At 36.1% G+C, this 60,948-nt stretch overlaps 1 protein-coding gene across 1 annotated transcript; it reads right to left on the reverse strand.

Moving 5' to 3' along the window:
• Positions 1-40,555: 40,555 nt before the first annotated feature.
• On the reverse strand, positions 40,556-41,572 carry LOC141691635 (uncharacterized). Its single transcript, XM_074496401.1, has 2 exons — positions 40,969-41,572; positions 40,556-40,881 (listed from the first exon to the last, which is right to left on the reverse strand). The coding sequence occupies exons 1-2, from the start codon at positions 41,570-41,572 to the stop codon at positions 40,556-40,558; spliced, it is 930 nt and encodes a 309-aa protein (XP_074352502.1).
• Between the last annotated feature and the right edge of the window lie 19,376 nt (positions 41,573-60,948).

The following is a 60,948-nucleotide window of genomic DNA, read 5'->3' on the forward strand; positions in this document are numbered from 1 at the left end:
TCTGATGATTGATGTTGTTATGTGGATGTTTATATATGGTAAAGTATAAGTATGTTAATTTTATTATGTACAGAATAAAATATAGAAAATTAAGGTATTTTTATGGTAATTTTTGGAGTGTTATATGATTTTATATTGATTTTTGAATTTATTAATTATCTTCTGAATAATTACAAAATCATTTTCTAAAGCCGAAAATCGTCCAACCTCAACCGTTTTTGCGTTTTTATAACCCGAAACTCTTCCGAAACCTCCTTCCTAACCTAATCTGGTAATTCCAGACATTTTCCGTGTATTGACTTTTTTTATCCGGATTACGGTTTGACCCGTGTGTGGCCCGGCGCGAAATTTTCGATACGATAACCCTTTTCGATAACATTATCTTCGTACAAAGTATATTCAGGGAATATTCTATCCAAAATTATATTCAAGGAATATTCCAAAGTATATTCAGGGAATATTCTATCCAAAAGTATATTCAAGGAATATTCCAAAGAATATTCAGGGAATATTCTATCCAAAACTATATTCAAGGAATATTCCAAAGCATATTCAAGGAATATTCTCAAAAATTCCTCTATAAATAGCCCTTTCTGTAGTTTTATTTCGCGCATATAATCATTTCACCAGTAAAATTTCATAATTCTCCAGAGAAAGTAGTAAGTGTTCTTCGTGTTCTTCACAATTAAACTGCGATTCAAAGGTGTTATAGGACTCCGATTTTGGCGTGCAAGTAGTCGAATCGAAGCTCACGATACGTAGAATAAAGTTTTATCAACCATATCACTGTAGATTCAAGTGGATGGAAGATCTATGGTAAAATCAATTCAAAGTTCGGGTATCTCTCACCATTTCTTTGTTTTTTCTATTCGATTCCTCCTTTCTCTCCTCCATCCTCTATTATTCTGTTCATCTGCCATCTTCGTCGTTGTTTCTCATGTGAGTCGCCGCTGTGTTTTTGGTACGACTGTTTTTGCTCGATTCTTGTTGCTCAGTCGTGTGTACAATTATGTGTATATGTATGAGTTCGTATGTATATGTGTGGGTACTGTGTTGTACGTCCCTGTGCTTTGGCTTCCTGCTCCTTGCTGTTGTGAATTTCGGATTATTGCAGTGATTTGTGATGAAATTATTCAGTGGTTATTATTTATTCGAATTATTTCCGAAAAGATTCGAATGAATTTCTAGTGATTAATCGAATAGTTATTTTTGTTACTTATTCAGGAAGTTTAATTAGCAGTTGTAATGAGTTAGTCGATAATTGTGTAAACTAATTTGGAGTGTAGTCGTTGGGATGTGGTTGAATGGATGTTGTGTTATGATTGGGTTAAATCGGAGGTTGTGAATTGTATTTGCATTAATTGTGGGTTGTTTGTTGTTGATTTGACATCGAGTTGTTCGACGGGTAGGCCGATAAACAGAGGAGGTGCTGCCTGAATTTTCGGAAATTAAATTCGAAAATTCGGGACATACCCTGTAATTATCGGAACGTCGAGCGAGTATAAATAAGTATATACATATATTTTGTGCGGAACCTGATTGTATGTAGTGGTAAATTATTTTGTCAAAACCAATAACTCTAATTTTGTAAAATAATTAGTATACGTATTTCTGGAAACAAACACCAACCCGATTTCTAAGAACGTGAACCCTGATTGTTGTATGTTATTATAATGTGAATAAGTACGAGTCGGGAATCGTTATCGTTGGGTAAATGGTTTAGCGAGGATATGTCAAGCATACCTGGTCGTCTAATATAGGGTATCTCGACTCTGTAGGTTCTAATTGAAGGATTCAGGAATTAATATCGAAATAAAGATAACCTAGTGATCAGTCGACAAGCGTAGCGAGGTTCCAATCAAAGGACCTGAACATTGAAGTCGAATCCAGGATAGTCTGATAGTGAGGCGATAAAGCCGAGCGTTCAAGTCAGTCCAAGGTCAATCGGTATTAGTTGTAAAGCTCTGCAAGGCAAGTACCCCTGAACTAATCTTTTACAGTTCAGTATATATGAATAGTTGTTGATTTAAATTACGTACTGGAACAGAACGTTTTAAGTTATGTATTCCCCGTATTTAAATATGTTTTATTAACTGATGGTTTGGGGAAAAAAGTAACTTCTAAAAATGCCGATCTCTAGATTGTGATAAAAATTAAAAAGGGATTTTTAGAATGTGTGCTGTAATTATTTAAAAAAAGAGATAGGTGTAAATGGTTTTGGAAACTGGATAAAAATAAATCAGATATTGGATGGTCAGTTGGCGTAAGAGGTCCGTTATTAGGTAACGGCCCAGCATGGTTGCGTAAGAGGCTAAGTCGGATGCGCGCACTGGTAGGCCGCTTAGTCCAGCATGATAGAGACCTAGCTAGTCTCTAAGTTCCGGAACAAAATTTGTGGTGGGATAGACTGATCAGCTGTCCCTAGAATTCATCCTCTTTTATATCTGATTTTGGCTTAATGGTTCCCGTAACGGAATAAATAGTTTTGTGGTCCCCGTAATGGGATAAATGATTTTGTGGTTCTAGTAACGGAACAAGTGATTGAGGTTCCAGAAATGAAACAAATGATTTTGGGTCCCCATAACGGGACAATGGTTTTATGGTTCCTGTAATTCAACGAAAGGTTTGAAAATAAAAATAGCATGCTAAAATTGAACTCTGGTATTTTTGCACAGCACACGATTGTTGATTTTGTTTTACAGAGCATGCTAGTTTTGATATCCAGTTTATACATGTTTTACATGTTTCTGGCAAGTTATGAATTTTGTTCCTATAACTGCTTTACTTTAAACTGTTTTACTTGTTATTCATATAGTGGTGTTGCTGAGCAAGCAATTGCTCACCCTTGCAGAATATCTTATATGTATTGCAGATGCCTAGGAGATTCTTGCGTGGTAGTCAGGGCAGAGTTCCAGCTCCTTTCGAGTTAGGCTCCTCTGAGGTAGTTGTGTTCAGACCACATGAGGTCTGGTGAGTTGCTGTATTAAATTAGTGGTCAGGATTGTGTAAGGTAATTTGAGTTGTGTTAGTTGAGTAACCTAAGTCATACTTAAACCTGGAAAAGGTCTTGGTAAAGGGGTCGTAGTTATGTATTATTAATGAGTTGGACTGAATTATGATTATTATTATTGTTGTTGGTGACGTCAACTCCTGACCCCGGGGCTGAGGCCGTCACACAAACTCTCCTAACTTGAAAGGAATCAAATCTACAGAGAAATGATGTCCAGCTATTTCTATATCATACGCAGGGCATACTCGATCTACTGGAACTTGGTCGTCATTCACTAATTTTATAATTAACGTCTCGCCCAACCATTCGATTCCGTAGTATAACTTATCAAGAATTTCTTCAGAAATAAATGAACGAGTAGCTCCGGAATCAATTAATACTTTTGAATCTACGGAATTCACCAAAAGCGTACCTGCAATTACACTCGGACTCTGCACTGCTTCTTTCATTGTCATGTTGAAAGTTCTTGCTCTGGGTTGATTTGGCGGCGGTGGAGGAGGTAATACCAACACTTTCGGAATACTAGCTGTCATTGCTGATCCTTTACAATTCCTAGTGATATGCCCTTTCTTTCCACACTGAAAATAAGTAATTTCTGTTATTTTTCCCGTTGGACATTCGTTAGAATAGTGCCCTTTCTGTTTGCATTTGAAACACGTCACATCCGCTTTGATACATACGTCGGTGTGCTTGCGTCCACAAGTTCTGCAGTACGACACTGGGACTCCGACAATTCCCTGCTGTTTGGGGGCTTGGAAATGATTACCCGTTTTCTGGGTACCTTATCCTATCCTTTTGTAAATTCAAATTTGTTCGGGCTTGAAATCCCGGCTTCTTGCTGGAGCGGTCTTGGAAACTTCCCTGTCCTCGATCCTTTTGAGATCTTTCACTTTCTCCTTCAATAATCAAAGCTTTCTGGACTACGGCGGTATACGTCGTTAATTCAAAAAATGCAACTTGTCCATGGATCCATGGTCGTAATCCCTCTTGAAACCTTTGCACTAGTTTTTCTTCAGTATCAACCTGTTCTAGAACAAACCTGGCTAACTCAGTAAATTTGGCTTCATACTCTGTCACAGACATACTTCCCTGCTTCGGTTCTAAAAACTGAATCTATATTTGATTTCTCACATAGCGAGGAAAATGTTTCTCTAAGAACAGCTCTTTAAACCTATCCCATGCAATAACATCTTCACCTTCTAAAGCCTTTTTAGATTCCCACCAATAATTTGCTTCTCCTTTCAGCAAGTAACTAGAAAAATCGGTCTTCTGGTCTTCACCTACCTTTCCAAGCATAAATGCTTTCTCTATTTCTTTCAACCAAGTGGTAGCCTTAATAGGATCAGTAGATCTCTCAAATTCTGGAGGTTTAACCGACTAAAACTGTTTGAAAGTAACAATAGGTATAGCTGGTGGTATTTGGGGCTCAGGACGAGCTGGCTGTTGTAACATTTGATGTTGAATCTACTGTTGTTGTTGCTGCATCTGTTGTTGCATCATTACCATCTGTTGTTGCATCAGATGGAACATTTGGTTCATGGTATCATTAGTCTGTTCTCCAGAATTGCTGTTGGAAGTCTCAGTCCTAGTCTTTCTCTTTGGTGCCATTTGCTGATAATAAAACAAGTGATGTTTCTGTAACAGTTTATTAAGTAATTGACAGTAGATAAGAAAACAAGTTATCTTGTATTAACAAAATTTAGATAATGGTTTAAAGAAAGAAAACAGTTGCTTAATATAAAAAACCCGAAAATTTAAACAGTTAAATAAAATGTTTTTTTGACAGAATTTAAAATATGAAAAGCTGTAAAATAATAAGGTAAAAGTAAATGCTGTAAAACTGTAAAGACTGAAATTTAAATAAAGGAAATTTTGAAAAAAATCATTTTATATATGACACCAGCCTCAGGTGTAAGTGTTTGGTACAAAAAGTCTCGCTCTGCTGGTCATGGCGGAGGCTACAAGTCACACTAACTACTATCAGTCAAACTACTACTACAGATCAAACTACTACTACACACATACACACTACTCACTATGTCATACTAGGTTGCATCTATATACATCTGTCCTCTGCAATCAACATCTCAAAACCCTGGCAGAATACGCTGTAGCTCCTCCCTAAGTGCCTGGACCAAAGTCTGCGCCAAACGGAATATCCTGTAGAACTCCGTAAAAGAAGGCGGTCCCTAATGGGTCAAATCATCCAGCTCCCAAGTAGCACTCATCAAAACCGACTGTAACCTCTGCCTCATAAAGTAATCTGGTTGTAAGGCATCTAACGTTCCTTGATCTCTATGGTCAAATAAATGCATAATCTCCCTGCACTGAGCTCTCCAATACTCTACATCATCTTTCATAACCCAGTACTCATGGTATGGTACCATATATGGGTGTGCAACCTGACCCACTGACTCCTGTGACGGAACCCTCGGTATACCTGCACCCTGGTGTGGTAATCCCAACTGTAAATCCACATCATGCTCTCCCATCCCCTCGACTGGAATCATCTGAAATACGTCTGGCTCTGGGGCATGTACTGGTATAGGAGGCAACACTGGTGGTGGTGGTAGCTCTGGCTCAATCTCGGTATAAACTGATGCTCTATCGGAAGTGGAATCATCGGCTCAAAGAACTCCAATGGATCAAACATCTCTGTAGGGTCATGGACTATCCCCTGTACTTGAGGTACTGGCTCCTGTGGCAATGGTGGTGGAGGTGGAAGAGGAGGAAACATGAACTCAGATATGCCATCTGATAATATACCAAAGAAAGAAGAAAAGTCACTAAACAATCCTAAAACTTATACTTTCCTATTCTAATCTGATCTAAATCCTAACACCACTCTTCATATTTGACTATTCCTATCATATGTGATCTTCCTATCTTATATTAATCCTAATGTTCTTGTTTTCAGGGACCAAACCTACAGCTCTGATGCCAAAACTGTAACGCCCTCCAGACCCGGGGTATAAGTCTGGGGGTTACTAGCTAATCACCAAACCTGTACAATCTGATTAATAAATAATAAAGAAATAAATCTAAACCCCTTTAACACTAACCAGGATCTTTTTAGTTTGAAGTATGAAAACAAGAACCACTAAGTACTTTATTACAAACCAAATTCAAAATTCTTACAAACTCTCTTTATTATAAATCATTGTCTAACCAGTTTTAAACTAAGTTCATCTTTTATTCAAATACACATGCTAACTATCTACACTCCACCTGTTCGGGCAACTCAAAGTTTTCTTCTTGGATTGGGATCAACACCTTGGGTATGAGAGGATCCCGAGACTTGACCCACTTCTTTACCAATCGAGTCCTGATGGGTTTCATATTCCTTCTTAACTGAAAACAATAAGCTGAATAACAACAAAAAAAGGGTGAACCAAAAATTGCTCAACAAGTCTGCAAAATATAAACAGTGTTTAAGTAGTTTAAGTGAAACGGTAACCTAGGTATATTTGCAAAGATATAGCCCTGCGAGAATCGAAAGAAGGCCATTACTGTCGAGTACAAATGACTAAAATGGACACAAGTTTGCATCTATACCCTGCTGATCAGTCAGGATACAGTGCAGATCTATATCCCACTATATTGATCCAATCGGGCACCCAGGCACTATGGCCCATCTCAAGGATCCGGTTATGTCCCGGTCCTTAGGATTAAGTAAACTTAATCCCCAAAGTATCACTATACAGTCCATGGAATAGCAACCGGAACAATCGGTATGCTTTGATATATTCTAATCACCAAAGTATATCAATATTTGTGAGTAACAATAGGAATATGAACAAGGAATTCAAATGAAAAAGAGAAATCAAAAATCAAAATGAAATATTAACAAGAGAATCAAAAGAGTACAAGCGTGATAAGAATCTGAAGAAATATTACTATTCTGAAAATAAAATAGGGGAAAAACTTGCCTTCTACGCAACTCACTGTAATTAAGTCACCTTCGTCTATCACTGACTCAACCTGCCTTGCTGGCTTAGCTTCTGTTAGAAAAATAGACTGATTTAGTCATTTTGTACTTCAATTGCGTCTTGAATCGACTTCACATCGTTCCTATTACCTACCCATGCGCTTATGACGGACTCGTATATTACATATTAGCAAGTAAGACTCGATTAACCACATATTACATATAAGCACATAGGCACATAATCATTTTTATAGTTAAAATAATTTTTAGAATCAAAATCGACTCGCTGATCGCTCAACTAATCATTATCTGACTCGTTTTCCATTTTTCGGATTTTTTCGGACTCGTCTCGGCACGTAATTCGATTGATAATCAAACAAGTAACAAAGTCAGCTAAGTTCTGGAAGAAATTAGGTCTTAATATTATTTTCAATAAAAAGAATTCATTTTTCTTAGTCAAAGGGCTTTCGTTTCACTCAAATCGGACTAACTCAAATCGGACTAACAGCCTATTTAATATCAATTAAACACTGATAATTCAATTTATTATTCAATATAAATAATTATTACAAATTTTTAAACCTTAAAATAATTTTTAAATAATTATTTAAGAAAAATCAGAATTAAAAATGATTTTTCCATAATTTTTGGAATTAAAGTGAATTTATTATGATTTATTGAAAATTATTCGATTAATTATCAAAATAATTAATCATTTTTAAATAATAAATAATAAATAATAAATAATAAATAATTAAGAAAATAATTAAATCTGATTTTTAGAAAATATTTCAGAATTATTTATAATTTAAATCAATTAATTAAGTAATTAATTAATTTATTTATAAAATAAATAAATCTAAATTTTAAAATTAATAAAATAAAATAAAAATTAAAAATTTAGAAACATTTGTCAGAAATCAAATTCTGACAAAATTGGATCAAAACCGGGTTTTAAACCAGGTTTGAATTCGGGTAAATGGGTCACCAAGCACCCCGATTCCGATGGCTTTTCCGGTCACCGAAAAATTATCCGGCCAGATCAATTCAGGCCAATACAGGGATGGTTTGGACTGTTTTTGAGAGGTTTTCTACTCAACATCAACACAGCAACTTCAGGCTGCCATCAACCACCACACACGATCCCTGAGTCGTGTTTTCCGGCCAAAACCCCAAAAACTCCGGCTAACATTTGCAGATTCCGACGAAGTCAATTTCTGGCCAAACTACGAATCGTTTGTGCTCGTTTTTACATGGAATCGATTGCAAATTAAGTCTAAGCACATATCAAATATCAACACAAGTTAACAACCCCTGAAACAGGATTCTTGTCACCAACGACCTAAATTTCCGGCCAAAATACCAACTTTTGATTTTGTAAACGAAACTTAACGTTCTATTGTGCAAATCAAAGCTAAGAACACTACAATCTAACCCCTAACATATCAAGAACCAAATATTCACATAAATCATCGAGTTTTAATTTGAAAATTCGGTATAAAACCTCATAATCGAACTTTGCTATTTAGGAATATTTTGATCAATTAAACACCATGAATCGACTGTAAATCATATCAGGAATCTATATCAATCATCAAAACATTATAATAACCCTTAAATCAAAAAGCCCTAATTCGAATATAAACCCTCGAAATCGAAAATCAAAAACTACGGATTAAAACAGAAAAATTGATGCTAGAAACATAAAGAAGAGATCAAAATCTTCAATTTCAGTACTTGAATCACTTGATTTGATGAAGAAATCAGCTGGAAATCACGGTTTGATTCTTCGACCCGACTTGGTTCTTCCCGACCCGATTTGCAGAGAATTTGTGAATTTTCTGATTTTTAATTACTTAATTAATTATAATTAAATAAAAATTAGGCTATTTATAGTAGTAAAATTAATACTCCTAAATAAAATTTAGGCCCTAATTCTACATCTTTTAAAATTAATAAGCCCCTAATTTTATAATTTTTGAGTATTAAAATTTAATTTATAAATATTTTATATATGCAATATATATGCCAAAATTTCCCAAAAATTGTGAATAATGCAAAAATGCAAACAAATGGTATAAATAAAGGTCCTATAATTTTATAAAAATAAAAAGGTGATTTTTGTGGGGTTTTGAACACCCAATGGGGCCCGGAAAAGTAATTTTTCGCAAAATGAGAAAATTTATAAAATGCATGGATGTTCAGAATAATGCAATGGTAAAAGCCATTTGATGAAAAATAAGGCCCATTATTTTATTTAAAATACCTACTTTTAAATTGTGGTTCGGGTCGTAAAACTTTTAAAATGAAAGCTATGAATGCAAAATAAAATATCTTAAAAATAGCGGAACGACACAGAATGCACATAACACATAGCAATTAGGGTTTGACAGATAATTTCACATAAATGACAAATTAACACACATAATTTATTATAAATATAATATAATACAGACGTAAATTTCCCAGACGTTACATCCTTCCCTCCTTAATAGGATTCTATCCTCAGAATCTTACTATGAAAACGAATGAGGATATTTCTCTAACATTTCACTCTCAAGTTCCCAGGTTGATTATTCAACCATAGGGTTTCCCACAATACTCGCACTAAAGACACAGACTTATTTCTCAACAATTTCTCTCACCGATCTAAAATTCTTATCGGCTGTTCTACAAAAGACAAATCAGGTTGGATATCTACCGGTTCATATTCTATTACATGCCTAGAATCAGGATTATATCGCTTAAGCATCGACACGTGAAACACATTGTGAATATGTTGTAGATGAGGCGGTAAAGCCAATTCGTACGCAACTGTTCCCACTTTCTTCAAAATTTCAAACGGTCCGACGTATCGTGGCTTCAATTTACCCTTATTGTCAAATCTAGTCCATCCTTTCCATGGCGATATTTTGAGTAATATGCGTTCTCCTTCCTGGTAGTCCATATCCTTCCTTGCTTGATCTGCAAATTTGTGTTGCCTGTTTTGTGATGCATCCAATCGTTGTCGAATAAGTTCTATCTTTTCTTTAGTCTGTTGGATTAATTCTGGACCCAAAATCTTGCGTTCTCTAACTTTATCCCAATATACTGGTGATCTGCATTTTCTTCCTTATAACGCTTTGTACGGTGGCATTCCAATGCTTGCGTGATAGCTGTTGTTGTAAGAAAATTCAACCAAAGGTAAATGATCATCCCAACTGCCTTCGAAATCAATCGCATAAACTCGTAGCATGTTTTCAATTGTTTGGATAGTTCTTTCACTCTGCCCATCGGTTTTCGGATTATAAGTTGTACTCATGTTTAATTTAGTTCCAAGACATCCTTTAAATTGTCTCTAAAATCTTGAATTGAAACGGGGATCTCAATCAGATACGATAGATATTGGAACTCCATGTCGCATCACAATTTCCTTGAGATACAAGTGAACTAGCTTGTCGAGCGAAAATCTTTTATTAATCGGTAGAAAATGTGCTGACTTTGTTAGTATGTCAATGATTACCCATATCGCATCATGATTTGCTTTAGTCCTTGGAAGTCCTACCACAAAATCCATCGCTAGATGTTCCCATTTCCATTCTGGAATATTTAATGGTTGCAGTAACCCGCTCGAACGTTGATGTTCCGCTTTAACTCGCTGGCATGTGTAGCATTTACTTACCTATTCTGCTATCTCTTTTTTCATATTTGGCCACCAAAAGTTTTCCTTCAGATCCCGGTACATTTTTGTACTTCCTGGATGAATGGAATACTTCAAACTGTGCGTATCTCGCAATATTTCTTCTTTTAGTTCTGTCACGTTAGGGATCCAGATTCTTGATGCAAAGCCTAGGATGCCTTCATTATCCTTCTGAGTTGTGATTTCTTCTCCTCTTAAGTTGTCATCTTGACTCATCACTTCTTCTTGACAGCGGTGAATCTTCTCTAGCAACTCCGGTTGAAAAGTCATAGTGTAGATAGCTTCAGTAGATTCATTGGGAATACGAATTTCGATTTCCAACTTATCAAATTCTTTGGCTAATTCTTCGCATGAAGTTAACAAATTCAATCTTTCTTTCCTGCTCAGCGCATCTGCCACAGCATTTGCTTTCTCTAAATGATAACTGATCATAATTTCGTAATCTTTAATTAATTCCAACCATCGACATTGTCTCATGTTCAGTTCCTTCTGCGTAAAGATATACTTCAGACTTTTATGATCCGTGTAGATTTCGCATTTCTCACTGTAGAGATAGTGTCTCCAAAGTTTTAACGCAAATACGATCGCTGCTAATTTCAGATCATGCGTAGGATATTTCTGTTCATGAGGTTTTAGCTGTCTCGAAGCATATGCAATGACATTACCATGCTGCATCAGTACACATCCTAATCTGCGGTATGAAGCATCATTGTAAATGACAAAATTCCCATGCTCTCCTGGCAATACGAGTACCGGTGCAGTTACTAATCGATTCTTCAGCTCTTGGAAACTTTCTTCACATTTGTCATCCCATACGAACTTTTCACTTTTTCGAGTTAACTTGGTCAACGCCGTTGCTATTTTCGCAAAATCTTTGACAAATTTTCTATAATATCCTGCCAATCCCAAGAAACTTCGAACATCTGTTGGTGTCTTTGGCCTTTCCTAACTCAACACAGCTTTAATCTTCGCTGGATCAACTTGAATGCCTTCACTACTGATGATGTGCCCTAAAAATTGCACTTCTTTCAACCAGAATTCACATTTTGAGAATTTCGCGTACAGTTGCTCTTTCCTCAGAATTTCTAAAGCTATCCTTAAGTGTTCAGCATGCTCTTCTTCCGTCTTTGAGTAAATCAAGATGTCATCAATGAATACAATCACGAATTTATTCAAATACCTTTTGAATACCCCGTTCATCAGATCCATGAATGCTGCTAGCGAGTTGGTCAAACCGAATGCCATTACCAGAAACTCGTAATGTCCATATCTCATACGAAATGCAGTCTTGGGAATATCTTCAGCTTTAATCTTTAATTGATGATAGCCCGATCGCAAATCTATCTTCGAAAACCATGCGGCTCCTTTTAGCTGATCGAACAAATCATCGATTCTCGGTAAAGGATACTTATTCTTGATAGTGAGCTTGTTCAATTCCCGATAGTCAATGCATAGTCGCATGCTGACATCTTTCTTTTTCACGAACAATACCGGTGCACCCCACGGAGATACACTGGGTCTTATAATATCTCGGTCTAGAAGATCTTGCAGCTGCGTTGACAATTCATTCATCTCGACTGGAGCCATTCGATATGGAGCTTTCGAAACTGGTTCTGTACCTGGAGCTAAATCAATCGTAAATTTAATTTCTCGATCTGGAGGTAACCCTGGAAGATCATCTAAAAAGACGTCCGGAAATTCATATACAACTAAAATGTCTTCTATTCCGAGACTTTCCTTCTCAATATCTAACTTGTAGGCTATATACATCTGACATCCTTGTGGAAGCAATCTTTTGGTCTGCATCGCAGTTAGAAATTTATTTCGCTGTTTTTCGCCTTTGAACATTACCGTTGCATTTTCCGTAGTTCGTCATTTGACTTTCTTGTTCGCGCAATCGATCTGAACATTATGATAAGCTAACCAATCCATTCCCAATATGACATCAAAGTATAACGACTCGTATGTTTTTATTATTTTAATGTGTAATTATTGAGTAGTTAAATAAATAAAATATGTGTATGGGTTCAGTCAGCTGGATATAATTTTGTTATTAATCATATGTGATTATTGGTGTTCGAGGATTATTTGTGTATTTTTTTATAAATAATTATTATGTAATTACATTGTGATTTTTGGTAAATTGTCTGATGATTGATGTTGTTATGTGGATGTTTATATATGGTAAAGTATAAGTATGTTAATTTTATTATGTACAGAATAAAATATAGAAAATTAAGGTATTTTTATGGTAATTTTTGGAGTGTTATATGATTTTATAGTGATTTTTTATTTTATTAATTATTTTCTGAATAATTACAAAATCAGTTTCTAAAGTCGGGAATCTTCCAACCTCAACCGTTTTTGCGTTTTTATAACCCGAAACTCTTCCGAAACCTCCTTCCTAGCCTAATCTGGTAATTCCGGACATTTTCCGTGTTTTGACTTTTTTGATCTGGATTACGGTTTGACCCGTGTGTGGCCCGACACGAAATTTTCGATACGATAACCCTTTTCGATAACATTATCTTCGTACAAAGTATATTCAGGGAATATTCTATCCAAAAGTATATTCAAGGAATATTCCAAAGTATATTCAGGGAATATTCTATCCAAAAGTATATTCAAGGAATATTCCAAAGTATATTCAGGGAATATTCTATCCAAAAGTATATTCAAGGAATATTCCAAAGTATATTCAGGGAATATTCTATCCAAAAGTATATTCAAGGAATATTCCAAAGCATATTCACGGAATATTCTCAAAAATTCCTCTATAAATAGCCCTTTCTGTAGTTTTATTTCGCGCATATAATCATTTCACCAGTAAAATTTCATAATTCTCCAGAGAAAGTAGTAAGTGTTATTCGTGTTCTTCACAATTAAACTGCGATTCAAAGGTGTTATGGGACTCCGATTTTGGCGTGCAAGTAGTCGAATCGAAGCTCGCGATACGTAGAATCAAGTTTTATCAACCATATCACTGTAGATTGAAGTGGATGGAAGATCTATGGTAAAATCAATTTAAAGTTCGTGTAACTCTCACCATTTCTCTGTTTTCTCTATTCGATTCCTCCTTTCTCTCCTCCATCCTCTATTATTCTGTTCATCTGCCATCTTCGTCGTTGTTTCTCATGTGAGTCGCCGCTGTGTTTCTGGTACGACTGTTTTTGCTCGATTCTTGCTGCTCAGTCGTGTGTACATATATGTGTATATGTATGAGTTCGTATGTATATGTGTGGGTACTGTGTTGTACGTCCCTGTGCTTTGGCTTCCTGCTCCTTGCTGTTGTGAATTTCGGATTATTGCAGTGATTTGTGATGAAATTATTCGATGATTATTATTTATTCGAATTATTTCTGAAAAGATTCGAATGAATTTCTAGTGATTAATCAAATAGTTATTTTTGTTACTTATTCAGGAAGTTTAATTAGCAGTTGTAATGAGTTAGTCGATAATTATGTAAACTAATTTGGAGTGTAGTCGTTGGGATGTGGTTGAATGGATGTTGTGTTATGATTGGGTTGAATCGGAGGTTGTGAATTGTATTTGCATTAATTGTGGGTTGTTTGTTGTTGATTTGACGTCGTGTTGTTCGACGGGTAGGCTGATAAACAGAGGAGGTGCTACCCGAATTTTCGAAAATTAAATTCGAAAATTCGGGACATACCCTGTAATTATCGGAACGTCGAGCGAGTGTAAATAAGTATATACATTTATTTTGTGTGGAACCTGATTGTATGTAGTGGTAAATTATTTTCCAAAACCAATAACTCTAATTTTGTAAAATAATTAGTATACGTATTTTCTGCAAACAAACACCAACCCGATTTCTAAGAACGTGAACCCTGATTGTTGTGTATGTTATTATAATATGAATAAGTACGAGTCGGGAATCGTTATCGTTGGGTAAATGGTTTAGCGAGGATATGTCAAGCATACCTGGTCGTCTAATATAGGGTATCTCGACTCTGTAGGTTCTAATTGAAGGATTCAGGAATTAATATCGAAATAAAGATAACCTAGTGATCAGTCGACAAGCGTAGCGAGGTTCCAATCAAAGGACCTGAACGTTGAAGTCGGATCCAGGATAGTCTGATAGTGAGGCGATAAAGCCGAGCGTCCAAGTCAGTCCAAGGTCAATCGTAATTAGTTGTAAAGCTCTGCAAGGCAAGTACCCCTGAACTAATCTTTTACAGTTCAGTATATATGAATAGTTGTTGATTTAAATTACGTACTGGAACAGAACGTTTTAAATTACGTATTCCCCGTATTTAAATATGTTTTATTAACTGATGTTTTGGGGAAATAGTAACTTCTAAAAATGCCTATCTCTAGATTGTGATAAAAATTAAAATGGGATTTTTAGAATGTGTGCTGTAATTATTTAAAAAAAGAGATAGGTGTAAATGGTTTTTGAAACTGGATAAAAATAAATCAGATATTGGATGGTCAGTTGGCGTAAGAGGTCCGTTATTAGGTAACGGCCCAGCATGGTTGCGTAAGAGGCTAAGTCGGATGCGCGCACTGGTAAGCCGCTTAGTCCAGCATGACAGAGACCTAGCTAGTCTTTGAGTTCCAGAACAAAATTTGTGGTGGGATAGACTGATCAGCTGTCCCTAGAATTCATCCTCTTTTATATCTGATTTTGGTTTAATGGTTCCCGTAACGGAATAAATAGTTTTGTGGTCCCCGTAACGGGATAAATGATTTTGTGGTTCCAGTAACGGAACAAGTGATTGAGGTTCCAGAAATGAAATAAATGATTTTGGGTCCCCATAACGGGACAATGGTTTTATGGTTCCTGTAATGGAATGAAAGGTTTGAAAATAAAAATAGCATGCTAAAATTGAACTCTGGTATTTTTGCACAGCACACGATTGTTGATTTTGTTTTACAGAGCATGCTAGTTTTGATATCCAGTTTATACATGTTTTACATGTTTCTGGCAAGTTATGAATTCTGTTCCTATAACTGATTTACTTTAAACTGTTTTACTTGTTATTCATATAGTGATGCTGCTGAGCAAGCAATTGCTCACCCTTGCAGAATATCTTATATGTATTGCAGATGCCTAGGAGATTCTTGCACGGTAGTCAGGGCAGAGTTCCAGCTCCTTTCGAGTCAGGCTCCTCTGAGGTAGTTGTGTTCAGACCAGATGAGGTCTGGTGAGTTGCTGCATTAAATTAGTGGTCAGGATTATGTAAGGTAATTTGAGTTGTGTTAGTTGAGTAACCTAAGTCATACTTAAACCTGGAAAAGGTCTTGGTAAAGGGGTCGTAATTATGTATTATTAATGAGTTGGACTGAATTATGATTATTATTATTGTTATTGGTGACGTCAACTCCTGACCCCGGGGTTGAGGCCGTCACAGTTGGTATCAGAGCTACAGTTTTGAGTCCCTGATTTAGGTTAAGAGTAGAGTTAAAAGAGTGCAAGAAGGTTCATGTGTAGATGTGAGTCAGCAACTCAATCAGAGGAGCGAGTTTATAAGTTTAGTTAAGGGTTTCGGAGATGTAACCCTGACGTTTATTGAGGATTGACTGGAACTGCCCTAAACTAGAGTATGTTTCCTTCGCATATGTATTATTAGTAATGTTCGATAGAGATTTCTAGTTTTTCCCTCGAGAAAACGAGTCTGATTGCGAGGATTCAGTGTTGAGCGGGCCCTTGTTGTTTCAGCTGAGAAGACGCCAGCGTTATTCTTAAATATTACCTTTTCTATATCAAGGAATGTTATTGGCCCGATTGTGTGACCTTCGTGAGTTTGAATAGTATGATAATAGTCGGTGGCTACTATGACGGACATTTCTTATAGTAAATGTGGATCAGAACGGGAGGTAATATCTTTGAACCCTTCTTTTTCTTCTTTGAAATGTATTTTATTTCCAGAGTAATTGTTTCCTATTCCATAAGTTGCTTATCTTTCTTGTGAGAAAGTCGTGAACCTGAAGTAAGCTAGTTAGGGTTCTATTGACCTCTGCACAAATTAGATTCTTTCTTTTTTATTTGTGAACTTCTTATCTGAGAATTGTTTCTTTCCTCGGTGATTTTTCGGGTGATTGGGGCAGACAATGCATATGAGTTGACCGTTTGTTTGTGTGGCAAAAGGGTCTGGTGGGACGCCACCGAAGTATGTGTTGTGAACTGTGAAGTACTAAGACTGGCCATCTTATGTACTTGTATGGTTGCTCTCAGTGATACCTACATCTTCTTCACAGTTTCTTCTTATTTGATTCCCTTGAGTTTGAAATTTCCTTTGATATTCTATGATAATGAATTTCTGCGATTAAATGGTCCTCGTTATTGAAAGCAAGTCAGAGTAACTGTCAGGAAGAAGGAGAACCTTATATCAGGGTGTTATTTAAGAGTAATGGTAACCGTGAGAGTTCAGGATCTAAGGATGGAGTTATAGCCTTGGGAAAGGTAATTCAGTGATTGATGAACCACTTGAGGGTGATAAGAAATCATCCCTGGAGAAAAGGTGGGTGATATAGCTAGTCAAGTCTTGTGTTATATTAAAGTTGGTGTGGTAATTGAGTAGTGGCGGGAAGTTAGTCGGTTGTTGTTATATTGAGGAATCGTGCGGTAGTGCTTATTCCCTTGTATTTTAGTTTTCCTGAAATGTTATTGATTCTGCTACTGTCATTGTTGTTATGATTGCTAGTGCTATTAATCCAGATTTCTTTGTAAGTGGACCCCGATGTTAAGGACATGGGTATTTTATTGGGAAGTATTTTCCTAATACAAGTGCACCGTTTAAACGGTGATATATTATGTTAAACCTATTTTTATGTTTTGAATAAATTCATTTATATATTTCGGAAAAATTCCACCCAAGAAAGCTACCAAGTCTAATGAAAATAATAGTTGTTCTGCAGAGGGTCCAACTATAAATGAAATTCCAGATTTATTGCATCAGTAGTAGCGACAACAGTTGCGGTTAATCTAACAAGTTCAGCAGCAGTAACTACTGTTGCAGCAGCAACAACAAGGAGTGAACCCAAGTGTTTGTTTCAAATCTTTTCAGAATGGTAACCCTTCTGAGTTTAAAAGTGAACATAATAGAGTAACTGCTGGAGCCTGGTTAAAAGAAATGGAGAAAGTTTTCAACCTCGTGCAAGTAAGCGGTAATCTTAAGACCGATTATGTAAGTGTACCGAAGCCAATAGTAAGGTAAGTTTCTAGGTGCAGAAGCAATATAAGAAGTTCTTTCAATCATGCGAGAAAAAGGAGAAATAAGATAAATATGTTGTTGGAGAAAAGGGAATGGAATTATGAAGTTGTGCATTGATTATCGGGAATTTATCAAAATATCAAATAAGAATGAGTAACCCTAATAAGAATTAATTACGTATATGACTTAATTCAAGGAGTGTGCTAGTTCTCGGGGATTGACTTAAGATCCATCCTGAGAACATATCAGAGATTGTGATTAGAATGAGTTATGAGCATTACAAGTTCTGTTGATATTATGTGGACTAACAAGTGTATCAATTGTCTATAAGGATTTAAGGAACATAGTGTATAAAGAGTACATGGATAAGCAAATTGTATTTATTGATAACATCCTCAACTATTCAAAGATTAAGGAAGTCTGTGTAGAACGGCCTAGGACTTCCCTACGAAGATTACAAGGGAAACAAATATATATTAAGTTTTCAAGTATGGATTTTGGCAGAGACTTACAAACAATTTTGATTATCCTATTAACAACCATTTAGGCAAAGTCGGTGTAGTAATAGATGCCCTGAGTAGAAGAAAAGAATTGAACGTGATTAAGATTCTGAGGAAATTGACAAGAGTAAAAGTTGGAGTTCGAATACCGAAAGGTGATACAAAATGGATATATGAAATTACTTTCTAGCCTAGACGGATGAGAATGAGTAAGAGGTGTTCGAATGTTTGGGAACTAAGTTGAAAGTGAGTACCAGCTATCATTTTTAGACGAAGGGTCAAATCGAGTGGACGAGTAAGAAGATATGAGATATGTTGAGAGTATATATGTGTTGGGTTTATAAAGGAAACTGAAGTAATCACCTAATATGAATTGAGTTTTCTATGCTAATAGTTATCATTTTAGTAAGAGAATGCTACTTTGCGAAGCCTGGTATGGACATAAGTGTGGGTCCTCACTCTATTGAGAGAAAGTGGGAGTAGACATAATATTAAGTTCTGAGCTAGTTCAGTACCTCAAGAGTGTAGTGCTGTTGATTCGGAAGAGAGTTGAAACAACTCAGGATAGATAAAGAAAGAAAGCGGATTTGCATCGAAAGAATATGAATATATAGAATTAGGATCGTGGTACAGGCAAAAGTTTCACCTTGAAAGAAGTTGGTTAAATAGAAGGGACGAGTAGAGTCCTAAATGTATTGAACCGTTCGAGGTATAAACAAAAATAGGTAAATGTGTCTATGAGTTGGTGTTTTCACCGCAGTTGCAATATATATATATATATATATGTATTCCACATGTCAATGTTAAGGCGATATGTTTCTAATGCAAACCAAGTCATTGATTAGGAGTCAATAGGCTCTTATCCAAATTTATTATGCGTGGAATGACCGATCCAAATCCTCGATCATTAAGAGCGAGACCTTAGGAATGAGTTTATACCCCTAATGAGTATGCTTGAATAAATCCTTGAGTCAAAAAGACTACCTGGAAGTTAGAGTCAGAAATGTTTGACAAATATTCCCACTTGTTTGGTTAGATCAGATTCTGAGGACAGAATCTTGTTAAGGGGGGAAGGATATAACGACTCGTATGTTTTTATTATTTAAATGTGTAATTATTGAGTAGTTAAATAAATAAAATATGTGTATGGGTTCAGTCAGCTGGATATAATTTTGTTATTAATCATATGTGATTATTGGTGTTCGAGGATTATTTGTGTATTTTTTTTTATAAATAATTATTATGTAATTACATTGTGATTTTTGGTGAATTGTCTGATGATTGATGTTGTTATGTGGATGTTTATATATGGTAAAGTATAAGTATGTTAATTTTATTATGTACAGAATAAAATATAGAGAATTAAGGTATTTTTATGGTAATTTTTGGAGTGTTATATGATTTTATATTGATTTTTGAATTTATTAATTATCTTCTGAATAATTACAAAATCATTTTCTAAAGCCGGAAATCGTCCAACCTCAGCCGTTTTTGTGTTTTTATAACCCGAAACTCTTCCGAAACCTCCTTCCTAACCTAATCTGGTAATTCCAGACATTTTCCGTGTATTGACTTTTTTGATCCGGATTACGGTTTGACCCGTGTGTGGCCCGGCGCGAAATTTTCGATACGATAACCCTTTTCGATAACATTATCTTCGTACAAAGTATATTCAGGGAATATTCTATCCAAAATTATATTCAAGGAATATTCCAAAGTATATTCAGGGAATATTCTATCCAAAAGTATATTCAAGGAATATTCCAAAGAATATTCAGGGAATATTCTATCCAAAACTATATTCAAGGAATATTCCAAAGCATATTCAAGGAATATTCTCAAAAATTCCTCTATAAATAGCCCTTTTTGTAGTTTTATTTCGCGCATATAATCATTTCACCAGTAAAATTTCATAATTCTCCAGAGAAAGTAGTAAGTGTTCTTCGTGTTCTTCACAATTAAACTGCGATTCAAAGGTGTTATAGGACTCCGATTTTGGCGTGCAAGTAGTCGAATCGAAGCTCGCGACACGTAGAATCAAGTTTTATCAACCATATCACTGTAGATTGAAGTGGATGGAAGATCTATGGTAAAATCAATTCAAAGTTCGGGTATCTCTCACCATTTCTTTGTTTTCTCTATTCGATTCCTCCTTTCTCTCCTCCATCCTCTATTATTCTGTTCATCTGCCATCTTCGTCGTTGTTTCTCATGTGAGTCACCGTTGTGTTTCTGGTACGACTGTTTTTGCTCGATTCTTGATGCTCAGTCGTGTGTACATTTATAAGTATATGTATGAGTTCGTATGTATATGTGTGGGTACTGTGTTGTACGTCCCTGTGCTTTGGCTTCCTGCTCCTTGCTGTTGTGAATTTCGGATTATTGCAGTGATTTGTGATGAAATTATTCGGTGGTTATTATTTATTCGAATTATTTCCGAAAAGATTCGAATGAATTTCTAGTGATTAATCGAATAGTTATTTTTGTTACTTATTCAGGAAGTTTAATTAGCAGTTGTAATGAGTTAGTCGATAATTGTGTAAACTAATTTGGAGTGTAGTCGTTGGGATGTGGTTGAATGGATGTTGTGTTATGATTGGGTTGAATCGGAGGTTGTGAATTGTATTTGCATTAATTGTGGGTTGTTTGTTGTTGATTTGACGTCGAGTTGTTCGACGGGTAGGCCGATAAACAGAGGAGGTGCTGCCCGAATTTTCGGAAATTAAATTCGAAAATTCGGGACATACCCTGTAATTATCGGAACGTCGAGCGAGTATAAATAAGTATATACATATATTTTGTGCGGAACCTGATTGTATGTAGTGGTAAATTATTTTGTCAAAACCAATAACTCTAATTTTGTAAAATAATTAGTATACGTATTTTCTGGAAACAAACACCAACCCGATTTCTAAGAACGTGAACCCTGATTGTTGTATGTTATTATAATGTGAATAAGTATGAGTCGGGAATCGTTATCATTGGGTAAATGGTTTAGCGAGGATATGTCAAGCATACCTGGTCGTCTAATATAGGGTATCTCGACTCTGTAGGTTCTAATTGAAGGATTCAGGAATTAATATCGAAATAAAGATAACCTAGTGATCAGTCGACAAGCGTAGCGAGGTTCCAATCAAAGGACCTGAACGTTGAAGTCGGATCCAGGATAGTCTGATAGTGAGGCGATAAAGCCGAGCGTTCAAGTCAGTCCAAGGTCAATCGGTATTAGTTGTAAAGCTCTGCAAGGCAAGTACCCCTGAACTAATCTTTTACAGTTCAGTATATATGAATAGTTGTTGATTTAAATTACGTACTGGAACAGAACGTTTTAAGTTACGTATTCCCCGTATTTAAATATGTTTTATTAACTGAGGGTTTGGGGAAAAAAGTAACTTCTAAAAATGCCGATCTCTAGATTGTGATAAAAATTAAAAAGGGATTTTTAGAATGTGTGCTGTAATTATTTAAAAAAAGAGATAGGTGTAAATGGTTTTGGAAACTGGATAAAAATAAATCAGATATTGGATGGTCAGTTGGCGTAAGAGGTCCGTTATTAGGTAACGGCCCAGCATGGTTGCGTAAGAGGCTAAGTCGGATGCGCGCACTGGTAGGCCGCTTAGTCCAGCATGATAGAGACCTAGCTAGTCTCTAAGTTCCGGAACAAAATTTGTGGTGGGATAGACTGATCAGCTGTCCCTAGAATTCATCCTCTTTTATATCTGATTTTGGCTTAATGGTTCCCGTAACGGAATAAATAGTTTTGTGGTCCCCGTAATGGGATAAATGATTTTGTGGTTCCAGTAACGGAACAAGTGATTGAGGTTCCAGAAATGAAACAAATGATTTTGGGTCCCCATAACGGGACAATGGTTTTATGGTTCCTGTAATTGAACGAAAGGTTTGAAAATAAAAATAGCATGCTAAAATTGAACTCTGGTATTTTTGCACAGCACACGATTGTTGATTTTGTTTTACAGAGCATGCTAGTTGTGATATCCAGTTTATATATATTTTACATGTTTCTGGCAAGTTATGAATTCTGTTCCTATAACTGCTTTACTTTAAACTGTTTTACTTGTTATTCATATAGTGGTGCTGCTGAGCAAGCAATTGCTCACCCTTGCAGAATATCTTATATGTATTGCAGATGCCTAGGAGATTCTTACGCGGTAGTCAGGGCAGAGTTCAAGCTCCTTTCGAGTTAGGCTTCTCTGAGGTAGTTGTGTTCAGACCACATGAGGTCTGGTGAGTTGCTGTATTAAATTAGTGGTCAGGATTGTGTAAGGTAATTTGAGTTGTGTTAGTTGAGTAACCTAAGTCATACTTAAACCTGGAAAAGGTCTTGGTAAAGGGGTCGTAGTTATGTATTATTAATGAGTTGGACTGAATTATGATTATTATTATTGTTGTTGGTGACGTCAACTCCTGACCCCGGGGTTGAGGCCGTCACACAAACTCTCCTAACTTGAAAGGAATCAAATCTACAGAGAAATGATGTCCAGCTATTTCTATATCATACGCAGGGCATACTCGATCTACTGGAACTTGGTCGTCATTCACTAATTTTATAATTAACGTCTCGCCCAACCATTCGATTCTGTAGTATAACTTATCAAGAATTTCTTCAGAAATAAATGAACGAGTAGCTCCGGAATCAATTAATACTTTTGAATCTACGGAATTCACCAAAAGCGTACCTGCAATTACACTCGGACTCTGCACTGCTTCTTTCATTGTCATGTTGAAAGTTCTTGCTCTGGGTTGATTAGGCGGCGGTGGAGGAGGTAATGCCAACACTTTCGGAATACTAGCTGTCATTGCTGATCCTTTACAATTCCTAGCGATATGCCCTTTCTTTCCACACTGAAAATAAGTAATTTCTGTTGTTTTTCCCGTTGGACATTCGTTAGAATAGTGCCCTTTCTGTTTGCATTTGAAACACGTCACATCCGCTTTGATACATACGCCGGTGTGCTTGCGTCCACAAGTTCTGCAGTACGACACTGGGACTCCGACAATTCCCTGCTGTTTGGGGGCTTGGAAATGATTACCTATTTTCTGGGTACCTTGTCCTATCCTTTTGAAAAATTCAAATTTGTTCGGGCTTGAAATCCCGGATTCTTGCTGGAGCGGTCTTGGAAACTTCCCTGTCCTCGATCCTTTTGAGATCTTTCACTTTCTCCTTCAATAATAAAAGCTTTCTGGACTACGGCGGTATACGTCGTTAATTCAAAAAATGCAACTTGTCCACGGATCCATGGCCGTAATCCCTCTTGAAACCTTTGCACTAGTTTTTCTTCAGTATCAACCTGTTCTAGAACAAACCTGGCCAACTCAGTAAATTTGGCTTCATACTCTGTCACAGACATACTTCCCTGCTTCGGTTCCAAAAACTTAATCTATATTTGATTTCTCACATAGCGAGGAAAATGTTTCTCTAAGAACAGCTCTTTAAACCTATCCCATGCAATAACATCTTCACCTTCTAAAGCCTTTTTAGATTCCCGCCAATAATTTGCTTCTCCTTTCAGCAAGTAACTAGAAAAATCGGTCTTCTGGTCTTCACCTACCTTTCCAAGCATAAATGTTTTCTCTATTTCTTTCAACAAAGTGGTAGCCTTAATAGGATCAGTAGATCTCTCAAATTCTGGAGGTTTAACCGACTAAAACTGTTTGAAAGTAACAATAGGTATAGCTGGTGGTATTTGGGGCTCAGGACGAGCTGGCTGTTGTAATATTTGATGTTGAATCTACTGCTGTTGTTGCTGCATCTGTTGTTGCATCATTACCATCTGTTGTTACATCAGATGGAATATTTGGTTCATGGTATCATTAGTCTGTTCTCCAGAATTGCTGTTGAAAGTCTCAGTCCTAGTCTTTCTATTTGGTGCCATTTGCTGATAATAAAACAAGTGATGTTTCTGTAACAGTTTATTAAGTAATTGACAGTAGATAAGAAAACAAGTTATCTTGTATTAACAAAATTTAGATAATGGTTTAAAGAAAGAAAACAGTTGCTTAATATAAAAAACCCGAAAATTTAAACAGTTAAATAAAATGGTTTTTTGACAGAATTTAAAATATGAAAAGCTGTAAAATAATAAGGTAAAAGTAAATGCTGTAAGACTGTAAAGACTGAAATTTAAATAAAGGAAATTTTAAAAAAATCATTTTATATATGACACCAGCCTCAGGTGTAAGTGTTTGGTACAAAAAGTCTCGCTCTGCTGGTCATGGCGGCGGCTACAAGTCACACTAACTACTATCAGTCAAACTACTACTACAGATCAAACTACTACTACACACATACACACTACTCACTATGTCATACTAGGTTGCATCTATATACATCTGTCCTCTGCAATCAATATCTCAAAACCCTGGCGGAATACGCTGTAGCTCCTCCCTAAGTGCCTGGACCAAAGTCTGCGCCAAACGGAATATCCTGTAGAACTCCGTAAAAGAAGGCGGTCCCTAATGGGTCAAATCATCCAGCTCCCAAGTAGCACTCATCAAAACCGACTGTAACCTCTGCCTCATAAAGTAATCTGGTTGTAAGGCATCTAACGTTTCTTGATCTCTATGGTCAAATAAATGCATAATCTCCCTGCACTGAGCTCTCCAATAATCTACATCATCTCTCATAACCCGGTACTCATGGTATGGTACCATATATGGCTGTGCAACCTGACCCACTGACTCCTGTTACGGAACCCTCGGTATACCTGCACCCTGGTATGGTAATCCCAACTGTAAATCCACATCATGCTCTCCCATCCCCTCGACTGGAATCATCTGAAATACGTCTGGCTCTGGGACATGTACTGGTATTGGAGGCAACACTGGTGGTGGTGGTAGCTCTGGCTCAATCTCGGTATAAACTGATGCTCTATCGGAAGTGGAATCATCGGCTCAAAGAACTCCAATGGATCAAACATCTCTGTAGGGTCATGGACTATCCCCTGTACTTGAGGTACTGGCTCCTGTGGCAATGGTGGTGGAGGTGGAAGAGGAGGAAACATGAACTCAGATATGCCATCTTATAATATACCAAAGAAAGAAGAAAAGTCACTAAACAATCCTAAAACTTATACTTTCCTATTCTAATCTGATCTAAATCCTAACACCACTCTTCCTATTTGACTATTCCTATCATATGTGATCTTCCTATCTTATATTAATCCTAATGTTCTTGTTTTCAGGGACCAAACCTACAGCTCTGATGCCAAAACTGTAACGCCCTCCAGACCCGGGGTATAAGTCTGGGGGTTACTAGCTAATCACCAAACCTGTACAATCTGATTAATAAATAATAAAGAAATAAATCTAAACCCCTTTAACACTAACCAGGATCTTTTTAGTTTGAAGTATGAAAACAAGAACCACTAACTACTTTATTACAAACCAAATTCAAAATTCTTACAAACTCTCTTTATTATAAACCATTGTCTAACCAGTTTTAAACTAAGTTCATCTTTTATTCAAATACACATGCTAACTATCTACACTCCACCTGTTCGGGCAACTCAAAGCTTTCTTCTTGGATTGGGATCAACACCTTGGGTATGAGAGGATCCCGAGACTTGACCCACTTCTTTACCAATCGAGTCCTGATGGGTTTCATATTCCTTCTTAACTGAAAATAATAAGGTGAATAACAACAAAACAAGGGTGAGCCAAAAATTGCTCAACAAGTCTGCAAAATATAAACAGTGTTTAAGGAGTTTAAGTGAAACGGTAACCTGGGTATATCTGCAAAGATATAGCCCTGCGAGAATCGAAAGAAGGCCATTACTGTCGAGTACAAATGACTAAAATGGACACAAGTTTGCATCTATACCCTGCTGATCAGTCAGGATACAGTGCAGATCTATATCCCACTATATAGATCCAATCGGGCACCCAGGCACTACGGCCCATCTCAAGGATCCGGTTATGTCCCGGTCCTTAGGATTAAGTAAACTTAATCCCCAAAGTATCACTATCCAGTCCATGGAATAGCAACCGGAACAATCGGTATGCTTTGATATATTCTAATCACCAGAGTATATCAATACTTGTGAGTAACAATAGGAATATGAACAAGAAATTCAAATGAAAAGGAGAAATCAAAAATCAAAATGAAATATTAACAAGAGAATCAAAAGAGTGCAAGCGTGATAAGAATCTGAAGAAATATTACTATTCTGAAAATAAAATAGGGGAAAAACTTGCCTTCTACGCAACTCACTGTAATTAAGTCACCTTCGTCTATCACTGACTCAACCTGCCTTGCTGGCTTAGCTTCTGTTAGAAAAATAGACTGATTTAGTCATTTTGTACTTCAATTGCGTCTTGAATCGACTTCACATCGTTCCTATTACCTACCCATGCGCTTATGACGGACACGTATATTACATATTATCAAGTAAGACTCGATTAACCACATATTACACATAAGCACATAGGCACATAATCATTTTTATAGTTAAAATAATATTTAGAATCAAAATCGACTCGCTGATCGCTCAACTAATCATTATCTGACTCGTTTTCCATTTTTCGGATTTTTTCGGACTCGTCTCGGCACGTAATTCGACTGATAATCAAACAAGTAACAAAGTCAGCTAAGTTCTGGAAGAAATTAGGTCTTAATATTATTTTCAATAAAAAGAATTCATTTTTCTTAGTCAAAGGGCTTTCGTTTCACTCAAATCGGACTAACAGCCTATTTAATATCAATTAAACACTGATAATTCAATTTATTATTCAATATCAATAATTATTACAAATATTTAAACCTTAAAATAATTTTTAAATAATTATTTTAAAAATTCAGAATTAAAAATGATTTTTCCATAATTTTTGGAATTAAAGTGAATTTATTATGATTTATTGAAAATTATTCGATTAATTATCAAAATAATTAATCATTTTTAAATAATAATAAATAAATAATAAATAATAAATAATTAAGAAAATAATTAAATCTGATTTTTAGAAAATATTTCAGAATTATTTATAATATAAATCAATTAATTAAGTAATTAATTAATTAATTTATAAAATAAATAAATCTAATTTTTAAAATTAATAAAATAAAATAAAAATTAAAAATTCAGAAAAATTTGTGAGAAATCAAATTCTGACAAAATTGGATCAAAATCGGGTTTTATACTGGGTTTGAATTCGGGTAAATGGGTCACCAAGAGCCCAGATTCCGGTGGCTTTTCCTGTCACCGGAAAATTATCCGGCTAGATCAATTCAGGCCAATACAGGGATGGTTTGGCCTTTTTTTGAGAGGTTTTCTACTCAACATCAACACAGCAACTTCAGGCTGCCATCAACCACCACACACGATCCCTGAGTCGTGTTTTCCGGCCAAAACCCCAAAAACTCCGGCTAACATTTACAGATTCCGACGAAGTCAATTTCTGGCCAAACTATGAATCTTTTCGTGCTCGTTTTTACATGGAATCGATTGTAAATTAAGTTCTAAGCACATATCAACTATCAAGACAAGTTAACAACCCCTGAAACAGGATTCCGATCACCACCAACCTAAAATTCCGGCCAAAATACCAACTTTTGATTTTGTAAACGAAACTTAACGTTCTATAGTACAAATCAAAGCTAAGAAGACATAAAATCTAACCCCTAACATATCAAGAACCAAATATTCATAGAAATCATCGAGTTGTAATTTGAAAATTCGGTATAAACCCTAATAATCGAACTTTGCTATTTAGGAATCGTTTGATCAATTAAACACTATGAATCGACTGCAAATCATATCAGGAAGCTATATCAATCATCAAAACATTATAATAACCCTAGAATCACAAAGCCCTAATTCGAACATAAACCCTAAAAATCGAAAATCAAAAACTACGGATTCAAACATGAAAATGATGCTAGAAACATAAAGAACAGATCAAAACCTCCAATTGCAGTACTTGAATCACTTGATTTGATGAAGAAATCAGCTGGAAATCACGGTTTGATTCTTCGACCCGACTTGGTTCTTCCTGACCCGGTTTGCAGAGAATTTATGAATTTTCTGATTTTTAATTACTTAATTAATTATAATTAAATAAAAATTAGGCTATTTATAGTAGTAAAATTAATACTCCTAAATAAAATTTAGGCCCTAATTCTACATCTTTTAAAATTAATAAGCCCCTAATTTTATAATTTTTGAGTATTAAAATTTAATTTATAAATATTTTATATATGCAATATATATGCCAAAATTTCCCAAAAATTGTGAATAATGCAAAAATGCAAAGAAATGGTATAAATAAATGTCCTATAATTTTATAAAAATAATAAGGTGATTTTTGTGGGGTTTTGAACACCCAATGGGGCCCGGAAAAGTCAATTTTCGCAAAACGAGAAAATTTATAAAATGCCTGGATGTTCAGAATAATGCAATGGTAAAAGCCGTTTGATGAAAAATAAGGCCCATTATTTTATTTGAAATACCTGCTTTTAAATCAAGGTTCGGGTCGTAAAAATTTTGAAATAAAAGCGCTATGAATGCAAAATAAAATATCTTAAAAATATTTTAAAAATACCGGAATGACACAGAATGCACATAACACATAGCAATTAGGGTTTGACAGATAATTTCACATAAATGACACATTAACACGCATAATTTATTATAAATATCATATAATACAGACGTAAATTTCCCAGACGTTACACATCCAATCCTTCAGTTCAAGCATTCGTGTGGATACCGATAGAGTATAGATCGCGAGAGCGGGATGCTTGGTGATTGAACAATCTTTGGATCTCCATTATTCAACCAATTTGTAAAAGTTCTTAAGGTAAACAATCTAATCTACGAATTAAATATCTTTTTTTTCGCATGGATCCTGCGGTGGGTTTGAAAAATTCTGGTTTTTCATATTTTTAATTACCGTTTCCATTGCATTTATGTGCTCGAAACCCTTCACTATTTTCCTAGAGCATCCATGAGACATAAGGTTGGCATTTGGCTATAAAATAGTGCAGGGTGCTAATTGCGGAGCCTATACAGATTTTGAAATATTGTATGTGTTGTGGGTTTTTATCTAAATCATTGAGTTCAATATTGATCCACTATTTCATTAAGGGTCTGATAAGTTTGAAGGCTAGTTCACCCTTAAGACTTAAAATGAAATTTATAAGTGAAATTGAGCCTTAAAATGTTAAATGTACGGTGGGGCAATACATGATGTACTACACTACTTAGAGCAAGTCCAATGCAATGCTATCTTTGGTGTTATTGCTATATTATATCACCAAATGCAAAAAAATTGAACTCCAAAGGGGTTCTATTCTTAAATACAAATATGAATATATACATCCTTGGTTCTATATTTGAAACCAAGGATGCATATATGCATCCATGCCACATCATCATTTGACAAGAATTGGTGGGAAATGAAACCAACTTGCTGCAAACTTTCAACTACCTGTAAATTTTTTATCTCACAAAATAATAATGACCCTATATTTATGTTCCAACAACTAGCTCAACTGTGCAATATTTGAGCACTGTGACTTTCTATAAATTAACCCACGAACATGTTTCAACCATCTGCATTGTGTTTAGCTCAATTGTTTTTTTTCAAACGCTACTTAAGAGATATGTCATCAACAAGAGGAAAATCTTTCACTCCCGAGCAAGACGAAGCTATTTGTCGAGCTTACTTGAGTGTCACAGAAGATCCAATAGTCGGTAATTCTTAGCCTCGAAGTTAGTTTTGGGATCGAGTGCTACAAGAGTATAAGGCAAAAACAAATGATAGCCAACGATCAGAGTCAAACATGAAATCTTGTTGGCAAATAATTCAAAAGTGCTGCAATAAATTTCGGGGATGTTTAAAAACCATTGAAGCACTGCATCAAAGTGGAGTAACCCGCCAAAATCAGGTAATCTATTGTCTTGCATTTTGTATGTCAATTAATATGTAGTTTGACATGGCGAAAAAATTGTACTTTGATGACACTGGAAAATATTTTGCTGGCATTGATGGTTGCTGGATGATTTTAGCGGAGTCTGTAAAGTGGCAAGATATCAATCCTGGGAAAAAATTAAAAACTCATGAAGCACCTGAATTTGATGATATCATGGAATCCCCTGTTTTCCTGAAAGATAATCAAGTTCCAAGTTCATTTGATTCTGTAGATAGAGAAACTACTTCGGGTAGTGGTAGTGTGTCATCCCCGAGGAAGAGGCCAGCTGGAACAAAGCTTGCAAAGCGTGACAAATTAAAGAACAAGATTCATGAAGTTGATAATGCAAGACATATCAATTTGTTGGAGACGTTAAATAAAACCATGGCAGATAACTCAACTAGGAGAATTGAAATGGAAGAAATAAAAGTTGCATCACTGGAAAGAGAAACGGTATGCGAGGAGAAAGAGACGGAGAGGAAGGATAGAGAGATGGAAGAAAGAATTATGGTAACTCCCCCAAATCCGGGGACATGGATTTGGTCGTCACTATGAAACCTCAATCTGAAATAACCTGTTAAATTAATAAATAAGAGCCAGCGGAAGATATTTAGCGTATATGACCCCAAACTAATCCAAGATCTTTTAAGGTTACAGTTCTAGAAATAAGATTTCCAAATTCCATAAATAAATTTTCACTTTCTTTTAAAACTCTTTTCAACAATTCTCAATCTCAAAACCTGACCCGCTAGTATAACTTCGAAAAGAAGTATACTAGGCCCAACTATAAAATAACATAATTATAATATAATATAAACAACTTTATACAATAAAACTTACACTAGTACAAAAACCCTAAATCAACCACCTTCCAAAAGCTTCTTCTTTGCTTCCTCAAATCACGCGGCTAAACAGCGCAAGTTAATTCTCACTGGAGGTTGAATTTGAAAACAGGCAAGTATGAACGGAAGAAATGCTCAGCAAGATCACTATAATACATATGGTCGTTTTGATATAAAACCGACGTCTGCAATAGCGCAGAACATTTAAAATCATAATTACTGAAATAGAAAATTTATTGAAGAATCGGATTATTGTTTCTCATTGTATTCAAAACTCTTTTTGATATTTTCGAGCAAAATGCTTCAGCAATACTTTGAATCTTGACGAGGATAAAATTCGTAAAATAGTTTTTACGGAAATATCATAAACAACAATTACAAGAAGCAATGATTATGGATTCACTACAAGAAAAATGTCAATAGACATCACACATTAGACATCGGTTACGTTTGCCACTGATGTTAAAAGATTTCATAACATCATCCCGTGTTTTTATGATGTCATTGCCATTCGAAGACATCAGTTATTTTAAAACTGATGTCTAAAGTTAGCTAAAAAAAAAATCAATTCACGCCCACCTTAATATTTTCCCCATTAGTCAAAATTTCCCCCCTTATCCCAAAAATTCACCCCGCTCATTAGCCAATATTTTGGTTCCCCCATTATTTTCTCTCGATTAAACACTCATCTCCCCCCGCTCACTCTCACCTCGACAACTCACCTCACCATCTCAATTCCACTCATCTCACCTCTTCTCACCATCTCACCTCCCCTCACCATCTCACCATCTATATGTGTTCATCATCTCAACTCAACTAAAGCTCTGTTGTTAAGCTTTGTAAGCTTATCTCATCTCTATTTTTAAATCGAAATGGTCTTCTCTACATGATAACAAAATTTGTAAATTGGGGTTTCTTTAAATCAAAACCCTAATTTGTTAAATTGGAGTTTTTCCAAATTGAAACCCTAATTTGCTTATTTGCCCTGTGTATGGTGCTTTCATTTAATTCAATATATTTTGGAGTTATTAATTCTTTTCAATTTTATGTTATATACAGGACCTTTTTTTCATACGGTTGTGGATTTAATATCTAGGTATTCATTTGTTTAAAGTTTGATTGAAAGTTGGGTTGTGTTACTCATTGGTTTATGCTTTTATGTTTGTATGTTATATAATTTAATTTTTATGTTACGTTGTGTTTGTGACTATGTAACTTTTTGGTTATCGCATAGATCCGTCTAAAAGGTTCTTTAATTAAGCCTAAAGATATAGAACTCTGTCACTTCTATCTGTGGACTGCTACAATTGAATTTACTCTTCATCGTATTATTGTTAGACACAAAGCATGTAAACTGCATTGTCGTGAATTGCCATTTTTAGGTTATACTAATATATTATGTACTATTTTTGGTGCAGGTTATAGCAGTTAATGGAAAGTTTTCGGGTCCAACTTTCAATGTGACCACTAATGAAAATGTCATTGTGAATGTGAGAAACAAATTGAATGAGAATGCGCTTGTAACTTGGTAGGTTATGTTTTTTACTCTAGAAATGATTTAAGTTTTTCGTTTCAAGATTGTCTTTTGAGGGTGCAAGTATTCTGTTTTGGTGTTCTAGGCCTGGAGTTCAAATGCGTCGTATTTCTTGGCAAGATGGGGTTCTTGGCACTAACTGTCCCATTCGACCAGGGTGGAACTGGACCTATGAGTTTCAGGTCAAGGATCAGATTGGTAGCTTCTTTTACTTTCCGTCGCTCAACTTTCAGAGGGCATCAGGTGGTTTTGGTTCTTTCATCATTACTAATCGGAAAGTTATACCGCTGCCATTTAATATGCCTGACGGGGATATAGTGATTCTCATCGGTGACTGGTATACCAAAAGCCATTCAGTTAGTTATTGCTATTGATTTATATATTTTATGGGTATATCATTTTCGTATTAGTTGTATTGTGTTAAATATTTTTGTTTTCAAGATAGGCTCTGAGGACATCCCTTGACTCGGGCAAGGACCTGGGAATGCCAGATGGTGTCCTGATTAATGGCAAGGGACCTTATCAGTACAATGCGAGTGTACCAAATGGCATTGACTATGAAACAATTAATGTTGATCAAGGTAATACTAAAGTTGTCCTCAACAATGCAAGTTTTACACGACTATACGAGTAATTAAGCCTAATGGCTTTAAAGTATAAATAATCAGTATTTCTTTTGGGATCGAGAACAATGAGTATTACTTTGGATGTAGAAATGTGTGCTTTAAACTGATCTTTTTTGTACAATGTACAGTGATTGTTCTTTCGGTCTTAATAAGTGAAATAAAGTTCTTGAACATTTCAGAGCTTAAATTAGTTTTTTTTATGACATTGGATCTAATAAAGTCATATAGTTATTTGACCAATTACTATATTATTGAGTTTCTCTTATTCAATATACCAATTTCACTGTAACTGCTGCTAACAAGCCTCCTGCTTTGTTTAAATAGGAAGTTCATCTCTTGCACCTGCTGAAAGAAAGTAATGCATCATACTAGTCCTTTGGAGTGTGTGAGGACGCATTATTTATGGGAGATAAGTTGGAGGAGCGTGCAGAAATTTGGTTTTAGTCATGGTGTGGGTATTAGAAGTCTTGGTATCCACTCGACTAAAAAGATATATATCGACAATGATAGCAGGTTTCCAAGTTTCCATGCATCAGAAAGTGAAGTTCTTGATAATTGGGCCCTGGGGCATTTTACAAGCACAGATTGCGTTGGCGATGTTATGGGCTATAAACTCAGCTGCTTATAGCAAAATTCTCTGACCAATTCTTAACTGTACAATCAAAAGATTTGGTAACCAAATGAATCGAGATTGACTATTGACAAAGGACCAGAAGTAATATACCAGCATCCAATTTCAACTGATGCTGTCAATTTTAAACATCTACAAACTTTATTCAACAGGTAAACTCTCAAATTTTAATTTAAACTGTACATGCTCAACTCTCAATGTTCATTGCAATAGTTCTTGTTTTAGTGTAATAGAGTTAAGTATTGTGTTTTGCTATTGTAGCTAATAACTGGTGAAATAATGTACATGGAAGTTTGATTTTTTAGCATAGCAAATTACAATCTTGAAAGGTATATATATCTATACGTATATTGAAAGTTTACTTCTTAATAACATTTAGCTGATCTGTAATATAATTTAACTTGTAGCTAATTAACATCCGTTATGGACCTTCAATTTTGGAGAAAACTCTTTATAATTACACTAGAAATATATCATGGAAATTGTCGTTATAGGGTGCACGAGTATGCAGTGTAACTAATTAAAAAAGAAAGTTGGAACATGAAGTTGTGTTTTATAGATGTGTCAACTATATTTATTTACATGTCCACCAATTTGGCTGTTATGGTATCCTTAGCATGTGATTTATTCAGTTATACATCCATACTGGTGCTCTTCCTGATCCTCCTAATGATGCTTATGACACATCATATGCAGTGAACCAAGCAATGTCCATCAGGTTTGCTCACCCCCTCCTTCTTTTTCTGGTTCAAGTTCTCTTATCTATGTTATATGTACTATAAATAGTTGTTGTTTACATAATTCAGGCATGGCACAAACTTTCATATTGTAATATCTATACCAATATATGTATACATAATGTAAATTATGTATATATAAATTTATAGTATATATGATTTTAGATCACGCACAAGGGTTGCGAACTTGCTGATTTTGAACAGATATGATGACAATTATTAGTTACGGTTGTATAGTCACGCTGGTAAAGATTAAATTTAGAATGACTTGTGTTACAACAATTTGGCTGCTATGAGTTTTCTAGTTGAGAATGAATTGTTATTTTAATATTTCTGAAGGTAACAATCGATGTTGGCATTGTGATAACACCTCACAATATGAACTTAATTTGGGTTGATACAGAAGTGAATTGACTACATTGTTAGACACAAAGCATTGTAATAAGCATAAGTTTTCTTCCATTGTTGACTGCATTGTGTTTTCCCACCTTTTCTGTGAACTGGCTTTAGATTATGGCTTCTCGAGTATTGTGCTACTGATGAAGCTCTAAGCGGCATGCATCCTGGACAGGTTTACATTTGATTCCCTTCTTTAACAGTTTAACTTGTTCAATTGTTTGCACACTGTTTCGGAGCACTTGTGCTTTCAAATTCTTCACCTTCATAGCATTATTAATTTTTAATTTGTTGTTGCAGATGCAATGCTCACTCAATTCAACAGTTAAACCATAAGATGTTATTTTGCAATCTATTAGTGCAAATGCTTTGTTTTAAATTAGTGCAACCATAATTGGTCCAGTGTTGATTGAAATATTTTACGTGCGAAGCTGCAGGACAAGAAGATGCGTTGTGTAAACGAGTAATGATCACTCCTAAAGAAGTTATAAAACGAAGTCTTGATCCTCTTAGTGCAGCTGTTAGCAGGGATGGCTTAGCTAAGACACTATATTCTCGATATTTATGTTATTAGGGATGGCTTGGCAAGCATATAACAATAGTTTGGTTTTGAACGATTCTGTAATAAAACTAGATACTTGATATTTATGTTGTTGAATATAAGTGTTTAGTTAGTTCATTATTTAATTACCTTCAATGAATAAATACTGATGTCAAAAAAATAATTGTACATCACTTTTAATGAATAAATACTGATGTTAAAAAAAAATTGTACATCACTTTTAATATATAAATACTGATATCTCAAAGGCAATTGTACATCATTTTTAGTGAAGAAAAACCGATGTCAAAATGGTTGATATACATCGATTTTTCCTAAAAAACTAATGTCAAAGACTAACATTTTCAAGTCTAAAAGGAACATAGACATCACTTTGTTTGGGATAAAGCTGATGTCTAAGTGCTAACATAGACATCACCTTTTACTAAATAAATCGATGTTTAATAACTGATTTTACATCACCAAAATGAAAATATTCGATGTCTATGTGGAAAAAAACATAGCTCATTATATATTTAATTTATTGTAATAGGTGTAATTTATTTACTAAATTATTTATTTCTAACATTTTTGTAAAAAAACAATGCATGGACATCAGTTTTTTTTGCCAGAAATGATGTCTAAGCAAGTAAAGACAACGGGTTATGGCCGATGTCTAGAATAGACATCACCGACATCAACATCGGTTGCCAAACAACATAGACATCGGCCAAAAACCGATGTCTATGGACATTTTTCTTGTAGTGATTGAATCGTAAACTCTATTCAAAACCGAACTCTTGATATTAATACTCATGTTGTTGTCATATCAAATTTGATATCAATATGAACTTTGAAGCTCACAACATCCCATACTGAAGTCAACATCAATCATCTATACTAATACCACCTTTGATATTTAACAATAACCTAAATATCCATATCAAGCAGAAACTGAATCAAAACCGCATTTCACCTTTTATTCAAAACCAAAACACTTGATAAACCATTCCTTGTAAGATTATCAAAAGTAATATAATAATTTAGATTGGAATTCTCGAACGACGGTGTGTTGCCACCGGTGATCAGCCGTGGAGCAACACCGGTATGCCAAAGCATATCCAACTAAATAAATGGGGCACCCAAGGCATATATCGGCCTAAAGGTAATATATCCTGTATAATACCTAAATCTCCGATGGACCGCCGCCACCGCCTATTACGCAATTTGTGATCATCCAATCTTAAAACATTTTATTGAGAGGGGTCATAATACTCGACACCCTTATAAATTTTATTCGTCCATTTACTTGGGCAGAAAACCCAAAACAGCATCATCTTTCTAAAAATACAAAACATTTATAAATCCGATAGTTGGATAAGTAAAATACTTGACTATTCTGAACATAGAATAGCAGATAAGTACTTGCATAAACAGAATTATTTATTTCAGCAATATGTAAAACATTTATCTATTCTGAACTGAGAACAGGGAAAGCAATACTTGCATAAGAAGATTTAAAATAACTATCACTTGAACAATAAGTTATGATAGGGATACTTGCCTTTGAGATTTAGTAGTTAGTCACACTCGTAATGACGCATCTATCCTGACATTCCGTCTCAAAAAACATCACTACCTTTATTCTACTAATCATTTGGCCTGCTGCTCATGCAGTGCTGCAACCCAATAATCCATATTATTCAACTCTAGTCTTCATCCATTCCATCTGATCCTGATCGTCTTGAAAGACCCGTATCTATAATTGTAAAATAACATTTTAATCGTCTAAACGATAATTAATTGATAAATTACGCGTCAAAGTCCTATCGTCTACCCATACGATAGCCCACACATAAAGAAGACAGCCAAATACAAGACTTATGACCCACGTATGCACATAATTCACATAAAATATAATCACATAATCCACGTATCATATATTTCATATAACATATGCCTCGGTTCGTCAAAAGGTTCGACTCGGTACACTTAAAACTGAAATCGGTTCAAAAATATGATTTATCGCCCAAAAATCGATTCAGAATGACTCGAAAATCAAACAACCTTTCAATACAAAGGAAATTAGGTCTCAAAAGTATTTTTATTGAAAGCGGAATATTTTTCTGAGTCTATACGCGTTCGTTTCATATTAAACGGACGAACTATTTATTTTCTACGAATAAAATATGAATAATTAGGAATAAATCAATTAATAATAATATTAATTGATTTTTAAATATCAAAATATAAGTTTTAAAAGCTTAAAAATAATTTTTAGGATTTATTTGAATTAATTATAATTAATTGTATTTTATTTAACTATTTATAAATAAAATTAATTGATTAAATGAATTAACCAATTAATTAAATCTATAAATAATTAATTAAAACAAATTATAAATAATTAAAACAAATATGAATTTTTAAAAATAATAAAACAAATAATTTTTTTTAATTTAAAATAGCTAACTAAATAATTGTTTTGAATTTACAAATAATAACTAAATAGTTTTGAAATTACAAAAAAATGAATCTTGGAAAATCAAATGAATTTTGATTTAATTAAATCAGAAAAATGCACAAACATGAGTTGATATGGGATTCAGGAAAACTAAGATTAAAAACAGGTTAAATTTAAAACCCAATCGGGTCTGCAAGAAAAGGAGTCCGGGTCGGGTTGAACACCACCAGATTCTGGGAAAATCACCCGTTTCCGGCGGGTTCTCCGATCCGGTGAACTCGATCCCGGCCGTAACTCCAGCCATTTGAACAGGATTTTCAGTCCTGGAACAACCAAAGCAGTCCCCAGAACACGTGAACAACAACAATAATACTCGACATCACCGGAAACCGAAAATCCGGCTTCGAACTCCATTAAAACCGACCACTTAGCTCAAGAACTCCGGCGAACTCATTTTTCATGATTTCTTGACCAAATTCATCAAACCACATCTCAAAATAACGCTCAGATTACGTACAATCTAAACCCACTACTTAAATCAACAAACGATTAACAGTACACCGATAAAATCGAATCAAAAATTAAGAACAAACTAAAACCCGGTTTAACACTTCCTGGACTAAAACATATCAACCAACTATACAAATCTATTCTAATTAACATTTTAAAGCTATTTATAACCTCAAATTCAACCAACACTCCTTCAAAATCAAAATTGAAATTCAAGAATAAGAATCAATAAATCGATTTTCATGAATACTTACCCTCAGATTATGATGTTGGTATCAACAGAAAGAGCTTGAAATAAGGATTGTTTTGATTACTAGAACGTCCGATTTGGTTCCCTAAATCGATCAAAATCATGAATTAATGGTTGGACAAGAAATTTCACCCCAAAATTCTCTCTATTTTTCTGAAATTTTGTTCATAAAAATAAATAATAAACTGAAATTTTATCTATTTATATTTACAAAAAATATATCCCCAAAAATTAATTAAGGGTGTTTTATCCTTTAATTAAAAATAATTATGCCCTAAAATAATAATTACGGGGAATAATTTTAAAAGCTGTAAAATATAAAATTTATATTAAATTCCCCAAAAATTGCGAATAATTCAAAAATACAGAAATACTGGGTATTTGAAATACGAAAATAATGTAATAATATATTGTCTTTTGAGAATACGGGTTTTGCAGATTTATTAAAATGACTATCGTATCAAAAATTTTGTGCCAAGACGCGTACGGCTCAAACCGTAATCCGGATTGAAAAAGTTAAAACACGGAAGATGTTCAGAATATCCAGATTAGGTTAGGATGGAGTTTTTGGAAGAGTTTCGAGTTGTAAAAATGCAAAAACGGTTGAAGTTGAACGATTCCCGGCTTTACAAAATAGTTTTATAGTTGTTTAGAAAATAATTATTAAATCTATAAATCCTTATAAAAATCATATAACACTCCAAAAATTATCAGAAAAATACCATAATTATCTATATTTTACTGCACATATAAAAATTAAAATACTCAAAAAATATCATATATAAACATCCAAAGCATCAACTCCAATACCAGATAATTCACTAAAATTCACATAAAAATCACATAAACAACTTCAAATAATAATAATAATAATAATTGAAAATATGGGATATTACAATCATGGTTATGAATTTGTCTGCTATCCAAGATCTAGATATGAAAGCTTATTATCAGCTTCGTAGGACAGCAATTTTGGCAAAATGGAGCAGCCTAAATTCAACAACTTACTATAATAATATCCCTTAATATTGATTATTGTATTAGTTTTATTATTTAGTATGTGTACTCGTATAACTAATAATATTAGCGGCTTTATTATTCAATCAATTCTACATCTACTCTATATGATTTTCTGCTCACCTTCTGAATGTGTATTTAAGAAGGGGGTTCAATTCTACATCTACTCTATTTGATTTTTTGTTCACCTTTTGAATGTGTATTTAAGAAGGGGGTTCAGTTCTACATCTACTTTATTATTGAATGAGAAGGGGTTCATATTAATAATTTCTGGATGTAACACTTGCAAGATTCGATTGCTCAACCTTATGCAGATTTAAGGTATCCTCAACAAATAGTAGAAGATCAAGGACATTACATTAGTAGATGATCAAATAGGATATATTAGATTACTAATATATCTGATCAAGGATATTACATTAGTAGAAGATCAAATAAGTATAATATATGATTCAAGCAGTTAACTCTTCAACAGAAGCAGTCTCAGCAGCCTTGTTGTTGTGCTCTTATTAAATATCTCCTTCACGAGCCCAAAGTTGTTCAATAAGATCATTTCGAAGCTGATAATACGTGTCTGTGGATCTTATCTTCTTATTACGAGCAGGAAACTCAGAAAAGGTGGAAGTTCTTGCACGCGATACTTGTATTGGTCTCTCACGAAGAAGTTCGATTCCTTCAACATCTTCTTCTCCTCGTTGATATTCGATGATCATATTGTGTAAGATAACACATATTTTTATGATATAATATAAATCAACCTGGTCCCAGAATCGAAATGTCCCTTTCACAATCGCAAAACATGCTTGTAGTACGCCAAAAGCTCTTTCAACATCTTTTCGATATGCTTCTTGCATTCTTGCAAACAGAGCTCTTTTTTATCACTCGGCTCTTTAATGGTTTGGACAATGTTTACCCATTTTGGATAAATGTCATCAGCAAGATAATACCCCATTTTATATTGCCGTCCATTGATGACAAAATTTGCAGGAGGGGCACGACCACAACGAAGTTCATCAAATAGAGGAGACTGATCAAGCACGTTTATATCGCTAAAAGAACTTGGCATCCCAAAAAAGGCATGCCAAATCCATAAATCATACGAGGCAACGGCTTCAAGTATGATTGTGGGTTTATGAACATGCCCGGTGTACATGCCATGATAAGTAGTGGGACATTTATCCCATTGTCATTGCATACAATCCAAGCTGTCTAACATTCCTGGAAATACACGATCCTCAGCAACACGTAACAGCCTTGTAATATCAGTTTCATTTGGACTCCTCAAGTATTCCGATTCGAAAATATCCACCACTCCTCTACAAAATTTCTTGAGCGATTCTATAGCTGTGCTTTTTCTAATCTTTACGTACTCATCAACACTGTCGGTTGGCGTTCCATACGCGAGCATTCGTAATGATGCTGTCATTTTTTGGATACCGGACAAACCAACAGCACCAACAGCATCAAATTTAGCCTTGAAATAATTGTCATGTTGCTGCAATTGACATAAAATTCTCTCAAACAAAGGCCTTGGCATCCGAAAATGTTGGCGAAAGATTTGATCATTGAAAAGTAGTTGCATTGAAAAATAGTCAGAATGGATTCTTTCATTGGCAGCAATTCTGTCACGGCGAATATAAGATCGACCACGAACGGAACCAGTATGACCTCCCTGGTTTTGACTTATTTGCATATTTTGATAGTTGGTCACTACTAGTGCTTGCAAAATGGAGTATCCTTCTTCATCAGAGGAGTTGTCACTGAAATCTCCTCGCTGAATTCTTTTTTTTAAGTTGCTCATTGTAGTATTTTGAAAACAAAATTTGGACAGAAAATGAAACTTGTTTAAATGAGATGGTGAAAGTTTGTTGAGAACATTCAATGAAGTTAAAAGAGTTAGGTAAATTTGAAACCACTTATGCAACTAGTATTGGAGAGGAAGTTTTATTTTAGAACCAAAATGCATTTTTTGATGCTATATTGTAGCAATAGCTATAGCTATTATAAAACTAGCATTGGACTTGCTCCTAGAAGTAAACTAATTGTCCTGCTTTTCAAATAACTCTGAAGGTGTACAGTTTGTTGATATACGTGCCATTTTTATTAAACAATAGTATGAGTTCATTCAGGCATCTTCTTCCTTCTTATTCCTTTATTTTTGAACTTCTTCTTCTTCTTTTTTCTTGACAAGTTTTAACTTCTTCTCAATTTCTTTTTTTCTCTTCATCCAACTCACTAAGAATCTCATTCAATCACACCATAATGTTCTACGATTTCATCCAAAATTGACCTGATTTTCAACGATTTTGACCAATTTATCAGAAAAAGTTTTTTCAGGCGATTTTCTGTTACCGGATCGGCAGTTCTCCGATTCGATTTTTCCGCCGATTATCGGGTAAATCGCTGATTTTTAGAACCATTACCACGACTCAACGATTTGTGGTTCATAAATTTTATTGATATCTAGTATTTTTCTAACCTCAAATTCTTCTCTTTTTTGTATAGATGGGACTAGATCTCATATCTATGAAATGGGTTCTCGTTCAAGTAAGTTTCATACATCACTGTAAAAGCCAACTTGCCACCATGGAATATATACAGACGGTCAGTGCTCAGTGATCGATGCAATTTAATTAATTTCGTAGTTAAGTCAACTCCAAGAGTGGCCTAAATGTCTAAATTTGGACCGATTTCGGTCCAAATTCACCCAACAGTGAACTAAATCTCGGTCCAAATTTGGACCGATGAATAGTGCTGGCCTAAATTTAGGCCGACACTATTCATCGGTCCAAATTTGAACTGAGATTAAATTAATAGTTTTTAATGTATTTCTTTTAGTTTATTACATAAAATTTTGATTTCAGGTATTTATAAATGCAATTAACCGATATTAGGATATTATTATTATTTATTTAAATAATAATTTAAATTAAAAAATATTTAAACGTAATTAAATAAATATGTGAATTCAAATTACGAATATATTCAAACATTAAAATAAAGATTACAACACATAAAACTTAATTTGAAACACAACATAAATGAAAATGCGATATGAACTAAATTATTAATTTAGTCCGATAAATTAAATCGACTTCCTCCAAGATAGTCAAAATATTGCCCGTAACTATTTAGGTTGTTTTGAGATCCTTGACCTTCATCTTGAGATCCTCGACTTTGAGATGAAGAACGTTGCTCTTCGAGATCTAATTGAGCATTTGTGGGAAAAATATACTAATTTTGAGAATTAGTATTAGTTAACGATGTTTTAAGATTTAATTAATATTTGTACTTTTCTTATTTGAATGTAATGTTTTATTAACGGTTTTATTATAAAAATTATAACTAAATATGTTTACTATATTTCATATATATTTGAAATTTAATTAGAATTCTATTATTCATTTATTAACAATTTTAAAATAAAACAAGTAATTAATAATAATAATAAAATATAAAGATAAAATTTTACATCATACAAAAATAATATATTTATTATTATAAGACCTTAAAATAATTAAATAAACATTTTGAGATTTGGACCGAAATTTAGATCAAACTGTTAGAGTTGGAGAGGGGTTCGGTTCAAATTTGGACCGAGATTGGGTGGACCGGGGTTCGATCCAAATTAGACCAAACTCTTGGAGTTGCTCTTATGGCCCACTCTCTGATATCTCGCACATCATATTCGCTCAATTTGAATACCGATTACCGTGTTAGCTAGGCCTCGGATTTTATGGACGATTACGATGTTACCTATCCGGCTATTCTTCTCATAACATGCACTGCCTTTAATAGTATTATATTATATTAATAATATAGTACTGTGTAGGTAAGGTCACATCCTCCTCTAAATCGAAGACAATTAATAAAAAATACCACTAATTTAATGGATAAATTTAAAATATACTCCCTATCGGTCAATTGTATACATTTAGTTTAAGCACAGAATTTAAGATATCTATATTATATTATAATAGATTAAATATTAAAAATTTAGTAATCGGTCGATCAGTACTTGCTGAAATTACTTAATTATCCTTACTTAATTATTCTAATTCTAATTATTGGGGCATTCAATTCTAATTGTAATTGATATTGAAATCAACTTCCTCTATTATTTTACCAATTTCAATTCTATTTTATATTGAACTTTATATCACTATAATTTATATTTAAATTCAACTTCTTCTACCAATATAAATTTTAATTCATATTGAGTTCTATATCATTCTAATTTGTTAACTCGGGCTAAATTGAATTTAAACAAACTAAATATAATTTTTAAAATTTGGTTGATATATAATGTGACTCGGGTTAAGATAAAATAATAATACTATCAATTCTCGTAAAAAAAATTATACCAATGAACTTGGATAAATAAAATAATATTTTTTATTTATGCATGATAAAAAAATACATTATACAATTGATTCAGACTAACAAAAAACTAAAATAAAAATACAGTTCGACTAACAAAAAAACATATATACTAATTATTCAGTCTAAAACAAAATTATCTTATTGATCCGGAATTTTAAAAAAATAAAATTAAACTAAAAATAATTAGTTTGATTTGGTCAGTATATTGGGCACTAGGTTAAAATAAAATAATGTAAATCACTGATCCGAGATAAATCAAATTAATATTTGACTAAGTATAATTCGTATCCTATACATGTGAAATAAAAAATCAAATTCTATTTAAAAAATATTTTTTAATACACTTAGAATTATCAATAAAACTATATCGTTCAATCAGTAATATTGTCTTTTTCTAATATTTTTTATAGAGTTATAGTCAATCGATTAATTAATCACCATACTAAAATAATAATTTTTTAAGATACCAACATAATGCAGATATTATATTTTTACCCTCAATAAAATAATAATTTCATTAAAATAATATTTCCCCTTACCAATGTCATCACTTTAAATAAGTTTAAATGTTCTAAAAAGTTATGAACATATATGTTTACTTATATAATTATCATGAAATCATGTCATTTAAAATTTTAAATAAACAAAATTAAGAATTGAATTCAAATATTTTTTTTAAAATTATGTAATATTAAAAAAAATATGTGCAGTCCGTGCATCGCACGGGTTTTAAGGTAGTACGTATAAAATAATGAAAAAGAGAAAGAAGAGTGAGTAAAATAGTGGGATCCACTGATTTTTAATTTGTAAAAAGGAGATAGTGATGCAAAAGTAATGTGAAAAGTGAAAAAAGTGGGAAAGTGGTGGGACCTATATACTATATATACTATTATCGGTAAGTTTTGGAATGTGAAAAATTGGATGGTACTTCCCAAAACGGAAGTGTAAAGAAATAGTTGGGACACGGTAACTTTGAAGCAATGGGACCATTTTTTGAATTTTTTGTACATATTTTTAATGAAATTATTTGATAATTAAATTGTTATAATATGAAAATATGATTACAGATTTCGGAGATCGGAATTATTTAATTAAGTTACCGATTTATTGGGAACCGGTCAAATCAAACAAATATTTTTGATTAATTACTAAGTAATTTATTGACAATTTTTTAAAAATCAGCTAATTTTTAGAACCATAAATTATAACCAGTTGTGCCATTCTTTTTCTTTTTAGATCTCCTTTTTAGATTGCCTTTAAAAAAAGATCTCCTTTTTAGATGGTAAATGCGGTGAAATCTTGCAAAATAATGATGACGGTATAGAAGTCTCGCGTTATTTTCGGTATGAGAATGAATATGAGGTATTGGGCTGATTCTAAAAATTTTCTATTTTCAAGTTTAAAAAAAAAGATAAAATTTGAGCCCATCACTAATAATAATCTCTTGGACTATTTTAGATGATCGAATGATGAATATGTGTAAAGATAATTTTGACCTGTAAAAATTTATGAATAAAATATGCTCACAAATCATGATGACAACTAATCTATACTAATACTAAATTATAATAACCGAATATGGATATAATTTATAGTTTGGTTAACCCTATTTTGGTTATTTCTTTCGATTACGACCGTCAGATCTCTTAACCAAATAATCATAACCGTAAGATCTGATGACTAAAAAAATACATCAACGAAGCTTACAGGTTCGAATCCCGCCAACAACAAACATTTATATTATTATTTATAAAATTACAAATAAATTTTTAGGTTCGAATCCTGCTAATAACAAACATTTATATTAATATTTATAAAAAAATTACACTAACCAAGTTCACAAGTTCGAACCCCGCCAACATCAAATATTTAATTATTATTTATAAATAAGGTTAATTTTTCAAATCTCATCAATCACATACTATTTTATACTATACTATTTGATTTAACTTAAAATTATACACAATCAAATTATAATTATATTGTTATTAATTTACGTATTTAATTATTTATATTAGAATTTTAATAAAATCATATGAAATAAAAATAAAAAATCTAAATATTAACGGAACATGTGCATCGCACGAATTTTAAGCTAGTTATTTCAATAATAATCAAAACAAACCGAATATATATCAAACAAAGAGCATGCCATTAATTTCATTCCAATAAATTTTGTCACGAAATAATTCTCGAAGATATTCATTTTGCTCATATGTGTTAATGTTACATGAGATACTGTATAGGGGGGACTGTATTTATGTCAATTCAATATTAACGTAGTAGTATTTTTGTGCCGGTAGTTTGGTCATAAATAGTGCACCTACTTGATAATATGATTCCATAAATGAGCCAAGTAAATGGGAAAAAAAACCTTATATATATAGTATTTTGGAAAATTATCTTTTTGGTTTGGTAATGGATGGGTGAGCTACTTTGGTAAGACAGACATTATAAAAGACATCTACAATCTTATCCTGCCTTTATAATTTTAGATGTTAATCTGTACTTGTTACGGTATCTTCTCTCTTATCAACGTACTCGCACACAGAGATTAAAAAGTTAAATATCGACATTAAACTATGTCACCAAGATAAATTCCGTAGTATTTTTTTTATGAAAAGCTGGATATGTATTAAGAACTCAAATCCGCAGAAATATAATTTTTAATTGATGTAGAAACCGACCTTTTTTCGAAAATACGACCTGACAAATAATATGATTTTTTTGTCGACTAATGGGCAACCATATTAACAGGCCGTTTGACAAATAACAAACTGATGTTGATTAGATGTTGAAGAATATAGCGACATTCCTCAATAATCAACCCAAAATATGAGCGCATGACCTTATTCCGTATTGCCTGCACCACAATCAGACAATCTGATTTCACAATAGTCTCATGCCAACCCCAGTGTCCATCCAACTTAAAACTTACTTGAATGCCATTGCTTCAGCTATAACTGGTGAAACCATGCTTGGTTGGCACCGGGGCTAACCCTGAGATTCGAGTGGCCCTAGTCGAAATCAGTTTATTGGGCCCTAATATATATATATATATCATGAAAATTCATATATATTTATTTAAAAAGGTTAGCAATTTTTGGGGCCCTTATGTGTCGGGGGCCTAGGCGCAAGGCCACCCCTGGTTGGAACTTCGATGTGGCTTCAATCACCTCACCATCTGAATCTCTGGCCACTAAGCCAAAACCAACTCCATCTCGATCTTCAAACATCGCTGCATCTACATTCATCTTGACTGTATTTTCTCCTTTTGCCTGTGGCTGGAGAGGAGCAGTAAAGAACCTTTTATGAGTTACTTTCCATTGTGCAAGATACTGTTTTGTTGCTGCAACCGTCCTATTAATATTTGTGATTTTGTGATTCCAAACTAAATCATTTCTTGTTCGCCATAGTGACCAACATAGTGTTACAATCTCAGCATGTTTATTCTCTTCGACTGCACAAAATATGACTAGTCCTCAGTATTCCCCGTATTTTTTTGCATATGTAACAGTCTATATGCAGATTTTACGGAGTACATACCTGAATGTTCCAGTCTCCAATAGAGTTCGTCCTCCTGATTTGAGTTAGAGAGCGGGACAGCTAAAACACAGGCCCGGCCTCTCTCATTTAACACATTTGTTACCACCTCTATGTCCCACTCCTTCTGATTGATACTCATAGAAGAAACGGTTGTTTGATCCTGCAAAGACTCAGGATCTAAAGTAATAAACGGGTTCTCTTCTGTTAATAGACACAGTTGTCCTAGAATTTGAATATGTTTTTATCCCCAACTCACCACCGAGTACCATCAGTAAGCAACTGTTTTGCCTCCAGTAAACTCCTCAAAATGAAGCTTGGGTTGTGACCTAGTGTTGCATGAAATACATCAGAGTTAGCAAAATATTTAGCTTTATACAGTTTTGATACTAAGCTCTGCGAATTCACAGCCGATCTCCATAATTGTTTACCCAACATTACAATATTAAAATCACAAAAATGTCTAAACCCCATGTCTTCAGCTTTTTTGTGCATGGCCAATATGTCCTAGTTCATCCAACTGAGTTTCGAATTGTTTTTGTGGGATGAATTCCACCAAAACCTCGTTAGGCATTTCTCAATATTCCTTGTAACCTCCAGGGGCAACAGAAACACATTCATGGCATAAGTTGGCATTGTTTGTGCCACTTTTACCAATATCTCTTTCCCCGACCGCGAGATATATTTACCATCCCAACTCCTTATCTTTGTGTTTACCTTGTCTTTCAGATACCCTAAGAGAGCCGATATTTCTACCAATAATGTTTGGTAGTCCAAGTTAAGTAGAGTGCTTAGTTGCTTCTGTCATTTGTAGGATCTGGCCAACTATCTGCGTGTTGTATTGCAAAATATTGGAGCTATAAAAGACTGAGGACTTTTCCTTTTTTACTTACTGGCCTGAGGCACGTTCATAAGTTCCCAGTAGGTCAAGTATTTTCGGTGCTTCTTCTGGATCCTCTTTGCAGAATAAGTATGAGTCATCCGCAAAGAACATGTGGGTAATGATAGGTGCTTTCCTGCAGATTTTAACACCATGAATCCATTTATTAATTAGCTTCATAATTTCTCAAGAGTGAAGATAGGCTTTCATCACATAAGATAAATAGATAGAGGGACAAAGGGTCACCCTGTCTAAACCCATAACAAATAATAGACCCACCCGAAAGAATACCAATAAAACACCCCCCTACTCCGGCCAATAAATAACAGAACTTACTTGAGAGTCCTGGTTTCTTACAATTTGGTGTCTATGTTAACATTCATGTATATTAAGAAAAACAATAATAATAACACTTACTAGACAGTGCTTACCGTGTCAAACAACTCTAAGATTCAGAACATGATTTTTGAACCCACACCTGTAGACAGTGAAGAAGAAAAGCACATCAAAATTTCATAGTGTTAATAAGTGAGATTAGAAGAAGATTAATTAAAAATAGGAAACTAATTGAACTCAAAATGAAGAACAAGCCCTAATTTTACATTCAAATTAATCGGACCCCAAATTTATGTTCAAATCAATTGAGCCATAATTGAGATTAAAAGTTAAAGCCAGTGTTAGGTAGATTGACTGTGCTGAGAAATAGTTGCGAGAAAGAAAGTAGTGGGAGAAAATAGTAGAGAGAACGAGGTAGAAAATGAGAGATGGTAGTGAGAGAGAGCACAGAGAGGCGGCCAGAGCCCAGAGAGACAAAATAGGAGAGAAAGAGACTGCCATGTTGTGTGGGCTCAAAATTGCGCGCGTTTTGGGCCAAAAAATTTGAAGCACGGTTGGAAAATTTTCATTTACCCGCTTTACAAAATTTACCACGTCCCAAATTTAATATTCACATTAATTAGCTTAGAAAAATATATATTTACCTTATTCATTTTATTGTGTATATGAATTTCTATATTTACATTTTTTAATATTTTATATTTTAATATACATATATGTATAAGTGCGTATATAAAAATGGTGGGAATTTATTTTTTCTACTTTTAAAAATTCTATTTATTTATTTATTTTAATTTTATTATGTATAAAATATAATATAAAATTTGTATTACATCACATATTTTATTATTTTATAAATTCGTATGTTTACATTTTTTTAATAAAACTAATAAAAAAGTGCTCATTTTAAATGAGTTAGATTTTTACAATTTTTATTTTTGTTACTTTTCACCTTTATATTTTTGAATTTTACTACTTTATAAATTCCTATTTTAAATTTTTTAAAATTTCATTAAGTAAAAAAAATTGTATTTCATCATTCATATTACACATATTCAATTTATAAATCACCTTAAATTTTTATATAATAATTTAAATTACTGATTAATCTTAAAAGATATTATTTATAAGTTTTAATACTCTAAGGTAACGTTTTGACAAAAATGTTGCAACGTGCAACACTTTTTACCTAATGCAACATCACGTTTTTGGCTAAGCTAACATAGAAAACATAGTGTTGAATTAGATCGCAAGTACCATATCAAAGGTAACATATTAACTAACATTCTTGAAGGGGGGCGTTGCGATAGGCCATATATGGTGTAGTGTTAGCTTCATAATTTCTCAAGAGTGAAGATAGGCCTTCATCACATAAGATAAATAGATAGAGGGACAAAGGGTCACCCTGTCTAAGTCCACGAGAAGGCTGTATAGGCCCTATTTCATATTCACCATGTTTGATTGAGTATACAACCGTGGTGATGCATTGGAGAATCAGTTGAACCCACCACTGTGAAAACCCCATATTGAGTAAAATAGCTTTCAAAGATTCCCATTCTATGCGATCATATGCCTTACTCATGTCGAGCTTCAAGGCCATATAACCATCTTTTCCAACCTTCTTCCCTTTTAAATAATGCATGATTCATTGATATCATAACGCTATCAGAAATGAGCCGTGTAGGGATAAAAGCACTTTGCATGCCTAACACTACGCTATTGAGCAGACCCTTCATTCGGTTTGCCATTACTTTGGTAATAATCTTCATGGGTACATTACATAGAGCTATCGGCCTCAACTCGCCTACCATAATGGGATTTTTCTTTTTCGGTATTAGAACAATGTTGGTCTCATTCAGCTCATTCATTAATTCTCCTATAGCAAAAAAAATTTTTGTTAATTCATACACATCCTCCCCAACTATGTGCCAGTGCTTTTGAAAGAAAGTCGGGGTCATTCCATCCGGCCCCGGAGCTTTATCAGGATGCATCCGGAAAATAACAAATTTCATTTCCTCTCATGTCACTTCTTTGCTTAATTCGTTATTTTGGTCATTTGATATCTTCTAAGCAACACAATCCATAACCTCTTCAAAACTCTATTTGAGTAGCAATGAATAAATTCGTGTAAGAGGACTGAATCAGATCCTGTAGTCCATTTTTCCAGGCAAGCCATTCACCTGAATCATTTTTTAGTTTAGTAATTCGATTCGCTCTCTGTCTAGTGTTGCATGCATCATGAAAGTACTTGTGTTTTTGTCACCAGCATTGAGCCATAGTTGCTTTGAGCGTTGACGCCAAAAGATTTCCTTTTGATCAAGGATCAAATAGAGTTGTTGCTTTGTGTCCCTATATTCCTTCAAGGACTGTGCATCCCTTTTTCTCCTCAGGTTTTTCAACTTCTGGTGGCATTCTCGAATTTTGTTATTGAAGCAACCTGTTATTTCCTTTCCTCGTTCGCTCAGATTAGCAGCACACTGTTGAATTTTCTATTGAATGCTTAAGGTTGCGTTAGCTTCCCAACTATCCTTAACAATAGTACTGTAGAGTGGTTCTGTCAACCATGCATTTTCGAACCGGAATACCTTCTTCCTTTGTCTCAAGTTTCTGCTCGCTAGGTCAAGTAGAATAACACTGTGATATGAGGATGAACCTTCCAAATTGTATAATTTGACAAAAGAAAATAAATCAAACCATTTATCTGTTGCCATGGCTCGGTCTAAATGAATTTCTATCCACCATTCTGTGTCTCTACCTCTTTCCGAAGTAAACGGGTGGCCATATAAATCTATATCCTTCAACCCAACTTCCTCCAAAGTTTCATTAAATCTATCCACCAACCATTGAGGGTAAGGAACTCTGCCTTTTTAGCTGATTGTGCAGTGATATTGTTCATGTCACCTATGATACAACAAGGAAAGTTAGAATCTCTAGAAAAATTCTTTAGCAGCTCCCAAGTTCATCTTATCTTACTTCTGTCAGGTTCACCATAGAATCCCATTAGACGTCATGACTACATATCATTCTCAGAGATGACTACGTATATATGATTATTAGACACACTAAGTAGCTGAACTTGGTCTTGGTCTTTCCACAGCATAGTTAATCCTCTATTTCTTCCATGAGCTTCCACAACTACTGATAATCCCAGATCACCCCGGGACCTTCTCCTTGCAGGGTCCGAACTCAAACTCCTTCTAGGCTGTGACGATGGCCGTGTGCGGTGTAGCTGTAGGGTGGGAACCTACAAAACAGAACCGGAGGGGGGTGGCGTCCCCGCGGCACCTCCGGTGTGAGGATGAGAAAGGGTTTTGAGGAGAAGAAGGGCAAAGTTGGGATTATGCAGATATATTTGTGAGGAGTACGTATGTGCATGTAAATATATGTGAGAGAGGGAGAGAGAGAGTATATCCTTGCTGGTTTTTTGTAACCTTCCTTCTGTTCTACCTTTTATAGGCCTCCTCCTAGGGTTTAGGGGTTTGTCCCTTTTCATCTGGACCATAGGTTGGCCTTTTGGATTGTAGGGCATCTGGACGCCTGGGATGCGTCAGAGTACTATCAGATCTGGACCGTAAGAACGTCCTGGATTCCGGGTGCCTGGAAGGTGGTGATGTTGCCACGTGTCCTGGGCTCCCCAAGGTCAACGCTGAATCCGTCAGAGTACTATCAGATCTAGACCGTAGAAACGTTCTGGATCTCGGGAACCTGGACGGTGGTGATGCCGCCACGTGTCCTGGGGTCTTATGTTTGGGCCCTGGGCCTCTTCAATTGGGCCTGACTTATTATGGGCTATCATTTGCCCCCCACTCCCTTATGCGGGTTTACCCGGATGGGGGAGTAGAGTAATTGCCCTTGTGCCGCGACGCATTTGTAAAATCTTGGGGGTTGTTTGATTTGCTGCCCCCCAAACCCCGGGGTCAAATTGGGCTGAGATTCCGGGGTTGACTTGGTTAGTCATTGGACTTGAGCTTTAAGGTGGGATTCCTTGAAATTATTTGGAAAATTTTGGGGGTTTGATTTATTGCCCCTTAAGCCCGGGGTCATATGGGGATGAGACTCCGGGGTTGACTTGGTTAGTCATTTGACTTGAGTTCAAGGTGAAAGTCCTTGAAATACTTTGGGAAATTTTGGGGGTTTGATTTATTGCCCCCTAAGCCCGGGGTCACATGGGGATGAGACTCCGGGGTTGACTTGGTTAGTCTTTTGACTTAAGTTCAAATTTTGGGCACGGTTTGGTGGGCAAGTACACTCCTGACATTTGATTTAACTGGACTCTGAAAAGCTGTCGCTGCAAACCCGGGATGCCGGGTGGCTGTTGGGATTCCAGCCGGGGTCAGAGATATACACCTGTTATGCGTATCTTTTGAGTGTACAGTTTTTTGTTTCCCCCCCCCCTTTTTTGCCTAAAAAGACGCGCCGTGACATGATTGCAGTGGTGGTAATAACTGATGCGGTTATTAATTTGTCGCCAATCAATTGGTGCCACGTGGCCCCGACGGTTTCTTTAACCCAAAAACCGCTTACATCATTCTTCCTTCTATAAATACCACCCTCTCCTTTTCTTTTTTCATTTACGCAAACACTTCTGCATAGAAAGATAAGAGCATTTTACAGAGATTTTTGGAGCATTCGCTGTTGAAGCCGCATTTCCTTCTCCTGCTACTTTGTAAGCATCTTGATTTCTCACCTCTCTCCTTTACTTCTTTTCCATTCATTATCGCCATGCATGTAACCATTTTGTGAGAGTTTTGCTTCGCTCTTTCGTATTCCTTGTTCGAATTTCATGACTGTCTTGTTTATTCGACCTTTAATCTCTGTAGTTTGTAGATTTTGCATGGCCTTTGCAATGGTTTTGTGCTTGATTTGCGTATTTAACACGGATTTTGGTAGTATTGTATGCGAATAAGTGGGTTTTTGTAGTGTAAATAGTTGTAGAGCCCGGGGCGTGTTCTTGGTATATGCTTTCTGTTGTATATGTATGTATATGCTGCAGATCTTATTTTTGGGATAAGATACGTACATGATTTGTTTCTAAACTTGTTCTGTGTTTTTTTTTGTCTTGTTTTGTTGTTGGGTTCGGGTTTGGCATTGACTCCGGGGTGCGTTTTCATAGACACGTGTAGTATATGCCAGGTAGTCGTTTTAAGCGTATTGCTACTCTTAGGAATCGGTATCCCGAGCGTCCTGTCGGGTTAGGTGAACTTAACTCCTTTTACCCCTCTTCCTCTTCCACCTGCAGTTCAGTAGAAATGCCTCCCCGGGTTGACCCGCCTCAACAAGTTTTAGCTCAGACCCTAGTATTAGGTCCCGGGGGTACCTTATCGAATCCGGATGGGTCGTGGGAGGATGTAGATGAATATTTTGTCCAGTGTCGAGTGAACCCCAAGCCCATGAGCTTTTATTACAGAGATTTATCCGAGGCATATGGGGGCCCGGATGGTTTGGGAGGCCGGGAGCCTTATAATGAGGATGAGATGGATAGGAAGTTCTTCACCGCCCCGGGTACTAGGTATGAGTGTAGGGCAGTTCATAGAGAGGTTCAGGAGAAATACACAGACGCCGAGGTAGATGGTGCCCTTAGGCTTGCCTTTAACCTTGATGACACCTACCAGTGGAGATGGCCTGAGGAGCATGAAAGGGTATACCACCGACCGGAGGGGGGATGGGTTGGAATTCCACTTGAGCATCTCCGGGGCATGCGCCTCGGACTACATCAGTTCACCAAATCCCTATGCCGGGATGTTTATGGTATCCCTTTTACTCAGCTGGCCCCGAACTCGGTGAAATGGATCAGCTGGTTTTTAGCTTGCTGTCATGCCAAAAATTACCTCCCCACCTTCAAACTTTTTCATCATATTTTTAAAATTAAGAGATCCACCGCTCGGCCGATTTACGAGTTCATGTTTAGGATAGAGGATTGTGGGTATCCCTCTGATAAGATGGTGCTCCCGGTTAGTATGTTGACGTCGCTTAAGGGATGGCACCGGGAGTTCATTTTTGTCCGGGGTGGGGATCTGGAGTTCATGCCACTCCATAAACTTGAGATTAAAACAGATAGGTTTCCGGTCCAGCGGCTCGGGCAAGCAGCTCTCGCGATGGTTTATGCCTTCTGTGGGGCACTTGGGACGCAGTGGACCCGGGACTATTTTACTAGCAATGAGAACATGCATGCTGCCGGATGTAAGTCTATTGCCTTTGCTTTATTTTGATACTGTATCTGTTTATTGATTGCTTGTATCCGGGACTGATTTCTTGCTGTTTTCCTTTTCAGGTATTCCAAAGTTGATTCCCTATCCCCCAAATATGTCTGCCCAACTTAAAGATCTGTCGGCCAAGCTGCGAAGGATTGGGGGAATGACTAGCGTGGATGTTGGGAAGAAGAAGGTTGGAGAGGGTGATGATGCGGCCCAGAAGGCGGCGCCGTCTCGCCCGGGGAGGACGACAATCGTGATCGATGAGCCCCGGTCTGAAGACGTGCAGCAGGGGGATGTGATAAGAGTTCCAATGCCTCGAAAGAGGAAGGGTGTCCCTGCGAGTTCCGGGGATAAAAGTGGCGATGTTTCTGAGGGCCCGATTTCGAAGAAGGCTGCTATTGATCTGGCTCCGGACACTCCGGAGACTCTGAAGGCCTTGCTTGCTAGTTTTACCCCGGAGGCTCGCCGGAGGGAGTTGTTCGAGAATTATGCCAGCACGGCGGAGAGGAAGAAATACAGGAAGGAGCCCCTTGATGACTTCCTGGTCGGGCTTCAGGAGGACATCACTGCTATAAGCATTTTTCTTGTTTTCTTCTTGTACTCTTGTTTTTGTGTTGCCTGATCATGACTTTTAATGTTTTCAGGCTAACTCCCGGGTTGCTGGACTGGTTTGCATAACCCGGAGCCTTCAGGCGAAGGCTGATGCTGCCGAAGTCTATCAAGTTGAATCTGAGAGGCTATCCCGGGAGATCCAGGAGTTGAAAGAGGCCAGTGCAAGGGAGGCTGCTACTCATAAGAAGATTATAGATGAGATCCGGGAGAGGCAGGACCGGGCTGAGGCTTCTGTCCGGGAGATGAGGGCTGAAAATCAGAAGTTGAAAGATGATCTTGCCGCCCGGCCCACCCCCGAGGAGGTTCTGGCAGGGTTCCGGGGGACTCCCGCGTATTTCGAAGAGCTGAATGACAAAGCGCTGGAGAAGATCCAGATTTGCTGGAATGTTGCTTCGAAGTATCTCGGCGAGGAGCCTCAAGGTACACTAGACGTCTTCCTGGAGAAGTATATAGAAGAGGAGACCCGATTGGAGCAGGAAAAGGAAGCTGTCCGGGCAATGGAGTCTGGTGTTGGGACGTCCAGCAATGTTCCCTTCTTCTCCGGGTCGCCACTTGCTGAGCAGCCTCCTTTACCAGAGGGCAATCCGGAGCAGCCTCCTTCGCCTCCCGCCGACTCTGCCGCTGAAGCTTAAAGATTCTGCCATGTCTTGGCATGTAATTTTATTTCCTTATTTTTAGCTTAAGTTATTCCGAACTAAGCCTTTTGGCTTTTTAGACGATTGTAATTTGAATCTTGGTTTGCCCCCCGGGGTGTGTTTTCCGGGGTAGTTTAATGTTATTATGCTCTGTTTCCTTCATATTGATTCGCATGTTTAGAGCTTCAGACTTGGACACATGGGCTGTGTTTTAGTGGACCCCGGGATGGGGTAAAAAATTTTGACTTGCTAAAATTTTTTTTTTTTTTTACTACACATGGGCTGTGTCTTAGTGGACCCCGGGATGGGGTAAAATTTTAACTTTACTAAAGTTTTATGAATACTCATGTGGCTGAGCTTTTATAGGACCCCGGGTAGGGGTAATTTTCAACTTGATAGAAAAATATTTTATAAATACACGTTGGTTGTGTTTTGCGGTCCCCGGGATGGGGTAATTACATTTAACTCATGGGTTGAGTTTTTATAGGACCCCGGGCAGGGGTAAATCTCCATTTGATAGAAATTTTTAAAGTACACATGGGCTGTGTTTTTGCAGACCCCGGGTTGGGGTAAAAACATTTAACTTTGAGAATTTTTATAAGTACTCATGGGTTGAGTTTTTATAGGACCCCGGGCAGAGGTAAATCTCCATTTGATAGAAATTTTTAAAGTACACATGGGCTGTGTTTTTGCAGACCCCGGGTTGGGGTAAAAACATTTAACTTTGAGAATTTTTATAAGTACTCATGGGTTGAGTTTTTATAGGACCCCGGGCAGAGGTAAATCTCCATTTGATAGAAATTTTAAAGTACACATGGGCTGTGTTTTTGTAGACCCCGGGTTGGGGTAAAAACATTTAACTTTGAGAATTTTTATAAGTACTCATGGGTTGAGTTTTTATAGGACCCCGGGCAGAGGTAAATCTCCATTTGATAGAAATTTTTAAAGTACACATGGGCTGTGTTTTTGTAGACCCCGGGTTGGGGTAAAAACATTTAACTTTGAGAATTTTTATAAGTACTCATGGGTTGAGTTTTTATAGGACCCCGGGCAGAGGTAAATCTCCATTTGATAGAAATTTTTAAAGTACACATGGGCTGTATTTTTGTAGACCCCGGGTTGGGGTAAAAACATTTAACTTTGAGAATTTTTATAAGTACTCATGGGTTGAGTTTTTATAGGACCCCGGGCAGAGGTAAATCTCCATTTGATAGAAATTTTTAAAGTACACATGGGCTGTGTTTTTAAATCTGATTGTCAGTAAATAATCGACATAATGAAATTGATTCGAACTATGGAACGCTTAAAGCAGAGTTTTTCATTCATATTAAGAGCAAAAATTACATTCTGGGGTGAATGAGGACAGTGCTTACATCAAAATATCATAATATAGATGTAGATGTGTTTCCAGGGTGTACACCTTTTCCTTATTGGTAGAATTTTCTTAGGCGGGTTCCATGCCAGGTGTTGGGGACCTCGGTTCCGCTGAGGTAGCTTAGCTTGTAAGTTCCTGGACGGATCACTTCTTTGACTATATAAGGGCCTTCCCAGTTTGGCTGTAGTTTTCCCTGGTTAGTTGGGTCCGAGGCTTCAGTGTCCCGGAGTACTAGATCTCCTGCCACATATTCCCGTATTCTGGCTTTCTTCGCAAAGTAAAGCTTTGTTTTTTCCTTGTAGCTTTCCATTTTTTCTACGGCCCGATCTCTTACTTCGTCCAGGAATTCGAGGTTGGTCCTGAGGCCTTCTATGTTGGAGACCTCGTCAAAGTTGGTCACTCTCTGAGAAGGGGATCCGGTCTCTATCGGTAACCGGGCTTCAGTACCGTAGGCGAGCTTGAATGGAGTCTCCCCGGTTCCCGTCCGGGGGGTAGTTCTGTATGACCATAGAACCTTCGGGAGTTCATCCGGCCAGTTCTTTTTAGAGTCTTCCAGTCTCTTTTCCAGACCTCGGAGTATAATTCTGTTTGTGACCTCAACTTGTCCATTCCCTTGTGGATGGGCAACAGATGCTTTTTTGTGTCTGATCCCGAGTTCTTTTAGATAGGTTTCAAAATCTGAACCCACGAACTGCGGACCATTGTCCGAGATTAAGACCATCGGGATCCCGAACCTCATTACAATCGTGTCTACAAACTTGATGCAGTCTTGTTGGTTAATGGTTCTCATAGCCTTGGCCTCCGCCCACTTAGTCATATAATCTATTGCTACCAGGACATAACGGAGATCCCCTTTCGCTCGAGAGAAAGGACCCATGATGTCAATTCCCCAGACAGCGAATGGGATCGGTGAGAGAACGGATCCCGGGAGGCTTGACCCCTGTTTTGGTACGTTGCTGAACTTCTGGCACTTACTGCATTTTTTGACATAGGCGAATGAATCAGCGTGGATTGTTGGCCAGTAATAGCCTTGTCTGATGACTTTGTAGGCTAGAGCTTTAGCCGCTAGGTGATCCCCGCAGATCCCTTCATGAACCTCCCGGAGGCAGTAATGCGCTTCCTCCGGATCAACGCACTTTAGAGTTGGTGCAGAGAAAGTTCTCCGGTATAACTGATTGTTTTCTAGAAAGAAGCGTGCAGCCTTATACTTGAGGTACCGGGCTTTGTTCTGATCTTCCGGCAGGGTACCGTCCTCGAGGTAGGCTATGTAGGGCGTCATCCAATTCTCCGGGCTGCTAACACAAAATACTTCTTATCTATCGGTGCTGGGGGCTCCGAGTTCCTCGAAGTAAACCGAACTGCTTAAATCTGAAGTATTCTGGAAGAGCTTGGACAGCTCGTCTGCTTTCGCATTTTCCTCTCTGTTTATCTGCAAGATGGTCGAGTCCGGGATGGTTTCCAGGATTGCTCTAACCATTTCCTGATATCGGGCCAATTTAGGATCTTTTACGACATATTCACCATTGGTTTGTCTTACCACGATCTGAGAATCGCTGTAGATTGTTAACCTCCTTACTCCAAGGGATTTGGCTAGCCTAAGCCCGGAGAGTAGGGCTTCATATTCAGCCTGGTTGTTTGTTGCTTTGAAGGCGAAGGTGATGGCCTGCTGAATTACGAATCCATCCGGGCTGGAGAGGATCAGACCGGCTCCGCACCTTTCGGTTGTGGCCGAGCCATCAACATATAGCGTCCAAAGATCCCGGTTGTTAGACTCTTTTTTTTCTTTGGAACTGGTTTCAGGCGTTTCGGGGGTTTCTGGAAAAGTACATTCCATGACAAACTCGGCCAACGCCTGGGCTTTTATGGTTGTCCTCGGGATGAATTTGATGTTGAATTGGCTCAATTCAATTGCCCAATTGACTAATCTCCCAGAGGCGTCCGGTTTGTGGATGATTTTGTGAAGTGGTTGATTGGTGATTACTCTGATTTCCCTGCCTTGGAAGTATTGTCTTAGCTTTCCGCTCGAGTGTACGAGGGCCAGTGTGAATTTTTCCAGGTTGGGGTACCGGGTTTCGGCATCTTTCAGGACTTGGCTCGCATAATATACCGGGGTCTGTGTGCCATTCTCCTCCGGATGAGTGCGGAGGATACTGCTCTCTCCCCGGCTGCGATGTATAGGTAAAGGGGCTCCCCGGGCTTTGCTTTTGATAAAATAGGCGGGTTCATCAAATGTCGCTTTACTTCTTTGAACGTTGTTTGACAGTCCGGGGTCCACTCTATTAGCTTTTTGTTTTGGGCCCCTTTCAACAGTTCGAAGAATGGTAGGCATTTTTCTGCCAACTTTGGAATAAATCTTCGAAGTGCCGCTAGGCATCCTGAGAGCTTTTGGATGTCTTTTTGAGTTCGGGGAACTGTCATTTCCATTATAGCTTTGATCTTCTCCGGGTTGGCCTATATTCCTCTTTCGCTGACCAGAAAGCCCAAAAACTTCCCGGAAGGGACCCCGAACGTGCATTTCTCCGGATTCAGCTTCATGTTGTACTTTCTTAAGTTTTCGAAACACTCCCGAAGGTCCTGGATGTGTTCTGAGGTTGTGACCGACTTGGCGATCATGTCATCAACGTAAGATTCCATGTTCCTGCCCAGTTGCTCTTTAAAGATGGTATTCATCATTTTTTGGTATGTTGCCCCGGCGTTGATTAACCCAAACGGCATCATAACAAAAGCGTAGACGGCCCGGTGTGTGATGAATGCCGTTTTTGCAATGTCTGCCGGATTCATCTTGACCTGGTTATAACCCGAGAAGGCATCCATAAAACTTAACATGACATGGCCCGAGGTCGCGTCTATCAGCTGGTCGATATTGGGCCGGGGGTAAGAGTCTTTAGGACATGCTGAATTGAGGTTTGTATAATTCACGCACATTCGCCACTTGCCGTTGGGTTTTTTGACCAGCACAACGTTTGCTAGCCAGTCCGGATACTTATTTAAATTCTTATTTCATCTCTGGCGTCCTCTGGTGGCTTTTTTAAATTCTTCGCAATCCGGTCGAAGACGGATCCCCGAGATTCTCCGGACTGTTCTTTAGACTGCTCTCGCTAATCCCCTGGGCGGGTCTCCGGCTCGGCGTTCTGCTTTTCCTTCCACAAGTCCATAGCCGCCTGTATCTGTTCCGGGGTCATGCTTCCCCATGGGCTTGTGGTGATCCCTGTGTGTTTG

This window comes from Apium graveolens, chromosome 10 (assembly GCF_009905375.1).
Source record: "Apium graveolens cultivar Ventura chromosome 10, ASM990537v1, whole genome shotgun sequence".
Classification (NCBI taxonomy): Eukaryota; Viridiplantae; Streptophyta; class Magnoliopsida; order Apiales; family Apiaceae; genus Apium; species Apium graveolens.

Excerpts from the sequence above, each read along its gene's own strand:
- LOC141691635 (XM_074496401.1), bottom strand. The coding sequence starts at position 41,572 with ATGAGCAACTTAAAAAAAAGAATTCAGCGAGGAGATTTCAGTGACAAC. Across the intron at positions 40,882-40,968 it reads AATGTTAGACAGCTTGGATT|CCGTTGCCTCGTATGATTTA; the intron begins GTATGCAATGAC and ends TCATACTTGAAG.